Source organism: Amblyraja radiata, chromosome 7, assembly GCF_010909765.2.
Source record: "Amblyraja radiata isolate CabotCenter1 chromosome 7, sAmbRad1.1.pri, whole genome shotgun sequence".
In the NCBI taxonomy this organism is placed as follows: domain Eukaryota; kingdom Metazoa; phylum Chordata; class Chondrichthyes; order Rajiformes; family Rajidae; genus Amblyraja; species Amblyraja radiata.
In genome coordinates, this window is record NC_045962.1 from 33,327,229 (window position 1) to 33,388,176 (window position 60,948).

General features: G+C 42.0%; 1 protein-coding gene across 4 annotated transcripts; it reads left to right on the forward strand.

Moving 5' to 3' along the window:
* The first annotated feature begins 32,412 nt into the window (after positions 1–32,412).
* LOC116975242 lies at positions 32,413–60,568 on the forward strand. Of its 4 annotated transcripts, none has more exons than XM_033024071.1 (11): positions 32,413–33,131; positions 33,189–35,409; positions 37,216–37,382; positions 39,644–39,763; positions 42,934–43,069; positions 53,556–53,675; positions 54,174–54,291; positions 55,726–56,061; positions 57,819–57,899; positions 58,742–58,900; positions 59,888–60,568. In XM_033024071.1, exons 1-11 carry the CDS (start codon positions 32,756–32,758, stop codon positions 60,026–60,028), a joined length of 3,975 nt encoding a protein of 1,324 aa, XP_032879962.1. In that variant the 5' UTR covers positions 32,413–32,755; the 3' UTR covers positions 60,029–60,568. The 4 variants fall into 4 exon arrangements, with proteins under 4 accessions (XP_032879962.1, XP_032879963.1, XP_032879964.1 ...); XM_033024072.1 differs by having other exon boundaries at positions 33,222–35,409; XM_033024073.1 differs by having other exon boundaries at positions 32,413–33,020.
* The last annotated feature ends 380 nt before the right edge of the window (positions 60,569–60,948 follow it).

Here is a 60,948-nt window from a genome sequence, read left to right on the forward strand (position 1 = left end):
GCAAAACTGGGATAACAAAAGTACTGTAGTGTTTAGATGATCGTTGGTCGGCATGGACTGGCTGTATCTCTAAACTCTACTGACAGCAGAAGGGAATAAAGGAAGCTTACTCTGTTTAGACAACTTGCACGTATTTTATCAAGGAAATTGTGACCCAGAAACACAAGTTTGCAAATAACAGTGATATTCATTTCTCCTGTTAATGCCTACCACACCCATATTGAAACCACCCACACCCATGCTGTTAATCCTATCAACCCGACCTAAATGAGATGAACGAAAAGTTAAAGTTATGAGAATCCTTTTACAAAAGTCGTCAACACTGTCCCAAACACCACAAATAGAAATACATACCCTCCTGAATGAGTAGCAGCTTGTGCTGTCAGGGCATAGTACATGAAGCAAGCTGCTTGGTCATCTTTCAGGCCTTTATTATGTATTTCTTTTGATTCTTTCTCTTTATATCCTTTTAAAACACTCTTTGATTTTAGTTTAGTTTAGTTTAGAGATACATCAAGAAAACAGACCCTTCAGCCCACAGAGTCCGCGATGACCAGCGATCCCCGCACATTAACATTATCCTATACACGAGGGGCAATTTACAATTTTACCAAACTCAATTATCCTACAAACCTGAAGGTACACAAAAATGCTGGAGAAACTCAACGGGTGCAGCAGCATCTATGGAGCGAAGGAAATAGGCGACGTTTCGGGCCGAAACCCTTCTTCAGACTCACTCCTTCGCTCCATAGATGCTGCTGCACCCGCTGAGTTTCTCCAGCATTTTTGTGTACCTTCGATCTTCCAGCATCTGCAGTTCCTTCTTGAACACTATCCCACAAACCTGTGTGTCTTTGGAGTGTGGGTGGAATCTGTAGCACCTGGAGAAAAACCACACAGGTCACAAGCAGAACGTACGAACTTTGTAAAGACAGCACCCGTAGTCAGGATTGAACCTGGGTCTCTGACGTTGTAAGGTAGCAACTCTACCGCTGTACCACTGTGCTGCCCATTTACTTGCTGTATTTTGTATATTTGCTTTCCGAATTTTCTTCTGAATTTCAAGGACGGCAGTGGAGCAGCTGGTAAAGCTGCAACCTGACAGTGCCAGTGCAGGTTTGTACGTTAATTGGCCCCTGCAAACTGCCCCTTGTGTGCAGGGAGTGGGTGAGAAAGTGGGATAACATAGAACGACCGTGAATGGGTGATCAATGGCTGGCATGGACTCGGTGGGCAGAAGGGCCTGTTTCCATGCTGTATCTCTTATCTATTCCCTACTGCATTTTACGCAGTAATAAGCTTTAAATGTCGCACATGAGCTTCCTTTTTTTTTGTCTTATTCTCTACCCAACTAATTATTGAAGGTGGACTCTAGTTTTGGCAACTTGCTCAGACAAGAACATCCCAATTAAAAGGAACATGTTACTTGTGCAGCACAGCGGGACAGTTAGTACAGCTGCTGTCTCACAGATCCAGTGACCCTGGTTCACCACTGATCTGCAGTCTTGTCCTCAGGGTGCTCCACTTTCCTCCTAAAGTTATGTGAGTTGGTACTTTAGAAATGTAGAAACAAGGAACTGCAGTTGCCGGATTAGAAAAGAAGACACAAAGCGCTGGAATAACTCAGCAGATCATGCAGTCTCTCCAGAGACTGTTTCAGGTCAGGACCTTTCTTCAGACTCAATTCTTCAGACTCACCTTCAATAACTGGTTGAATAGAGGGTAAGAGAAAAAAAAGGAAACATGTGTGAGTCAATTAAAGCTTATTACTGCATAAAATGCAGTTGAAAATAGCTTAGTATAGTTTAGAGTTCAGAGATACAGCATGGAAACAGGCAATGCTTCAGGTCAGGACTCTTAGGTTTGAAGAAGGTTCCCAACCCGAAACGTCACCTATCCATGTTCTCAAGCGATGCTGCCTGACCCACTGAGTTACTCCAGCACTTTGTGTATTCTTGAGTCAGTAGTTTAATTGGCCACTATGAATCACCCACGGTAGATGTAGGTACATGGTAGAATCATGCAAAGTTTGTGGTACGATGGAGAGAATAAAATGACATCGGTGTCAGATTAAATGGGTGCTTGATGGACAGTTTGGACTGAATGGGATGAAGGATTTGTTTCCTTGCTGTATGACTATAGGTTTATCAGCTTTTTGATAATTACATAATGAGACTAGGAGCTGCAGATGCTGGAATATTGAGTAAAACACAGAGTGCTGGAGGAACGCAGCAGGTCAGGCACAATCTGTGGAGGGAAATGGATAGGCGATGTTTCAGGTCGAGTCCCTTTTTTATGGTACCGTGAAAATAGCTGTAGCTCATGTGGTTCCTGTCTCTCATTTAATGGAGTATGTGTAACAAAGACAAAGCACAGGGATGAGGCATAGCGATTGACGGGATACTGTTAAAATATATTTCACAAAGTAGTAAAGAAACAAAGAATTGAGAATTGGTCACATTGGTCATAAACAGCTCCAACTTGGCCCCGCCGACAAACTTGCCCCATCTACACTAGTCTCTGCCTGCATTTGTCCCATATCCCTCTAAATTTATCCTATCCATGTACCTGCCTAAATGTTTCTTAAATCGTTGTGATAGTATTTGCCTCAACTACCTCCTCTGGCAGCTCGTTTCATATACTTACCAGCCTTTGTGTAAAAAAGTTGTCCCTCAGGTTCCCATTAAATCTTTTCCCCCATACCTGTTTAACAAGAGCGAATGCATGACCATGCGTTGCTGTCAGATCAATCAAAATAATGTGCTTCTGTTTGGCCTGAAGAAAGTCAGTAATTCTTTTTGATGCAACGTTAATTTGATCCTATTGACTAATTAGTTGCTTCCCCTGCAACCTGTCAGTCCCTGAATCCTGCTGTCATTACTGGCGCTTGCCTCTGGATTCCATTATTAAAGATACAGCGTGGAGACAGGCCCTTCAGTCTACCGAGTCCACGCCAACCAGCGATCACCTGTACACCAGTTCTATCCTTCACTCTAGGGACAATTTACAGAAGCCAATTAACCTACAAACCTGCACATCTTTGAAATGTGGGAGAAAACCGGAGCACCCATATCAACAATCTACAGACTCATCCGTAGTCAGGAATGAACCCGGGTCTCTGATGCTGTGAGGCAGCAATTCTAACGCTGCGCCACTGTGCTGTTGTGGGGATAGTAGCCCTCAAAGTTTTGTATGGAGGGAGGAATAGCAATGGAGCTAATCTGGCATGGAGATATACAAAGAGAATAAGAGATGAGAAGGATACGATTTTCTGACATTGTAACAAAACTGCTAGCACTGACCAGCTCAACAACCTGCCCTCTATTTTATGAAACACTTGTTTAGTTTAGCTTAGAGATACAGCAAGGAAACTTCGGCCCACTAAACCACGCAGTCACAGGGAGAACGTGCAAATTCCACATAGACAGCAACCGAGATCAGGATCAAACCCAGGTCTCTTGCGCTGTGAGGCAGCAACTCTACCAGCTTCACCACTGTGCGGACAAATTCTACTAATTATTAACTGCTTCATGATCTCATGGTTGCATGAGAGAATCGGAAAGCCTCAATAATTTCCTTTCGCCGACTATGCTTGGAATGTATCCCTCACCTTTGACAGCTGGAGTTTCCTTTGTGATGAGCTTTCACAATTAGCACACCACCAACATTGACCATACCTAGTGCCCATTCTACTCTCATCTTCAAATGACACCCAACCATGAAGGATGATCAAAGCACCCACCCACTGTCTGCCGGTATATATATTATAAAGAAAAGTCTCCACCCCACTTTCCATATGTTGAAGAAAATATTACAAGTAACAGAAAATCAAATCATCTATAAGCTAGAACTAAGATAGCAAATCATTTTCTTGGATCAATGTAAATAGGAGCAAAAGTGTAATTAATGAGGCAGGTCCAAAATCACAGCTTCTTTATTTACTGCTCCTTTCATGTAAATCTGAGTGTATCGTGCTTCAAACGCTTGTTTGAAATACTCCTGAGATGATATTGCCCAAGCTGGCAACATCATAAGCCCATATATTTCAAAGATTCCCTTCTGCGAACTCTATGCCATCGCGTAAAGGTACAAAGATCTCTGATCAAAGGATGCAACTTCAATCCACAGTTCTTTGGGGTTTTTTTAGTTCTTCAAGATTCTTGTATTTATTCTGTACTGTAGAATGCCACGTTTTATTAAATGATGCAGAAGTGAATACATACTCAGCTATAATTAGTCCTGAGGCAATCGTTTTCAAACAAGCCAAGAAAAGGCTATGAACTAAATTTATATGAAGGTCATTGAACTGTTATGTGATTTTCAATGTTAATATGGTTGATAAACTTTAAATGATTTAACATGAATATTTTAAGTGGTCTAAAAAAAAATTTGTGCATTTACTTTGCAGATTATTAACTGTATTCCCTTGCATGCATCATTCTCATGCAAGCAGATCAGAGCACCCCAGCCTCTTCGGGTTGTGTTTCATTTGAGGTGACTCCTCCCATTACACTGCCACCTTGAGGAGAAACTCATTTTTACAGGCATTTCTCCAGGACCCACCTTTTGAATGAAGAGGTGGAATTATTTTAGCCGTAGGGTGGTGAATCTGTGGAATTCATTGCCACAGACGGCTGTGGGGTATTTTTAAAGCGGAGATAGATAAGTTCTTGATTAGCAAGGGCGTCAAAGGTTACGGGTAGAAGGCAGAAGAACGAGATAAAATGTAGTAAATATGAACTGCAGATGCCAATTTATACCAAAGATGGAAATAAAATGCTGGAGTAACTCAGCAGGTCAGGCAGCACCTGTGGAGAACATGGATAGGTGATGTTTCAGGTCAGAACCCATCTTCCTGAAGGGAAGTTAATTGACTTATTGCAAACTGTCGTACAAGCAAAATCGCACTCTCCCATTTTTGTATTCAACATCAGCCTTGGTTCAATCTTGTCCATAGGCTATATGAATATATACTATTTGCAGTCATTCATTAGATATTTTTAAAGCGGAGATTGATAGGTTCTTGATTGGTAAGGGCACCAAAGGGTAGAGGTAGGAGAATGTGGTTGAGACCGAAAAATATATCAGCCATGATTGAATGGCAGAGTAGACTTGATGGGCCAAATGGTCTAATTCTACTCCTATGAATTATATCTTATGTCTTAGATTCACAGAGCTTGCTATATACTTGATGAAAAGAAATATTCCCCAGGGGGTCCTGAGGAATATATCTATTCCAAGGGAAAGGTAGTAATTTCAGGCAGGGGGTTTCTTTGGAATAATCTTTTCTTTACCCTGCAATACATGAATATTAAGAGATGACCTCACTCCCTTATTCATGTGAAACACTATGTTATTGAAATTTTTTTAAATCTAAAAAATAACGGAAATTAATGGGTTTTCTCAGCAGGTTAGACCTGATCTGTGGGAAGAGTAACAGAGTCAAGTTGGTGTCACAGAATGCACACAGCCTTTTACCCAGCATAGGGATATCAACAACAAGAGGATATAGGTTTAAGGTGAGAGGGTATAGATTTAATAGGACCCTGAAAGGCAAATTTTTCATTCAGAGGGTGATGGGTATATGGAATTAGCTGCAAGAGAAGGTAGTTGAGGCATGTACTATAACAGCACTTAAAAGACACTGGACAGATACATGGATATGAAAGGTTTAGGTATATGGGCCATATGTGGGCAAATATGGCAACCTTAGATGGGACATTATGGTTGGCACGAACGAGTTGGGCCGAAGGGCTGGCTTACATGCTGTACGAATCTATGACTACTTGACATTTTGTTAGATACAAAAATGCCTGTAAAACTGCAGGAAGGTTGGGGAATGGGGATGTCCTGAGTGAATGAGTGAATTCCAGATTTTCTACATGTGTTTTAGTAAAAAACTATAACAACGTCTTTTTTTCAAGTAATGTTGGTTTTATTTAATTCTATTCAATTGGATTATGCAGTCATTCCAACATAAAATAAGGTTCAAAATATGAACCTGAGGTGAAAAAACTTGTTAACAGTATTCTTGACTTAAAAAAAAAATGCAAGTAATTTATTGTCATGTGCACGTGTGATGCACAATTATACATTCATTATACAGAAGTTCTACAAGACTGTAAAAAGGTAAAGACTGCAAAAAATAAGACATTACTGCAAAAAATACAATTAGAAAACAAATTCATTGAAAGTGCAAGAGGTGGTCAGAGTGTTTCATTATTGAAGTAGAATTAGGGTTGTGCAGGTCGGTTCAAGAACGTGATGGCTCTAAGAAATTGCTGTTCCTTCAGTGGGACTTCAGGCCTCTATACCTTCTGCCCGACAGTAGCAGCAAGAAGAGGGCATGGCCTAGAGGATGATGCTTTCTTGATGATAGATGCCATCATCTTGAGACAGCACCCCATGTAGATGTTTTTGACGAGGCAGGGGTTGTGCCCATCACTTTCTGCAGCCTGTTTAAGAAGGAACAGGCTGCAGAAAGTACCTTCGATTTTCCAGCATCTGGAAAATCGAAGGTACACAAAAAAGCTGGAGAAGCTCAGCGGGTGCAGCAGCATCTATGGAGCGAAGGAAATAGGCAAAGTTTTGGGCCAAAACCCTTCTTCAGACTGATGGGGGGTGGGGGGGCAGGGAGAAGAAAGGAAAAAGGAGGAGGAGCCCCAAGGCTGGGGGATGGGAGGAGACAGCAGGAGGGCTGAGGAAGGGGAGGAGACAGCAAGGACTAACAAAATTGGGAGAATTCAATGTTCATGCCCCCAGGATGCAGACTCCCCAAGTGGAATATGAGGTGCTGTTCCTCCAATTTCCGGTGTTGCTCACTCTGGCCATGGAGGAGACCCAGGACAGAGAGGTCGGATACGGAGTGGGAGGGGGAGTTGAAGTGCTGAGCCACCGGGAGGTCAGGTTAGTTATTGCGGACCGATATAGATCTGTCTGTTCGTGCCCCACCGAACACATTTCCAAATACCTTGACTCCATCCTATCCCCCTTGGTTAAATCCCTCCCTACCTATGTTCAAGACACCTCAGACACTCTCTGTCGTCTCCGCGCATTCCATTCTCTAGGCCCTCACCCCCTCATCTTCACCATGGACGTCCAGTCAATCTACACCTCCATCCCCCACCAGGATGGTCTCAAAGCCCTCCGGTTCTTCCTCAACCAGAGAAGCAACCTATACCTGGCCACTGACACTCTCCTCCACCTAGTGGAGCTGGTCCTTACCCTCAATAACTTCACGTTTGACTCCTCCCATTTCCTCCAAATACAAGGCGTAGCTATGGGCACACGCATGGGCCCCAGCTATGCCTGCCTCTTTGTCGGTTACGTCGAGCAATCCTTGTTCAATACGTACCAGGGCCCCATCCCCGACCTCTACCTCCGCTACATCGACGACAACTGACTGACTTCATCCACTTCACCACTAACTTCCATCCGGCACTCAAATACACCTGGACCATTTCCGACACTTCCCTACCATTCCTTGACCTCACTATCTCCATTGCAGGTGATAGACTTCTGACCGACATCCACTATAAACCTACTGACTCCCATGGCTATCTGGACTACACTTCTTCCCACCCTGCTTCCTGTAAGGACTCCATCCCCTACTCCCAATTCCTCCGTCTATGCCGCATCTGCTCCCAGGTTGAGGCGTTCCACACCAGGGCATCTGAAATGTTCTCATTCTTCAGGGAACGGGGGTTCCCCTCCTCCACCATAGATGAGGCTCGCAGCAAGGTCTCTTCCATACCCCGCAGCACTGCTCTCTCTCCCCATCCCCCCAATCGCAACAAGGGCAGAGTCCCCCTAGTCCTCACCTTTCACCCCACCAGCCGTCACATACAACAAGTAATCCTCCGTCAGTTTTGCCACCTCCAACGTGACCCCACCACTCGCCACATCTTCCCATCTCCCCCCATGTCTGCCTTCCGCAAAGACCGCTCCCTCCATAACTCCCTTGTCAATTCTTCCCTTCCCTCCCGTACGACCCCCTCCCCGGGCACTTTCCCTTGCAACCGCAAGAGATGCAACACTTGTCCCTTTACCTCCCCCCTCGACTCCATTCAAGGACCCAAGCAGTCGTTTAAGGTGCGACAGAGGTTTACCTGCATCTCCTCCAACCTCATCTATTGCATCCGCTGCTCTAGATGTCAGCAGATCTATATCGGTGAGACCAAGCGGAGGTTGGGCGATCGTTTCGCCGAACACCTCCGCTCGGTCCACAATAACTCACCTGACCTCCCGGTGGCTCAGCACTTCAACTCCCCCTCCCACTCCGTATCCGACCTCTCTGTCCTGGGTCTCCTCCATGGCCAGAGCGAGCAACACCGGAAATTGGAGGAACAGCACCTCATATTCCGCTTGGGGAGTCTGCATCCTGGGGGCATGAACATTGAATTCTCCCAATTTTGTTAGTCCTTGCTGTCTCCTCCCCTTCCTCAGCCCTCCTGCTGTCTCCTCACATCCCCCAGCCTTCGGGCTCCTCCTCCTTTTTTCCTTTCTTCTCCCTGCTCCCCCACCCCCCATCAGTCTGAAGAAGGGTTTCGGCCCGAAACGTTGCCTATTTCCTTCGCTCCATAGATGCTGCTGCACCCTCTGAGTTTCTCCAGCTTTTTTGTGTACTTGGGGAGTCTGCAGCCTCTTTCATTTGTGTGCATTGAAATTGCTGTACCAGGCCATGATGCAAATAATCAGGATACTCTTCACAGAACATCTGTAGCAGTTTGTTAGTGCATTTGTAGGTGCACCTTTTTAGTGAATACATATGTGTGCTGGGCCCAAGACTGGTCATCCTACATCAAGGAAATTGAAGCTCAGTATCGTCAGAAACTTCTATTCTGCCGTCAGTAAAGCCTATCGCTTCATTCCTCATGCACACTTTGGAAAATCGGACCACCTGTCTGTGCTCCTTCTTCCTGCTTATAAATGGCGACTTAAGAGCACAGTTGGGTGGTGAGGATTGTACAGAGCTGGTTAGGGGGGGCTGCTGCCTCACAGCGCCAGATGCCTGGGTTTGATCCTGACGTCTGGTGCTGGCTGGATGCTGTTTGCATGTTCTCCCTGTGACTGAGTGGGTTTCCTCTCACAACCCAAAAACGTGCAAGATGTAAGTTAATTATTCTCTGTAAATTGCCCCTAGTGTGTAGGGAGCAGATGTGAAAGTGGGATAACATAACTAGTGTGAATGGGTGATCGATATTTGACATGGACATGATGGGCCAACGGGCCTGTTTCCATGTTGTATTTCAATCAATCAATATTTCTGTCTTAGGTATTATTTGCATGATTTTATAATACACTAGACCAAGTGGGACCCGTTGGGTCCCGTCCCCTCAACGCGCGGTAGCGGAGGGGGGGCGGCCTGCGGCGTCACACACACTAACCACCCCCCCCCCACACACACTAACCACCCCCCTTGATATTATATTAATATTATTCATTTGCTCCTTTTCCCCCATCCCCCGCCCTATCCACTTACGCAGAGCCCCCAGAGCGAAGATGTAATAACACATACACATCCAAGGTAGATATAGATATGATAGATAATCCTACAGGTTGCTAGTTGTCAATTTGAATATTTTTCACTATATATTTTGACTTTTCTTTTACGGTTATTAGAACATGCATAAGTACCTTCTCTTCAGACTAAAATGATCAAAAGTAAGTTCCTGACTTACATTCATTAACAAAAATATTGCTTTAGTTTCTTTACAGTTGGAATGCTGTTTAGAAGAAACATCAGAATCTAGATACGACTGCACAAAATATGAGCACAAGAATAATTTAGTCAAATATTATTTTATCCCTTACTTCTTGATCATTCCAAGTATTTGTCACAACCATTTCACAAATTTGACAATGTATGCCTGATCTGTTAGATTTCCAATGTAAATAATATAGTCTAAATAAATTTACATCTTCAAATTTAATTTGAAATTTACACCCAAAGTCATGTCAATAAATGTGGGCAAGTCTGACAAAAAAATGCCTGTGACATCTTGCCTATATCCCTAATCTCAGAATTCTGTGCACTTTTTAATTTGTTTTGTAGATAGTTTAAATTGAGATGATTTATCTGGGTGAAATATTTATGCCATTAAATAATAACTATAAATAAGCTCTTCGTATTTTTAGTTCCACAGTCAAGAGAAATAAGTAAAAACAGCTTGATAGTCAATAAAATTGACTGTTACAGTCAATAAAACTCATAACTATACTGCCACTCTCTGGCAAGCAAGGGTAATGCAGGCTTTTGGTATTTTTCATGGCATAGAAACAGATGCACATTTCTGTAATGTGCAGAAATGAAAAACAATTAGTTATTGTGACTTTTCTCTAGCTATCATATCAATACACAAGAGACAATAGTTGCAGGAGTAGGCCATTCGGCCCTTCAAGCCAGCGCCGCCATTCAATGTGATCATGGCTGATCATCCACAATAAGTACCCCGTTCCTTTCTTCTCCCCATATCCCCTGCGCTATCTTCAAGAGCCCTATCTAACGCTCTCTTGAAAGTATCCAGAGAGCCGGCCTCCACCGCCCTCTGAGGCATAGAATTCCACAGATTCACAACTCTCTGTGTGAAAAAGTGTTTCCTCATCTCCGTTCTAAATGGCTTACCCCTTATTCTTAAACTGTGGCCCCTGGTTCTGGACTCCCCCAACATCGGGAACATGTTTCATACCTCTAGTGTGTCCAAACCCTTAATCTATATAATTAAAAAGTCTCATCTTGACCACTTCCTGTTTGAACTTCCGCTTCCTGGGAATCCATATTGAGGAGGACCTGACGTGGAGCGTGAACACCTCTGCGCTGCTGAAAAAGGTCCAGCAGAGACTGCACTTCCTGAGGGTGCTCAGGAAGAATAACATCACTCAGAGACTGCTGCTGTCCTTTTATCGGTGCTCCATTGAGAGCATCCTAACATACTGTGTATGCGTATGGTACACCAGCTGCACAGCGGCTCAGAGGAAAGCGCTCCAGAGGGCCATTGACAACGCCCAGAGGATTGTCGGCTGCCCTCTCCTTACCTTGGAGGACTTACACAGTTCCCGCTGCATCAAACAATCCCAGAGTATTATAAAGGACATTTCCCACCCCGGACACTCCCTGTTTGAACTGTTGCCGTCAGGCAGACGGTACAGATCTACAAGGACAAGGACAAACAGACTTAAAAACAGTTTTTACCCCACTGCTATAAAGGCACTAAATGTAGCCGCCAAGGAACGCAGGGACGATACATACTAAGAGACTGTGAAATCGACAGAAGGATGTAGGGCTGGGTGTTTATGCGTGCTATTTTTATGATATTTATTTTAGTTGTTTATCTTTTTTAATATTTTACCTTGTATGTATCGTTAGCTTTTAGAAATGTTTGAAATGGTGCACTGACTGGCTGACATTTTACAATTTCGTTGTACATGGTTCATGTTACAATGACAATAAAGAAACTATTCTATTCTATTCTATTCTGAACTGTGCTTTGATTTTAGAAAAAAACGCTACCACATATGGCTGGGATTTATTTGGCCATTTTACTCAGAGTTCTCCTCCGTTGTGCAGGCCCCGAGGATTTTTCCCATCAATAAAAGACTTATTAGTGTTTAAAAAATCTTGAGATTCTTTCTCCTCTCTCATGAAGGCCACGCCCCTTCCGGTGGGAGTGGGGAGGGACTATAAAACCCGGAAGTGTGGGCGTGCCTCAGTCTGTCTGCAAGATGGCGAGGGAGAGGTCACGACTCCCTGTCTGAGCTGGGAAACTACAGAACACTGTGAGTATGCAATGCACTTGAATAAATGATTTGTTAGCCCTTAATGAAAATGAAATGAGTTGTTTGGCCTGCCCTATGCTTGAAACTGCAATGGCAATGGAAATCAAGTGAAAATGCAATGAGCTGTTTGGCTTGGGCCTGCCCTGTGCTTGAAACTGCAATGGCAATGAAAATGAAGTGAAAATGCAATGAGCTGTTTGGCTTGAGCCTGCCATGTGCTTGAAAGTGCAATGGCAATGGAAATGTAGTGAAAATGCAATGAGCTGTTTGGCTTGAGCCTGCCCTGTGCTTGAAAGTGCAATGGCAATGGAAATGAAGTGAAAATGCAATCAGCTGTTCGGCTTGGCCCTGCCCTGTGTTTGAAAGTGCAATGGCAATGGCAATGAAGTGAAAATGCAATCAGCTGATAGCCCCTATTAGGCAAGAAACCAGTCCCTTTTGACCAAAATGCCCGTATTAGCCCAGGAGGAGCATTTTGGCCCAACAGGCCCGTGCAGGCCAGCAAAAGTCCCCAAAAAGTGCCTTTCACTGAGATTTCACTCAGATTTTTTTTAAGAGTCCCTTTCGACCCATCAAGCCTGTACTAGCCCAGGTGTCCCTTCGGCCCATCAGTAAGTATTCCCCATGCGAGTATTAAACCTCCCCCCAGTATTTTTCTCCCTCCCTTCATTTGCTCCTTGTGAGATCCAGGCCAGGATAGACTTTCCTTCATGCTGTGATCTGCAGAAAAATATGAAAAATGTCTAAAATTGATTCTCCACCCTCTCCCCCTTCTCTCTCTCTCTCTTACAGAATCTCTCGCCTGTTTAGGGCAGAATTTCTGGCAGTTTCTGAGCTGCCAGCCCACCAGGCCTGAGTGACTGAGCTGCCGGCCCACCAGGCCTGAGTGATTGAGCTGCCAGCCCACCAGGCCTGAGTGACTGAGCTGCCAGCCCAAGAATCCATTTGGCCCACAATGTCCATACTAGCCCTCTGGAAACCAGTCCCTTCAGCCCACAACACCCATTCTTGCGCTACAGAAAGCCCCCCCCCCCCGCCCCCACTGGCCAGCAATATTGGAATTGGTGGAGAGGTGGAATATTACGTTGGGGGACCAGCCCTCCCGTGTGTACATGGGACCCAACGGCTCCCACTTAGTCTATTAATCTTATATGTTTCAATAGGATTCCCTCTCATCCTAAATTCTAGAGTATACAAGCCCAGCCGCTCCATTCTATCTACATATTACAGTCCCGCCATCCCGGGAATTAACCAGCTGAACCTACGCTGCACTCTCTCAATAGCAAGAATGTCCTTCCTTAAAATTTGGAGACCAAAACTGCACACAATACTCCGGGTGTGGTCTCACTAGGGCCATGTACAACTGCAGAAGGACCTCTTTGCTCCTATAGTCAACTCCTCTTGTTATGAAGGGCAACATGCCATTCGCTTTCTTCACTGCCTGCTGTACCTGCATGCTTACTTTCATTGACTGATGAACAAGGTCCCCCAGATCCCGTTGTACTTCCCCTATTCCCAACTTGACACCATTTAGATAATAATCTTATTTCCTGTTTTTGCTACCAAAGTGGATAACCTCACATTTATCCACATTAAACTGCATCTGCCATGCTTCTGCCCACTCACCCAACCTGTCCAAGTCACCCTGCATTCTCATAGCATCCTCCACCCAGCTTTGTGTCATCTGCAATTTGTATCCCTCAGATACCTTTACTCAGATGGTACTTAGAAGAAATTATTCAACGTCCTTCAGGATTAACAAGATTGCAAAGGCTGCTTTTTGATTGTGATATTAATGATAGCTGCAAGTCTTTTAAATGTCTGCAAATTATTCAGTTTGAAACTTCTTCATTTATTGCAACAATTCATTTAACCTCAAATTAGATCAAGAATTTATCGCAATAATAATAATAATAAATTTTATTTATGGGCGCCTTTCAAGAGTCTCAAGGACACCTTACAAAAATTTAGCAGGTAGAGGAAAAACATGTAAGGGGGATGAATTAAATAGTAGAGACATGACTAGTACACAAAGTAAAGACAGAATTCAATTCAAAACACAATATGAGGCAATTCATGCACAGATGAAAAGGGAGGGGGACGTGGGGCTAAGGATAGGCAGAGGTGAAGAGATGGGTCTTGAGGCGGGACTGGAAGATGGTGAGGGACACGGAATTGCGGATCAGTTGGGGGAGGGAGTTCCAGAGCCTGGGAGCTGCCCTGGAGAAGGCTCTGTCCCCAAAACTGCGGAGGTTGGACTTGTGGATACATAGATACATAGAAAATAGGTGCAGGAGTAGGCCATTCGGCCCTTCGAGCCTGCACCGCCATTCAATATGATCATGGCTGATCATCCAACTCAGTATCCCGTACCTGCCTTCTCTCCATACCTCCTGATCCCTTTAGCCACAAGGGCCACATCTAACTCCCTCTTAAATATAGCCAATGAACTGGCCTCAACTACCCTCTGTGGCAGAGAGTTCCAGAGATTCACCACTCTCTGTGTGAAAAAGTTTCTTCTCATCTCGGTCCTAAAGGATTTCCCCCTTATCCTTAAGCTGTGACCCCTTGTCCTGGACTTCCCCAACATCGGGAACAATCTTCCTGCATCTAGCCTGTCCAACCCCATAAGAATTTTGTACGTTTCTATAAGATCCCCTCTCAATCTCCTAAATTCTAGCGAGTATAAGCCAAGTCTATCCAGTCTTTCTTCATATGAAAGTCCTGACATCCCAGGAATCAGTCTGGTGAACCTTCTCTGCACTCCCTCTATGGCTATAATGTCCTTCCTCAGATTTGGAGACCAAAACTGTACGCAATACTCCAGGTGTGGTCTCACCAAGACCCTGTACAACTGCAGTAGAACCTCCCTGCTCCTATACTCAAATCCTTTTGCTATGAAAGCCGGATGGAGAGGAGACCGGCTGATGTGGATCTGAGGGACCGTGAGGGTTGGTAGGGGGAGAGGTCAGTGAAATATGGGGGGGCCAGATGGTGGAGGGCTTTGTAGGTGAGGATCAGGATTTTGTAGGTGATCCGGTGGGAGATTGGAAGCCAGTGAAGTTGTTTGAGGGCTGGAGTGATGTGATGCCAGGATTTGGTGTGGATTCGCAACACAATAGGGGCAGTGGTGTAGCTGGTAAAGCTGCTGCCTCACAGCGCCAGTGACCCGAGTTCAATCCTGACTTCAGATCCTGTTGGTATGGAGTTTGCACATTATCCCTGTGACCGTGTAGATTTTCACTGGTTTCCTCCCACATTCCTAAGACATGCGAGTCTGTAGGTTAATTAGCCTCTATAAAATTGCCCCTATTGCGTAGGGAATGGATGAGAAAATGGCATAACATAGAACTCGTGTGAACAGGTGATCTATGGTTGACAAAGGTGTTTCCATGCTGTATCTCTAAACTAAACATTGCAACACAGTACAGCAATTTCTAATTACATCAATTGTACAGCACTGCAGTTACTGTACATGGATAAGAAAGGTTAGAGGGATATGGGCCATGCAAGCAGGTGGGACTAGTGTAGATCGGGCATCTTGTTCAACATGGGCAAGTTGGGCTAAAGGACCTGTTTCGGTGCTGTATGATTGTATATTTCACGGAAGCTGTCTCTGCAATACCACACATTCTCCAAAAGTGCTGGCAGAAACAGAGTACAAGCATGTAAACAAATATTTTATTATGTTTACTGTAAAAGTTAAGCAAAGCCCAAGAAACTCCAAGGCACTCACGGTACTGTGCTTGGAAATTAAATTATAATCCTACGCTGTAAATTATAGAATTTCCGCACGATGGTAGTTAGGATCAGAAGGTTGTCAGCAAATAGAGTGTGTATGTTTTGAACGTTAGATTTTATTATATGAACCATTGAAATGATAAACAAAAAAAGCAATGGAGCTGCTACCACTTGCAGTGCCCTCCATAATGTTTGGGACAAAGACCCATAATTTATTTATTTGCCTCTGTACTCTGTACAATTTGAGATTTGTAATAGAAAAAATCACATGTAGATAAAGTGCACATTGTCAGATTTTATTAAAGGGTATTTTTATACATTTTGGTTTCACCATGTAGAAATTGCAGCTGTGCTTATGCATAGTCTCCCCATTTCAGGCACCATAATGTTTTGGACACATGGCTTCACAGGTGTTTGTAACTGCTCAGGTGTGTTTACATGCCTCCTTAATGCAGGTATAAGAGAGCTCTCAGCGCCCAGTCTTTCCATCACCTTTGGAAACTTTTATTGCTGTTTATCAACATGAGGACCAAAGCTGTGCCAGTGAAAATCAAAGAAGCCATTATGAGACTGAGAAACAAAAATAAAACTGTTAGAGACATCAGCCAAACCATAGGCTTACCAAAATCAACTGTTTGGAACATCATTAAGAAGAAAGAGAGCATTGGTGAGCTTACTAGTCGCAAAGGGACTGGCAGGCCAAGGAAGACCTCCACGGCTGATGATAGAAGAATTATCTGTAATAAAGAAAAATCCCCAAACACCTGTCCGACAGATTAGAAACACTCTTCAGGAGTCAGGTGTGGATTTGTCAATGACTACTGTCCACAGAAGACTTCATGAACAGAAATACAGAGGCTACACTGCAAGATGCAAACCACTGGTTTTCCGCAAAAATAGGATGGCCAGGTTACAGTTTGCCAAGAAGTGCTTAAAAGAGCAACCACAGTTCTGGAAAAAGGTCTTGTGGACAGATGACACGAAGATTAACTTATATCAGAGTGACGGCAAGAGCAAAGTATGGAGGAGAAAGGAACTGCCCAACATCCAAAGCATACCACCTCATCTGTGAAACATGGTGGTAGGGGTGTTATGGCCTGGGCATGTATGGCTGCTGAAGGTACTGGTTCACTTATCTTCATTGATGATACAACTGCTGGTGGAGTAGCATAATGAATTCTGAAGTGTATAGACACACCCTATCTGCTCAAGTTCAAACAAATGCCTCAAAACTCATTGGCCGGCGGTTCATTCTACAGCAAGACAATGATCCCAAACATACTGCTAAAGCAACAAAGGAGTTGTTCAAAGCTAAAAAATGGTCAATTCTTGAGTGGCCAAGTCAATAACCCAATTTGAACCCAATTGAGCATGCCTTTTATATGCTGAAGAGAAAACTGAAGGGGACTAGCCCCCAAAACAAGCATAAGCTAAAGATGGCTACAATACAGGCCTGGCAGAACATCACCAGAGAAGACACCCAGCAACTGGTGATGTCCATGAATTGCAGACTTCAAGCAGTCATTGCATGCAAAGGATATGCACCAAAATACTAAACAGGACTACTTTCATTTACATGACATTGCTGTGTCCCAAACAATTATGGTGCCCTGAAATGGGGGGACTATGTACAAGATACAAGATACATTTATTTGTCACATGTGCCAGTTGGCACAGTGAAATGTGTGTTCACCATACAGCCATACAATTAAAATAAAGTACACAACACACGATAGAGTTCAACATAAAAACATCCCCACACAGCAGAATCAAAGTTTCCCACTGTGAGGGAAGGCACCAAAGTCAGTCCTCTTCCTCTGTTGGTCTGAATGTTCACCCGTGGTCGGGTCCTCCTGAGCCCTCCGCAGTTGCCACTACGGGAGGGCCGATATTCAGGACTGCTCGCCGGGATGGAACTCCGACGTCGAACCGGGAGAACAACCTCCGCGGCATGGACCTCCAAGTCAGCCACTTCCTACCAGAGTCCACGGCTCCCGGAGTCCACAGGCCGCGCAATTTGTATGATGGTCTGGGTTTGTCCACAAATCTCTGTGATTTTTTGCATTTCCTCAAGCAAACTTTAAGCACATCCTTGAATCGTCTCCTTTGCCTGCCTCATAATCTTCGATCACAGAGGTCAGAATAGAGATCTCTTTCAGGTGTGACACACGCTGGCGGCCCTCGGTAAAGGGTTCCAGGGACTCCGCGATGTTGAGGTCAGCACCGCCCAGCACTCCGGAGCTTCAAACAGTGATCCAGGTAGGCATCGCTCCGCTCCTCTCTACGGTGAATCCAGCGACTCCACTACTCCACTACTGAATCTTTGGTCCTGTCCCCCGGCAGGAAAGGCCGCTCCAATCCAGTAGGTAGGCCAAGAAGAGGGGGGCGAGGACGCGACTCGGAGAATAGTCGCGTCCTCGCCAGGAAGCAACTGGAAGACAGTTTCTCCCTTGCCCTACCCCTCTCCCCACATAGAAAAGTAAAGAATCCACAAAACACAATTTTAAGACAAACTAAAATTAAAAAAAGATAGAAAAAAAAGGACAGGCTGTAGGCAGAGGCTACCTTCAGTGCGGCGCCCCTAGTGGATGTATAAACACTGCTGTAATTTCTCCATGAAAGAGGAGGTTTTTGAACATTTGAAATGTTTAAAGGCACAAAAATCACTAAGGCCTGAGCGGTTATATCCTAGGATGTTGTGGGAAGCAACAGAAAAAATTGGTATTGGTTTATTATTGTCATGTGTACTGAGATATTGTGAAAAGCTTTTGTTTGTGCACTATCCCGTAAAATCAAGCTATACCATAAATGAGTATAATTAAGCCATAGACAAGTACAACAGGTAGTGCAAAGAGAAAAATACCAGAGTGCAGCATATAGTGTTACAGCTTTGTAGTGTTACAGTTACAGAGGAAAATGCCACTCCCAAAAGAGATCTCTATTCTGACCTCTGTGATCGAAGATTATGAGGCAGGCCCAAAGGAGACGATTCAAGGATGTGCTTAAAGTTTGCTTGAGGAAATGCAAAAAATCACAGAGATTTGTGGACAAACCCAGACCATCATACAAACCAACCTCCCTTCCATTGACTCCATCTGAATTTTTCGCTTCTTCGGCAAGGCCACCAGCATAATCAAGGACGAGGCTCACTCTGGTCACTCCCTCTTGTACCCTCTCCGCTTATTGGACACTGCAAGCACAATATTAAAATGTGGGCCTCATCACAAATGTATAGAACTTTAATTACTTTTGGAATAGAATAGATTCCAAAGCAATAATATCACTGATAAAGATTAATGTGTTTAGATTTTATTTATTTTGATAAAATCCAAACACATTTGGAACATCACTCAGAAGTAAAATCAAATAATCAATTCTTGAATCAAGTTAGATTATTGCCCTGAAATTATATAGATAGTAATAATCATAACAGGTACCTGCAGCCTCGAAACAGTCTTCATTATGATGTATTCCGTGGGGTTCAATATTATTCTCTTACCAATTGTTCAGTTCATTCCAATGAGCTTTATACATATCACTATTGAAAAATAAATGAAATCTCATGACAAACTTTCATGTTTTCACTCTGATCATTAATGGGCAATTAACAGTTATTTCCCAAAGCCCTAAATTTCCACAACATTAAAAAAAGATCGATAGCAAATCTTCCTGTTGATTTTAATTATCAGTTGAAATAGTTTTCAATCCGATATTGTAAATTTAAACCAGAATGTGAATTGACATCATCACATTTAACCTATCAATTCAATTCTATTTTGGCCCCATTACAAATATCTATTTTCCCCATAGAGTTTCAAATTAGGTTCAATAACGCAACATTTCTAGCAGAGGAGAGGGCAATAGTTCGAAAGATTTTTAAATATCTTGAGATATTGAGAACAAAGATAAACATAAATTGTACAGTTTTTTGATTGAGAACTCATAATGATCACCAACATGTCAAAACAATAACTGAATTTCCACAGTAACATTTGGATAACTATTCACTTGTTCCAGAATTTAGAAGAAACGAGGGACTGCATTCAATACCTCTACCCATTAAAGTCACTCCTATCACTTAACATGCTGCTTGCCACAGGGCCACTGCCCTTCATTATATATCCTTCTACAGTATCTTCCACAAGTTAAGACTAAAATGTCAAGAGTTTTTAATTGTCATATCTACCGGCAACGGAACATTGAAATTCTCACTTGCTGCAGTTTTATAGGTCCATTAATGAAGGAGATTAGAAAGTGAGGTGGACACTGCCCGGTCCATCACGGGTACTGACTAACCAGGTGAATTGGTTGTAATAGGCCAAATGGCCTATTCCTGCAACTATTTTTTCTATGTTTCTATGACCCACACCACCTTGGCCACACACTCATTTCACTCCTGCCATCAGGAAGAAAATATGGGAGCCTGAAAACTGTAACAGTCAGGTTCAGGAACAGCTTCCTCCCTACAGCCAACAGGCTATTAAACACTACAACCTCCAAAGAAGCTCTAAACTACATGGGGGCATTGGTTTACATCTTCGCGAAAACACGTGGTAACGATTACATTTTTCCATATTCCGACTGACATATTTCCCGTTGAGGCCGGGATCACCTTATTTGAACATTTCATGCTTTATTTTACTTCGGAGTCACGTGAGTGACTACGTGAAGAAGCCCGTTCAGCCGCACGTGCGTCATTACGTCAGACGCATTGGTGCAGGCGGCCGCTTGGAGCAGCAGGAGCTTCTCCAGCACGGTAAAGTTAAACTCAGGTAAGCTTGGTTTTCTTACCTGTTTTATTCCCTGCAGGAACCTCTTGTTCCAGAGGCTTCCTTGTAACAGGGCTGCATAATGGGGATGCCGAGTCTATGGCAGTGCCGGCCTATTGCTCTAGGCCGTGTCAGCAGCGTCTTGTAATAGGGCTGCTTAAATGTATGGCAGCAGCACCTGTAGAAGGGCTGCATGATGTCTCCCTCATGGAGGAGGTGAGCTTACCGGGACATTTTCTGACCCTGAAGGGTGGGCCTGTTGGAGAGGTCATGCCAGCAGCGCCTTGCAGTAGGGCTGCTTAATGTCTCCCTTATGGAAGAGGAGAACATGCCGGGTCAGTGTAATCTGATGCCGAGGCTGAGGGTATAGCGTGGAGCATACCTCAAGGGATGAAGGGCACATGTCAGAGGTACGATTCCTGGCAGCAAGGTTGTCATCTCAACACAATGCAATGAACACCGCTATCAGGGGACGTTAGAGCCACCCGCCGAATCTTCTATTCAGGTAAGACCTATTCCACAGGCAAAATCTGAAGGACGAAGCATAAACTGTTGGACCAATTAGGCCAACGATGAGTAAGGATTCATAGTTTAGGGGAAAACGCACTCCACGGCTTCATCGGCAGGAAGCGGTTCACTGACGCTGGTAGCAGCATTAAAGCTGACCAGAGTTGCTCTACAACTAAGTGACCACGAACAAGTTGGTAAGATTTACAATTGGTTGTGCAATACACAAATAATTGAGACATTGTCATCTGCTCAGAGGCATTTTAACCAGGTAAACTGGACATTACTAGTATTCCAAGAAGGTTGGAATTTGGCCAGAAGAGTGTTGAGCCAGGTCCAGTATTTTAGCCAGGTTTGTCTTCAAGACAGGCTCGGAGATATGGGAATTGTCTTTCAAGGCAAGGTCAGAATTATGATAAGAGTTGTCTTGGGACATGTGAGAATTATCAAAACCGGGCCAGAGTTGCCGTTCAGGGCAGATGCGAAATTATGGCAGGCGTGGCCTGTTCATTATGAAAGGGTGATCAAACAGATTTCATAGGGTTTTCCATGTACAATGATCATCAGAGATATTTGAAGACATTGCTATGATGAGGCCATTTAACAGTATGATAATAAATCATTCAAAGGACTACTCAAGAGTTCAAAAACACTTGTGATGTATTGTCTGGATTATATTTTGATGCTGTATTTGGCTAAAATCCAATGTTTCAGTCTCAAGCTACTTGAGAAATTGTTCTCTCCTATCCAGGTAAATTAGGTTGTTATCAAATGGATAATTGACCTGTGACTCCGCCCTGGGCAACAGATTGGAGTCAATAGAAACCTGGAACAGCCTTGTTGTTATAAAGCAGTTCTATTCATTAGACTAACTAGCAATGTAATAGATGTGATGTAGCTGTGCAAGTGGGAGAACTGACAGCATGCTTAATGGCAGACTATAAGGGCCATGAAGGTCATTGATTATACAACATTGCTATTACCAGCTGAAGCTACTAAAGTCACTATGATGGACAAACAGTATTCAGCATTGCTCCAGTAGTTGATCAATAAATATGTCATTATATTGCAAAATTATGCTATGGCTTAAGGTGGGAAAATGCGAATGTCACCGCTAGTTGGAGGTGCAGGAGATTTGCATGAGTTATTAACTCTTCAGTATTGGTATCAACTATCTATAGACCCTGTGCATTTTATGGGTTAAAGAGTGATTGAGTGAATATGCATAGGTGCATGCTCAACTTCATGTTGATACACTATGATGTGGCATATGATAAGCACGAGGGTGCAATCAGGTAAAAGATCCGGTAAAAGGTACATAATCTCATTTGCCACTGGAGTATCATTAAGTACAGATCAATGACAACACAGAATGGGTGTTGGTCCACACAGTATTTATGAAATTCTGATTCAATGCAACACCGAATATAGATATGTTGTTTCATGCTAATTCAAAGGTTGCAAAATGTGTGGCATAACAGTGGCGAAAGATACATTCTCGCTACAAGCATGAGGAATGGTCTCTTATGTCTTCCTCCAATTTGCTTTATGAGTCGGGTCTTGAAATAGAGTCATCAAGAGTCGGTTTAGGTCCAGCTGTGAAATTGGCCTATGCAGTTTGATTCCCGATTCGTTGGGAATAATAATAATGCAACCTTATATGGTTATTTTAAACGTAACTTGCTGGTTCAGCCTGTGGCTTGAGAGATCAGCTGTTGCATGATAAAATCAATATATGTTCTACAGATTCTCAATAAACTGCTTACGGCTTGGGTTGTCACGCCTATTTTGTATATATTCACAGCTGGAATGGCACCAAAAAGCGGTACTTTGCTGCTTCAGGAGATGGGAAGTGTTTGTTTAATGCTCATGTTACATTTAAAATGGTACAGATTCTGAGTTATTGCAGTTCATTTAAATGAACAATTTGACAATATTGAGTTATAGGGTCATTAACTGTGCCAAGGGGTTTTCCATCAGACTTACTGCAGCTAATGAGGTCCAAGTTGTTGGGTTCACCTCGGATATCGAGTTAGTAAAGGATATCTGTTACACAGGGTTCCCAGGACAAGTACAATGCAGTATGGGAGATTGACATTGTGTGACACTATTTAACCAGGGGGTTCCAGCTACATTCTTAGCTTTGATCGGACCTCATTAGGTAGTTATCCTCCTGGCGCTGGTTAGCGCAAAGGTCGCTCGCTACATTATTGTGACAGGAGAGGATGATTACATCTGCAAATATATGCATAGTATTTTATGCTACAATTAATTTAAGCAGGGCTGTAGGGGTGTCAGGTCTCAAAATAGTTCAAGACATACCCAGGGACCTTTCGTTATGTGGAGACACACATATACAACAATACGTCAAGGTCACCAAGAGCCTTTGAGACTCTGAGCTAATATGATTGTTAGTTACAAATGACGTTATAAGAACCTATCTGCTCAGATCTAGCCAGGTGTTAAACGGAGTTGAGGTATGCAGGAGTAGATACTGATCCGGGTCTCACTCCACCAGGGCTGCTATAACAGCAGCAGCAAGGGTTAATTACGTTCCGCTGGACCACATCCTAACGGCTGTAGTGTGGTCAAACGAACAATATTTCAAACATGTTATAATAACCCGTTGCCAGACCAGGGGTATTTCTCAATTTATTTTATGTTCTGTTATAGGTTCCATCCGGATGAGAGATGTGGCTATTGTTATTGCTTATTTAACAGCATCAGCATGTTTAAATCTATGTCATGACTGTATACATTATGAATGTTTTCCCTCATTTGTCAATGAGGCAGTTGTGGTTGTGTAGACTTTTTTCTCCCGGCATGAAATCACAGAGCTTTGAAATCTTCACGTAGTCACTCACGTGACTCCGAAGTAAAATAGTAAGATTAAACGAGAACTTACCAGTTTGAAGTTTGATCTTTATTTTATGAGGAGTTACGATGAGGGATTACGTGCCCTCCGCTCCCAGCCCTCATTAAGATCATCTGGTAGTTCTAGTCTTCTTTCATCTTACTATCATACTTCAGTCACTATTATTATCTGTGATTTCACACCGCTGCTTTGAAGATTGACGCACGTGCGGCTGAACGGGCTTCTTCATGTAATCCCTCATCGTAACTCCTCATAAAATAAAGATCAAACTTCAAACTGGTAAGTTCTCGTTTAATCTTACTATTTTTCAACTTATCAAGTTCAAGTTCAAGTGAGTTTATTGTCATGTGTCCCTGATAGGACAATGAAATTCTTGCTTTGCTTCAGCACACAGAACATAGTAGGCATTTACTACAAAACAGATCAATGTGTCCATATACCGTAATATAAATATATACACACATGAATAAATAAAATGATAAAATGCAAATAACAGATAATTGGTTATTAATAATCAACGTTTTGTCCGAGCCAGGTTTAATAGCCTGATTCTCGACTCATTACTGATTAAAAGTCTAAAAAAGTCAAAAGACTTAAAAATTAAAATCACCAAATGATGACGTCACAATGGCTCAGCTAGCAGAGACCAGCCTCAGTGAGGATTTGATCCTATATTTGACACGTTATTCATGATTAAAGCTTTAAAAATGCCAACTTTCACAAGATTTTTTACATATTCTGATTCACATTTTCCCCCTCTAGGCAGAGATCACTTTCACTGGACATTTTATGCTTTATTTCTCGACATTACTGATTAAAGTTTGAAAAAATCAAAATACCTTTAATTTCAAACCGACCAGCTTCAACTGATGACATCACAATGGCTCGACTAGCAGCAACACGCAGGGCAAGTGCAATTGGATTTTTTTTACGTCACAATGGCTCGACTAGCAGGGGGAGGGCGAATTGCTATTGCAACATGCAGGGCAAGTGCAATTGGAATTTTTTTTTAAAGATTACTGCTGAGGAAGGCAAGGGTAGTGCTGGAATCTTACGTTCGGTAAAGGCTTGAGTTGGAGGACCACGCCTCCCGTGAGGGCTACGGGCAGGGAATGGGTGCGTTGGTCTAGTATATTACTAAAACTCTCATCTTGTTTGTTTGTCCATTTGTTTGCCCGGTTTGTATTTGCGCAAAAACGGTACATGATAGCTCTACAATTTTTGGTCCACCTTACCCACCATTGTCCTGTGATGTAAATTAAACAAGTTTCGTTCATATTGATGATATATTTTACGAGTTATTGACGTTTAAATGTGAATAAAATAAAATAGCGCCCCCCACTTGCCCCACCCTCACTTCCCGTCTTTACTTGACATGCGACACAAAGGACATCCCATGGGTCCTAACTTAGGACCCACCTTACTTAGCATAATTTCAGACCCCAAGCTTTTTTTCCTGTCACAACGGCGACCCGACATCTCCACGGATAAGTTTCCTTCTATTTTAATTTCTGCCCTCCCCCCGGGCCCTGGGCTGGGGTTGGAGCAGATGCAGGGACCCGGGGCGGGGAGAGGCTACGCCGGGTAACCACGGCTTCTCCCCCCCCCCCCCCCGGTTCCAGAACGCTTGCACCCCCCCCCCCGACTGCCTCCGCAATAGAGCCCTCCCCCGGCTCCAGAATGCTCACCCCCCCGCCAGCCCCACCTTAAGCCCACCCCCGCCCCTAGCTCCAGGACGCTCACCCCCCCCCCCCCCCTCCCGACAGCCCCTGCCTCAAGTACAACATCATTGCTGCCCTGCTGGAGAAAACAGGACCGGCGTTGGTTTATCTCTATATTACTAAAACTCTCACCTTGTGTGTGAGTTTGCATGTTTGTTTGTGAGCGTGTTTTTCATGACCTGCACTACGCCAAAACGGTACAGGATTTGCACCACCTTACTCGCCATTGTCATGTGGTGTAGTGAATCAAGACTCGTTCAGATTGATGTTATATTTTAAAAGTTATTCACATTTTCACATTTACAAAAACCCCAATTTGAGAAAACTGTCTTCCCTTTGCACTGGCACTTACAGCTGAGGAATATATCATTGGGATTGTAGCCCTGCTCGCTACAACGTTGCTATCCCAGGACAGAGTCCTGCCAGCCCAAGCAAGTGCAATTGCATTTTTTATAAAGTTTAAAATGAGGGAGGGTGAAAAAGGGGAAATGAGCAGCTTCTGCGCAGTTGGGGGCTATGGGTGAGTGGTGGAATATTACGTTGGGGTAACGGGTTGCGTTGGGGGAACGGGTGAGTGGTGTAATATTATTAGGGTTGGGGAACGGGTGAGTGGTGGAATATTACGTTGGGGAACGGGTTGCGTTGGCGGACCAGGCCTCTGGTGGGGGCTATGGGTGAGTGGTCGAATGTTGCGTTGAGGGAACGGATTGCATTGGAGGACCAGCCCCCCCCCCCCATTGTGACAGGGACCCAACGGGTCCCACTTGGTCTAGTATATATATAAAACTGAACTTTTTTTTGTTTATTAAATGGTTTACAGGGTACTATGTTTACATATTCTGTTGTGCTGATGCAAGTCAAAATTTCATTATTCTGTTTGGGAGATAGGACAATAAAACACTTGACTCTTGAAGTATTTTATGCATATATTAACAACAAGGTGGCTGGGGAGAGTGTCTTGAGTGGGCATGGAGGGAATTTACGCGTGGAACCAGAGGAAGTGACGAGGTACTAACAAGTACTTTGCATCAGCATTCATGAAAGAAAAGGACATGGAGGATCATGGGATCAGTGCGGGGTTTGATCATATTCTAGGGTATGTTCTTATCAGAGAGGAGTGTTGGCTCTCTTGAAAAACAAGCTCCTCGGGCCTGCTGGATCTATCCTATTTTATTGAGAGGGAAGAGAAGAGATTGCCAGGACCTTGACAGAGATCTTTGTAGTATTCTAACTACAGATGAGATTCCAGAGGACTGGCGAATAGCCAATCATTTATTTAGTTTAGTTTTGTTTAGTTTAGAGATACAGCATGGAAACGGGCCCTTCAGCCCACCAAATCCGCCCTGACCAGCGATCACCCATATACTAATTCTACCCTACACACATAGTGATGATTTCGCAGAAGCCAATGAACCTACAAATCTGCACATCTTTGGAATGTGGGACAAAGCCGAAGCACCCAAAGCAACCCAAGCAGTCACAATGTGCAAACTCCACAGAGACTGCACCCAAGGTCAGGATCGAACCCGGGTCTCTAGCATTGTGATGCAACAACTCTACCACTGCAACACTAGCTCTCACCCCAGCCACAGACTGTTTACCCTCCTCCCACCTGGGAGGTGCTACAGGTCTCTCCGTTGCGGGACCAGCAGGTTCAGGAACAGCTTCTTCCGGCTGTTACACTACTTAACTCAGCACCTTGGTGATTGCCAGTCACCCCCCTCCGGACACTCCTTCCCCCAGAAAAATTGCACTACTGCTACTGTTTGTACATATATATATTTTAATGTTCATTATTCTATGTTTGCTCTTCTGGGTGAGATGCTGACTGCATTTTGTTGTCTCTGTACTGTACACAGCACAATGACAATAAAGATTGAATCTGAATATGATGGGATAGTACCCCTCACCGGTTTTGTATGGACAAGATCAGAAGAATTTGAAAAAAAGAAGGATGGGTCCGTGAAGATGGGAGGGAGGAATAGCACTGCAGCTAAACTGACATGGAGCTATACAAAGAGAGTAAGAAATGAGAAGGATACAATTTTATGATAATGGAACAAAACTGCTAGCACTGACCAGTTCAACCACCTGCCCTCCATTTTATGATACCCAATGCTACTGTGCCCCCAAAAAACCACTGTTGCATCGGCCAGGCCTACCATGTGGCAGGCGAAAATTGTAGCACTGAACCACCAATGCATTTGTTTAAGAAGTGCAAGCCGGCAAATTATATGCTCATGTACCTTACATTAGTAGTAGGGAAGCTACTGGAGAAGATTCTTACTGATAGGGCTTACTCGCATTTGGTAAAGCATCAGCTTAATAGGGATTGTGAGCATGGCTTTGTGGGGTACAGGTCGGGTCTTACAAACTTGATTGAGTCATCATTCTGACTGCAATCTGACTCCAACTTGTCACTAAACACCACCAAGACCAAGGAGCTGATTATTGACTTCAGGAGGTCCCATAATGGAGAATACGCCCCAATCTCCATTTACGGGGAAAGTGTGGAGAGAGTGTCCAGCTTTAAGTTTCTGGGCACTCACATTTCAGAGGACCTCACATGGTCCACCAACACCGCTGTGCTGGTCAAGAAGGCACAGCAACGACTGTTCTTCCTGAGGACATTAAAAAAGACTGGTCTGCCCCAACAGCTGCTGACAACGTTCTACCGCTGCACCACAGAGAGCATATTAACGTATGGCATCTCTGTGTGGTATCTCAGCTGCACGGAGGCGGAGAGGAGAGCTCTTCAGCGCGTCGTCCACAGAGCGCAGAGGATTATTGGGACACAGCTACCAGCCTTGGAGGGCATCTACCACACACGGTGCCTCAGGAAGGCCGTCAGCATCCATAAAGACTCCTCACACCCTTGTAACGGACTGTTCGAACTACTTCCCTCCGGCAGACGTTATAAGGCCTTCTACGCCCGAACCTCCAGACTCAGAAACAGCTTTATTCCCAGAGCTATAGCGGCTCTGAACTGGCCCTGCTGAGTGCCCCCCATCCCCCCTGGACTGTCTCCCTCGGATGGTCTGTCACACAGCTTATTTATTTATTTTACTTTTCTTTTACATCGGTTGGAAGCTGCATACTAAATCCTGTTGCACTAATGTGCAATGACAATAAAAGATATTATTATTATTATTATTATTATTATTGTTATTATTATTATCTGCCAAACTCTAAAGAACACTTCAAGCTCGCATTTGAGTAATTGAGCGTTTTGACAGGGCTTGCATGCTCTTACCTCACACAAGTCTAAACCAGGTGGCATAAGTGGCAATGATGCATAACTTCCAGATGGGCTCGATACATTTTTATCAAAGATCCTATAGCAAAGCAAGATAGTGCACTCCTGCGACAACCATTGGGCTGACGTGTAGTACGCAACGGAGCAGAACGTCAGCCTTTTCGTCGGCCATTTCAGTAAACCCGAACCGACCGGACCCGTCTTTGTATATCCCAAAGATCCTATAGCTTGCTATAGGATCTTTGGTATATCCCTCCCGCAGTGTAATCAGCGTTGCGGGGAAACAGTCTGTGTGTGTGATATAGTGTTAGATTCATGATTCATAATTCTGATAATTTTTGTGAATGATTAACATGTGAATAAATTATAATTCTGTTAATTTTCTTTTTTAATGTTTTGGATTCAAGGCCCCGAGATTGGGATCGGACTGTGCAAGGGTGGAGGGGGCACTGAGGGCAAAGAGGCTGTGCCCACACGGGAGTGTAAAAGGGGAGACCTTTCCAATCCACTGGAGTACGAGCCCGACCCCCACCAAACTGCTGCAGCACTGGGGCGAGCCGAACAAAAGAGCCGTTCCAGCGCTCAGTCATTTTGGCAGAAAGAAGAATAAATATCCGACAGTCAGCGACACAGAGGAGTAATGAAGAGCAGACCGGTCCGGAGTTTGGGAGCTGGGCAGCGAGCGTGATGGGGGAAGAAACCGAAGGGCCGTCTGTTCTCAGCTTCGGATCTCATGCCCGCCCTCTTTACCCCCGTCAGTGAGTCTCTTTAAAGGGACAGAGGGGCAGAGAGGCAGAGAGAAAATGAGGAGAAGATTTTCACCAAAGATCTTTGATTTCTGCGAGGATGTTACCGTAACCGACTTCTGTCTCCGCACTAGTATCTTTGCTCAGCTATGGCGGACAAAGATGGCGGAAACGGAAGCCGGTTATGGTAATGGAGTCGAATATTACCCATGAATCTGCCCATGACCGTACTACGTCTTTTTCGTCAAGTGCACTATCTTGCTTTGCTATAGGATCTTTGCTTTTTATATGGAGAATGATGACCCCCACAGCCCCTGAAGACCCTGTGATCTCCAACTCTGTGGAGGAAATGGATGAGTGGCAGGAATCACAGAGAGGTAGCAGTGAGTGAGGGTCTCATGAAACTCCTGTGGACAGAGGAGATAGGGGCAGCACAGTGGCAAAGCGATAGAGCTGCAGCCTTACAGCACCAGAGACCTGGGTTCGATTCTGACTATGGGTGCTGTCTACTGTGGAAGAAAAAATTAAAATCTTTTCTTACTTAATTTTGGTCGGAATTGAACAAGGAAACGAAAGAGTGTGCGGATGTGGCAATTGGCATCTCTCGTTGACCAGGTACAGAATATCATGGGAATTTGGCAAAATAAGTTTCAGACGCATTATCCCTTCTAGAATTGACATTATACCTGTTGTTCTCTTGTATGGGAATGCGACAGAGATAAGGAAGAGATAAGCCTGTTTTCTCAGTGAAGTTACAGAATGCTGGATTACAATAGTAGATGGAATGGGAGCTTATGCTTGGCTCGGAGATGAGGCAGTGGGTCTGCTTGAAATTATAGGAAGGATGTCAACAAAATAGAGAGAGTACAGAGGAGATTTTCTAGAATGTTGCCTGGGTTTCAGCAACTAAGTTACAGAGAAAGGTTGAACAAGTTAGGTCTTTATTCTTTGGAGCGCAGAAGGTTAAGGGGGGACTTGATAGAGGTCTTTAAAATGATGAGAGGGATAGACAGAGTTGATGTGGATAAGCTTTTCCCATTGAGAGTAGGGAAGATTCAAACAAGAGGACAAGACTTGAGAATTAAGGAACAGAAGTTTAGGGGTAACATGAGGGGGAACTTCTTTACTCAGAGAGTGGTAGCTGTGTGGAATGAGCTTCTAGTGGAAGTGGTGGAGGCAGGTTCAATTTTATCATTTAAAAATAAATTGGATAGGTATATGGACGGGAAAGGAATGGAGGGTTATGGTCTGAGTGCAGGTAAATGGGACTAGGGGAAAATAAGTGTTCGGCACGGACTTGAAGGGCCGAGATGGCCTGTTTCCGTGCTGTAATTGTTATATGGTTATATGAAAGACGAGATAGAATAATGTCAAGATGCCCTTGTATAAGCGTGTTTGGTATTTCGAAAAACGCAAGGAATTGTCAAAGAGCACTCGCTATAAAGAAAAAGCGAACGAAGCCGAGAATGTTTATAGCGAGTGACGGATGACCTGGGCATGCGGAGTCGGAATACCGAACTCCCTTATTATGTTTGACGTATTAAGATTGACATAAACAAAAAGTGTGTTATGACTAATAAAATAATTGGTATCCATGTAGTAGATAGTAATAACAGGATAATTGTAAATAACAAAAAAAAGTTGTTTACTGCACCGTATTGGCTAAATCTGCTGCAAAGTCAGAGAACTGGTGAACAGTTAACTACGGCCATCTCTCTATGATATCATGCAATAAAGTCTCTTGAAGCAAACCTCGAAGTCTCCGCTTTTCCTTTAATTTCCCTCTAAATTTCTGCCACATGTACGGACCGTGTACGTTCTCCCTGTGACCTCAAGGGTTTTCTCTGGGTGCTTTGGTTTCCTCCCACATTCCAAACACGTATGGGTTTGTAGGGTAATTGCTTCAGTAAAATAGTAAATTGTCCCTAGCGTGTAAGATAGTGCTAGTGTACAGGGTGATCGCTGGTCTGTGCGGTATCGGTGGGCCGAAGGGTCTATTTCCACACTGTACCTCTGAAATTTAAAAAAACCTTCAAAGTAGACATACTTTGAAGATATTTTGCAGTGGAGCAGTCAAATGGAGACATGTGAGACTGCAGATGCTGGAATCTTGATCTAAATTAAAGTGCTAGAGAAATTAAGCAGGTCAGGCAGAAATGTCTGAAGGTCCTGAACTGAAATATTGTCCATCCATTTCCCTCCACTGCCTGACCCGCTGAGTTACTCCAGCACTTTATGTTGTTTTTTTGTAAACCAGCATCTGCAATTCCTTGTTTTTGCTAGATGGTAGACAGATACAGGTGACAGTTACCCTCCTCGTTAGATGGGAAAGATCTGTATTGACACCTGGGATAGAAGTGTCAGAATGAATCGGGGAACTTCTCCAACTAACTTGATCGGTGCACACCCAGCCCACTGATCCCAGCTGATCATTGGCTGCAAGGCGTGACTCAATGCCAAGATGTAACGACCAGGTGCGGAAGTCGATATGCCGATGCTGCAAACAACCTGCACGTTTGAGTTTGAATGGCAAAGTAATTGCACACTTTGAATGCCCTCTTTTACATTAATACTGTGTAATCATAAATTATGGTTCAAATGCGACAATAATCGAACACCTAATTCTACATTATGCCTCATTATTGTCAGCAAACATTTATGGACTTACCATGAATATCGACTACTTGTTGTTTTCCTCTTTTTACTCACTATGAATGTAAAACAGTGAAGGGCTTCTTAAGCTGCTAAAACTTTATTTTCTCAAGATTTCCTTAGGACTTTAAGATGTATTAAACCATTTTGAATTCCCGTGGCTCGCAAAGGCATTTATGAAATAGTCACTGAATAAACATTTAAGTATTTATTTTGTTTGGTATGAATACTTTGTTTCATACCAAACAAAAGTGACCTGAAACGTCACCTGTCCATTCCCATCCACAGATGCTGCCTGACCCGTTGAGTTCCTCCAGCATTTGTGCTTTGCACAAGAATCCAGCATCTGCAATTCCTTGGGTCTCTCAAAAGTTTGGACAGATTCCGGCGCCGAGCAAGAAGGATGCAACGTTAGCATTGACACGTGGACCTTTCTGGGGCGCACCTTAAAAGGGAAACACCCGGTCTTCTGATGCAGAGCAATTTGTAAAACAGAGTCAATATTTTACACACTTAGGTCAGCAGCGATTTATTGGGTTTGGAAGGTGCTAGGTGCGCCTTGATAATTGCACCCTTTGCAAACTGTCCCGCGGCCGTTGAAGGAATGCCACGCAGGCAGGCCAACTTCCCTGGATGCGGGGAAGGAAGAGAGGCAGAGTGAGGAGTTGCTGCAACAGGCGGCTGCAAATCCATGCGATCCGTCCACCGGGAACATGAACAGAGTCAAGAGGCTGTTCCGCGGCAGCGGCAGGGTCCTCGGCTTGATTTTCGCCGCTTCCGTAGCCTGGCTCATCTTCGACATGGCAGCGCTGAGGTTTTCCTTCTCCGAGATCAACAGTAAACTTTCCAAGGAGGAGTTTGTGCGGTTGGAGCGGCTGCGGACCAAAGTGCTGCAGGACCAGGGCTTGCACAAGATGTTCCGGAGAAGGCCGGACGGGCGGCGGGCGGAGGGGGCTCGTCTCCATGGTGACCCGCCGGGTGTCCGGGATCCTCTCCCGCCGGGTGTCCGGGATCCTCTCCATGGTAACCCGGCGGAGCGGGATCCTCTCCAGGGAAACAAGCCAGGTGTCCGGGCTCCTCTCCCGCCGGGTGTCTGGGATCCTCTCCCGCCGGGTGTCCGGGATCCTCTCCAGGGTAACAAGCCAGGTGTCCGGGATCCTCTCCAGGGTAACAAGCCAGGTGTCTGGGATCCTCTCCAGGGTAACCCGGCGGTGGGGGCTCCTCTACTTGGCGACCAGCCGGGTGTCCGGGCTCCTCTCCCGCCGGGAGTCCGGGTGGTCGGGGATCCTCTCCATGGCGACCCGGCGGTGGGGGCTCCTCTCCATGGCGACCAGCCGGGTGTCCGGGATCCTCTCCATGGCGACCCGGCGGAGCGGGCTCCTCTCCATGGCGACTCGCTGGGTGTCCGGGCTCCTCTCCATGGCGACTCGCTGGGTGTCCGGGCTCCTCTCCATGGCGACTGGCTGGGTGTCCGGGCTCCTCTCCATGGCGACCCGCCGGGCAAGCAGGACCTCCCTGCCCGAGCGGCCGCCCCCGCCCCCCTCGACGACCACCGGCCGCTTCTGGCGGCGCCTGGAACCGTCTGGAAGCCGCCTCGCGCCGCCGTGGCCCCGGCAACTACAGGGCGCCCCGGGCCAGAGGTCAGGGTCCCGGTGGAGGTGGGCGCCGGGGCAGAGGGCAGGGAGAGCCCGCAGCGCGGCGGGGGAAAGGCCGAGGCAGAGGGGCCGAGTGACCGGGCGGAGGGGGCACCAGGCGGTCAAGTAGAGGGGGCACCGGTCAAATCTGTGCTGATCCAGAGCAAAACCCAAACCCGGGGTGAAGTGAAGCCTGGAGGCAAAGGAGAAGTTGGTAACCCCATAGACAATAACGTTCCTGTCGCTGGCAAAGCACTGGATGGAGCCAAAGGTGAAGCTGCCAACATTATGGGTCATAAACCTCACATGAATGGCAAAGCAGGGCATGGAGCCAAAGATAAAGCTGCCAATATAATGGATCATAAAATCCCTGTTGATGTCAAAGATCAGAATGGAGTCAAAAGTGAATCTGGCAACATTAAGGTTCATAAAAACCCTTTCGGATTCAAAGGTAGGATAGGAGTCGAAGGCGATGCTGCTAACATTTCGGATATTAAAATCCCTGTTGGCGGCAAAGCATGGGACCAAGCCAAAGGTGAACTTGTCTACATTGTAGATAAGAGAAATCCTATTGACCGCAAAGAAATTAATGGAGCCAAAGATGAAGGTGCCCACATTATAGATCATAAAATTCCTCCCGATATCAAAGTGTGGCATGGAATCGGAGATCAACCTGCCAACAGTACAGATAGTAAGAACCCAGTTGGTATCAAAGATCGGAATGGAGTCCAAGGTGAAGCTGCCAATATTTCTGATAATAAGATTCCTGTTGGCATCAAAAATTGGAATGAAGTGAAAGTTGAACTTGTCAACCCGATAGATAATGAAATTCCTGTCGGTGGCGACACATGGAATAGATTCAAAGGTGAACCTGCCAATATTATGGATCATAAAATGCCTGTCAGTAACAAAGATTGGAACGGAATCAAAGGTGAATCTGTCAACATTACGGATAATAAAATTACTGGCGGTGGCAAAGATTTTAACAGAATTAAAGGTGAACCTGCAAATCTTCTGGATAATAAAATTCCTGTTGTTTTCAAAGATTTGAGTGGTGTCAAAGGTGAAGTTGCCAACAGCATGGATCATAACATTTCCATTGGAAACAAAGATAGGAATGGAGTCAAAAGGGAACTAGCGATCCTTATGGATAATAAAATTCCTGTCGGTGGCAAAGATTTTAATGGAGTCAAAGGTGAACCTGACAACCTTACGGATAGTAAGATTCCTGTCGGTAGTAAGATTTGGAAGGGAATGCCTGGTCAACTTATCAATATTGCTGTCACAAAGAATGGTGGAATAAAACAAAACATAATGAAAATTACACCTCTAACAAATATGGCAAACGCAGAAATTAATTTCAAAGCAAACAAATCTGGAATAAATCTGTTTGAAGGTAAAAACCTGACTGAGAAAAAAGATTTTTCAGTTATTATTGATAATAAATTAACAGTCAAAAACAATGAAATGAATGATCAGCAGATTGACGACGCTGTTTTAAAACGACCAGTTGTTAACTTTCGATCTGCTCTAAGGGAACACAGAGTTTTGTCGATTGACAGGACTATATCGCCACGGGACCCAGAAGCCATGGGTCAGTTTGGGCAACCAGCAGTTGTCCCGAAGGACCAAGAAGGACGAGCAAAGGAAAAATGGAATGAGGGACACTTCAATGTATATCTCAGTAACATGATCCCACTGGACAGAGCTGTCCCAGATACAAGACCAAAAGGGTGAGATTACTATTAGAAAAAATCTGCGTGTCCTTTTTTTGTACATATTGTTTAAATGTAATTTCAAATGTTAGGTGGCTGTTTATATAATGATATATTCAGCCTGAAGAAGGATCCTGACCCAAAATGTCATCTATCCATGTTCTCACAAAATGATACCTGGCTCGCTGAGTTACTCCAGCACTGTGTCTCTTTTGTGGTAAACCAGCATATGCAGTTCATTGGTTGCATATAATGTTGCTAACGCTTTCTGGTGGTGTGTTACTCATTATGGTCTTTATACAAAATATTTTGTAATTTATCATTAACTTTGAATACTGCCACAGTTAGACAAGATTTTAGTGTATTAATACTAAAACATTAATTTTTTTTTTACATTAAATTTTCTGACATTAAATTATGTCACATTAAAAACAAATTATTTGGAGGTGGTATGGAGGAATGTTAATATTTTTAATTAATCCACCGCTATAATGTAATCATTATTACAAAAGATTATTTGAAAGATTGCACTTTTGATTTCCTAAAACATCAGTGAATCTGCATTCCAGCTACATACATAAAATATTGTCAAATAAATGAGAGCACAATTATCTAAAAAAGCTGGAAATAAGGTAATCTTTCTTAAAAGGGGATTTTATATATCGCCCGAATAATGCTTATTTTCATTTTAATGAATTTGCAACCCAGCATTTATTGCGACTTTTTATTCCAGCTTCTGCAGAATAGATATATTTGGGAAAAAAAGTTATTCGTAAAATATTGTCTGTGTTCTTCAGGAGGGATGAGCCTAGATATTAAGCTGATGGAAATATAAGATATTAATTTTGAGGTGAGAGGAGGAAAGTTCAATGAAGATGTGTGGGGAAATTTTATTTACACAGAGAGTGGTGGGGGCCTAAATTACCAGGGATGCCTCTGGAGGCAGATACGATAGAGGTTTTTAGATAGGCACGTGGAAGTGCAAGGAATAAACCATAAACGCCTCTCAACTTAAATCTATGCCCTCTATAGTATTGGACATTTCTACCCTGGGGAAGAGGTTGTGACTGTCTACCCTATCTAGTATATTATGCAGTACTCATGGTGTGGTTTCCTCTACAATGTAGAAACAAATTGCAGCTTGCATAGTCATTTTGCAGATCAACTGTTCAGGCTCCAAGAGCAATCAAGCTTCCAATGTCCTGTTACTTTTATTTTCTGTCCCAGTCCTTCTCTGTCTTCAGTCTCCTACATGACTCCAACAATGTCCAATGTAAGCTTGAGGAACTGCTACTCATCTTCTAACTGTATGTTTTAGCTTTCAGGACAATGCTGAATGTAACAATTTTGGGTAAAGCTGCACCTTTTTATTCTTTTTCCTTTGATAATTTCACCTTTCTATTTTATTTTGTTTTTTTTCCATTAAATTGTTGTTGCTTCATCGAGATATTGGCTGATGAAGAGTTCTGACCCAAATATCACCCACCTTTCTTTCTCCAGAGATGCTGCGTGACCTGTTGAGTTACTCCAACACTTTGTGTCTATCTTTTAGTGCTTTATCAACTTTGGTCTGCACTCTCTTTTCTGCTCTTTGACCCACTGAACGATTCCAGCATTGTTCTTTGCTTTTGGAGCATTTTCTTGGTTTGTTTTTTTTAAACTCCGGTTACCTCTTTTTCTGCTTCCCCCTATCTCCAATGCAAAATGAGGGATGTAGAAATAGACCAAGATCATGCCGGATGAATTTGCCTTTGTAACAACATTGCACATGCTATGATTCTTTAGCATGTAATCTTCATATCTCTGGCTGTGTGTTTATTACAGGTGCTCTGATCAAATGATTCACAACAACCTTCCAACCACCAGTATTATCTTGTGCTTCGTGGACGAAGTGTGGTCTACACTCCTAAGGTCTGTTCACAGCATCTTCAACCGATCACCTTCTCATCTCATTAAAGAAGTTATTCTTGTAGATGACTTTAGCACTAGAGGTAAGAGAGGAGGTTTTATTAGTTTCACTAAACCAAACATTTTTGAGATCTACTATAATAGTTTATGCAAATGGAAGTAAGATCTATGTAGGCCTGCAAATTGAGTGAAATTCTATTCTATTTCTAAATCTTACGTGATCTACCTTTTAAATTGTAAATACTTATTTTATCTGTGCTGAATTTAATTATTTATATTCCCACCAAGCCACCAAAATAATGTTTACAATGTAGGCGTCTAGAGTTACTTGTATCTGAGTTATTGAGTTATCTGTACCCGTGGTATGTTTAACTTCCATTCATCTCCAGATTTGATCTTAATTTTCCCTACCTGGTTCTCCAGCTTAGCAACATAGGGTACATATGGATGGGAAAGGCTTAGTGGGATATGGGCCAAATGTGGACAGGTGGGTCTAGTGCAGATGGGGCATCTTGGTTGGTATGGGCAAGCTGTTTTCATGCTGTATGACTCTGACTATAACAATATCCTTGGCCAAAACCAAGGTGGCTAGTCGGTATTGCTGCTGATCTTCAGCCAAGGTCAAACAAAAGTAATAGCTTTAGAAAATGTAAAGTCATCTTCAGGGAAAATAAAATTTTGTTTGATTCCCAAGAGATAAAAGGACTAAAAAAGATTATAAAAACAACACTGGCTGATCAGCGCCTGAGGCTGATCAGAGAGCTTCTGAATACATACTTCGAGATACCAAGGGACGGAAAGAAAATATTTTTTTTCAGTGTTGAACTTCATTTGAGGATGTGTGCTTTCCTGTAAACCATTGCACTTCACTATAGTTCTGTAAGCTGTCTACCATTTAACACTAGGAGCTGTCATTAGAGTGATCTGTTAATATACTCATTAGAGAGATCTACTCAGAAAGACTTTTATGTTAAATTTAGACTTTAGAGATACAATGCGGAAGCAGGCCCTTCGGCCCACCAAGTCCGTCCCAACTAGCAATCACTTCATACACTGGCACAAGCCTACACTCAAAGGACAATTTACATTTTTTTACCAAAGCCAATTAACCTACAAACCTATACATCTTTGGAGTATGGGAAGAAACCGGAATAATGCTTTGCAAATCAGAGAAATTCACCGTTTAAACATTTTGTTTTAACATCTTACCCCTGGTTCTTTTGCCAGTCACCTTAACCTTTTATGCCTCTGGAAGTGGCTTTATCGACATCTATTGAATTCATTAACCTTTTTGAGTATTAAATAAAATAACCTCAGCTTTACCAATACCTGTGTAGACCGGAAATAGTTCATCATCAGTACCTTTCTCGCAAATCTCTCTGCACCCCCTACACTCGCTCCTAAAGTTTACACTGAACACCATTTCCCTTCCTAATTGCTTCTTACATGTGCTATTTACAATCTGCTACTCCTGAGCTAAGAGCGCTCTGTACACTAACATTGACTATGGTCTCACCTTTTTTTTAAAAATAGTCTTCTTCAGTGTATTTCGCTCCATTTACCAATTCAGCTCCATTTACCAATTTTCTTTTTTTGTTTGCACAACCTCTCTGCAACATCTTCATAGCTCACTTCCCCACCAACCGCCTATCAACAACCCATCCCCTCATCGCACAATCCAGCTTCCATACCATTGCTATCATCAGTAAACTCCGATACTTTCCACTTTTTTTTTGTTTAGTTTATTGTCACATGTACCGGGGTACAGTGAAAAGTTTTTGTTGTGTGCCAACCAGTCAGCGGAAAGACGGCATGATTACAATCGAGCCATCCATAGTGTACAGATACATTATAAAGGAAATAACATTTAGTGCAAGATCACGTCCAGTAAACTCCAATTAAAGAATTCAGGGGCACTTTCTGTGGCGAGCGACCTTCTGGGTAAGCATTGCTGCCTTGAGTTATGTGTGTCCATTGGGCACTTTCTGTGGCGCATGGCCTTCTGGGTGAGCACCGCCACCATTGTCGGCTGGAGTCACGTCTCGCCTTTGGGGACACTTTGTGCGGCACACTGCCTTCTGGGTAAGCACTGCCACCATTGCTGGCTTGTTTCTGATGTAAACTTGAATGATTGTACGGTGTTGTAGAAATTACAAACTGCCAGAATTATTTACGTAGGTGCGAGTGTACATAAGTCGCCTACTGAGTAAATTAGGGAGTGTGGGTATTAATTGGAATCTCAAGCTTCATTGTTTAATGTGCATCTGTATGCAAAGATGAGCCAGTTACTTCTTGAAAGAAATCAATTTAATGCACAAACTCTACTTTTCTCCTTATTATATAGAATACCTGAAAGAAAATTTAGACAAATATATGTCGCGGTTCCCAAAAGTTCATGTTATTCACCTACAGGAGCGGCATGGTTTAATTCGAGCCAGACTTGTGGGCACAGCAAAGGCAACAGGTATAGTGTGATGGCTCTTCACTTCTTAATTTGTTTCATTTTTATGATTTATCTGGCTTTTTGTGAAAATGGAGGTTAATTCCACTGTACGATCGCAAGAATGTATGGAACAAAGAATGTATGAAAAATTAATGCAACAAAGTTTTGTCCAGCAAAGTTCATGCCAATGAGAGAGGTTTGATTGATCTAATCTGAATCCAACATGAATCCAATTTCTCTCATTGGCATGAACTTTGTTGGGTACAATTAATTGTACATTCTTTTCTGGAAAATGCCAGTAGTTTTACTCATGACTACTGACAATTGCCTATAAACGTGGCAGCAGATTTTGGATTTTTGCACCAATATGCACAAATGCAGAAGTTACTTAATTTAGCAATTGTTCTTCAATGTCATTACTTAGACAATGCTCTGATGCTTAATTCCATAGATTTGATTATAAAATAATCAAGAATAATTAAATTAGTGAATAATGAAGGACATTCAACAGACGCCGCAGAAAAAACACACAATATTGGTGGCTGACAATACAAGATCAGGCATAGTTCCTTCATACATTATTTGAAGTGATCTGTGCTGTTTCTGAAAATCCTGACCTAGAATTATATCGCCACCCAAATGTTTCAAAATACCAAGACATACAGATTTATAACTAGTTTTGTTCAGAATAAAGTCTACAATACAAGATCCAATAATTTGAGTATTGAGCGTTATCAGAGCCATTGAGATTTTTCTATTTTAAGGAATTATAGTTACATTTAGTCGAGACACAACTTGTTCACTTATAAAACTTTCTGAACTGCCACAATCAAGTGGTACATTAAGTGTATGGCCATTGATGGATACCGTTGTAGCTGCATGAGACAAGCTCTGAGGAAATGCAGCTGTAATTGCACATAAAGAGGGCATATACATGGCAGCAGTTATACTTTTAGTAGTTGCTTTGGACTTGCATGTTCTAGAATAATGTCACTTCTTGTCACAACCATTACAAGTTGCCTCTCGAGCAGGACATGTCTTTCTATTATGAATATTACCCCCGCAAAAGTAACACATTGTTTTTGAATAAGTATATGCTGCAGCAAGGACACATTTATCAGTAGAAATTGTTGCAGCTTGCTCCATATTAGTACTTGGGTGAGATTATTTTATAGTAGTTGCAGCAGAATACACATTAGATGAGCCATAAGCATCTGAATTTTTCTGAGCCAAGTCTAATGAGTAAGCTTGATTGTAAGCTGACTGTAAATCCAAGGTTTTGTTTTCCAATAGTCTCTGTCGTATTAAAAGCGATGCCAAACCATTGATAAAAGAGTCTCGAATAAGTTCCTGCCGATATTGATCAGCTGTAATTGCTTTGAAGGCACAGTCTTTACTAATGGCACAATGGGCTAAGTGTTCGGCTGGCAACCAGAAGGTAGCTGGTTCGAATCCCGCTTGGAGTGCATACTGTCGTTGTGTCCTTGGGCAAGACACTTCACCCACCTTTGCCTGTGTGTGTCCTTGGGCAAGACACTTCACCCACCTTTGCCTGTCTGTATGGAAGTAATTGTGTGAAGCACTTTGGGGTCAATGCAAGTTGACTAAAAATGTGCTATATAAATAAAGACATTATTATTATTATTATTATAAGTCTTTGAAGTAAAAATTCATCAAGTGACTCACCAGGTTTTTGTTTACGAGTAGCAAGAAGGTGTTGAGCAAATATTGGGTGTCTTAACGAAGAGTCTGCTTAGTACATTAATAGCAGAATCATAAGTTGTGTATTCCTCTACGTAATCATATACATCATAAGAGACCGAGCTTATTAATATCCTGAATTTGTCTGGTGCATTGTCGCCACACTCATCAAATAAGTTATTTAGTGTACGAAGCCAGTGCTTCCATTCCTTTGCAGCAGTAGGTGAGTTGGGATCCAGATCCAAGCGTTGTGGTTTCAATAGTTTCTCCATCTCGATGTCACACAGCTTAACTTCTGAGATTGAGTTGCTTAAATTGTTGTGAGGCAAACGAAAAATTCTAATTTACGTAAACTTTATTTAAGCTTTAAGCAACTCATTTCTGTAATACACATCTTCAAAGCGCCTGGAAAATATCGCTGATTCCGCAGGCCTTGCCGGCCCGAGGCCCCGCACATGCACACACTTCACAGGCTAAGCCAGATGGTCTGGCAATTTTTTTAAAGCTTTATCATGAGCAGTTATTGTTCTAGACCCTCCATCCCCCCCCTCCACATCCCTTACACTCTCAGCGATTCTGCTGATACTTTATTATCACAAGTACCTATGAAACTAAGCACAGTGAAAAATCTTTGTTTTGCATACAATCCAGTAAAATCATACAGTAAATAAGCACAATCATAGATAAGTACAAAAGTGCAACAATTGTCGTGTAATAGTAGACTTTACAGAGACAGTACACAAAGAGTCACCACATTTCTGGTCCTTCAAAGTTATTGCTATTGTGCAAGGCTGTTTTTGGATTGTACTACCCTGAGAGCAAAAGTTGGAACTAGGGAAATTGCATAAAATAGGTGTCGGCATTTTCAAAGGGAAGGAGTATGCAGATGGTCTCCTCATGTTGACAGATGAATAAATCAGCAGTACATCTCTCTAAACTTACAGCTTGCTTTATTCATCTTAATTTGCTTAGTAAATCTTATGAAGTAGGACGATCCAAGAATTAATCTACGTTCCCAGCTTATCAACCAGACTTCGAAGTAATAGAATATAAAATAAAGATATCTATTTTTTTGTTTGGAAGTTCAAAAACAGAATTTGTTTCAAACTTTGTAACAACATGTACTAATTATTTTCATTACAATGCTGGCTCGAAGAGCCAAATGGCCTATCCCTGCACCTATTGTCTAAAGACAATCCTAGAGATGGAGAGTTCATCTGTTACTGTGGTTAAAACCGTCTGTATCATGATTGTATCATTTTTTGAACTTGTATACCCAATATCTGCAGTTTATTTTTCTTTGCGAAATGATAACGGCTGAGAAAGGCCATTACACCACCAATAATTCATCAGAACCACTTTGTAAAACCAAGTTATGTATATTTGCTGTACCTGAGGTGAAGTAACAACAGCTGTACAATTGCCTGGCCATAATCTGAAATAGACTCATCAGTAGAATGTTAAACAAATTCTTCTCTTCTTATTTTTAGGAGACGTTCTAACATTTTTGGACTCTCATGTTGAATGCAATGTTGGTTGGCTGGAGCCACTTTTGGAAAGGATCCATTTAAAGCGAACAAAAGTAGCTTGTCCTGTGATAGAAGTTATCAGTGATGAAGATATGAGGTACAATTAGACAATATCGGGATCTTTACACTTAATTTGGCTTGATTCAGTGGCTTAACATTAGTGGAATCAATGTTAGAATATTACTCTGGGAATTTCCTCAAGCATTCTCCCAATCAACTGTCATAAAGTTTACAGGGTATAAGCTGCAACTTTGAATAGATGTATAAATGGGACCTCAAGTTATTTCTGTTCATCATGTATGTCCACTTGTAAATCACATACAGTTTATGTTCTGATGTATTTGCAGAAGTGGTCCTTGCACTTCGTTTCAAGCAACTTCAGTCTTACTCTTGATTGACAGTAGTCAAGGCTACAGTGCTAAATTAATCATAATAGTTGATGTATTCTAGTGGTTTTGAGGATGCTTGTAACTTTACATAGCTTTTTATGCTTCACATGAATGGCCATATATTTTCTTAGAGGATTTGCAGTTGCTTTCATGACAAAAGTTAACATACATGACAATATATGAAATAATTGTTTGAGCAACAATTTATTTTCTTGGTATTGGTTTATTATTGTTACGTGTATCGAATATATACTTTTTTGCATGCTATCCAAAGAAATCATGAGTACATCAGGTAGTGCAAAATAGAAAATAGAAATAGAATGCAGTGTTACAGCTATAGAAAAAGCACAGGTAAAAAAGTGCAAGGGCCACAACAAGGTAGATTTGGAATCCCTAGCATATGAGAGATCCCATCAATAGCCTGGTAACAACTGGTACTTTCATATGCTCTTGAACCTGTTGGAACGTGCTTTAAAGCTTTTACATCTGCTGCCCAACAGGAGAGGGGAGAAGTGAGAATGATCAGGTTGTGAGATAAAATAAAAAAAAAACAGAATAAAATGTTCCTCATCTCAGTCCTTGGGGGCTGATCCTTATTCTAAGAATATTATCTCCTAGCTCTAGATATTCAGCAGTGGGGATGACCTCTCAACATCTAGCCCATGATCTCTGAGAATCATGACTCAGTGAGAAATCACATACATGCTCCACTGAAACCCAGTCCCAGAATGAGGGATTGTCCAGCCTGCAAGACTAACAGCTGCAGAAATATCGGTAGAAATTAAGTACAACTTTGTGCATGGGGCAGTGAATCTCAGGTTTGTGCCATTTATCAGTGAGACTTTTTCCTTGTGAATAGTGCAGTAAAATTACAAATTGTATTTTTTCACACTCAAGCTTTCTAATTTAATTCAACTCAAGGGACTTGTTTGTAACTACAATTGAACTCCCTATGGATACAGGTATATTAGTTATAAGCATAACAAAGTTATTAAATAATTTTCAGACAAAACTACGAAGTAGTATATTCAGTCTACTTGAAATCCCAAAGGCTTGCCTCCAAAGTAACTGCAGTGCATTTTCTTTACCTCCCGTTGTGTCATATTGATTGCAGGTTCCTTTCCTCCTGATTTGTGTTCTTTCTCCATACTTTGTCAATTTTCCTATTTGATCTTGCATAGTGAGTAAAGGTCTCCTGGGTTACCTAACCCCTAGTTGTTTTCAATAACATATTTTGTTTTATTCGTTACCAGCCTTGTCTCTTCTTGGGCAGCTTGAGCTATACCATCCCTGTTTGCTATCTCGCAGACTACGCTACTGGGACCAAAACACCAATTGCCTTGTATTCCATTGCTTCAGTAGATATTTCAACCCTCTTATTTCGAATCACAGACTTTGTTAGCATGGTCCTGGTTGAATTGATGTACAGTGCCCTTCATAATGTTTGGGACAAAGACCCATCATTTATTTATTTGCCTCTATACTCCACAAATTGAGAGTTGTAATAGAAAAAAATCACATGTGGTTAAAGTACACATTGTCAGATTTTAATAAAGGCCATTTTTATACATTTTGGTTTCACCATATAGAAATTACAACGGTGTTTATACATAGTCCCCCCCATTTCAGGGCACCATCATGTTTGGGACACATGGCTTCACACGTGTTTATAATTTCTCAGGTGTGTTTAATTGCCTCCTTAATGCAGGTATAAGAGAGCTCTCAGCACCTAGTCTTTCCTCCAGTCTTTCCATCCCCTATGGAAACTTTTATTGTTGTTTATCAACATGAGGGCCAAATTTGTGCCAATGAAAGTCAAATAAGCCATTATGAGACTGAGAAACAAGAATAAAACTGTTAGGGACATCTGTCAAACCTTAGGTTTCCCAAAATCAGCTGTTTGGGACATCATTAAGAAGAAAGAGAGCTTACTGATCGCAAAGGGACTGGCAGGCCAAGGAAGAACTCCACAGCTGATGACAGAAGAATTTTCTCTATAATAAAGGAAAAAACCCAAACACCTGTCCGACAGGTCAGAAACACTCTTGAGTCAGGTGTGGATTTGTCAATGACCACTGTCGGCTGAAGACTTCATGAACAAAAATACAGAGGCTACACTGCAAGATGCAAATGACTGGTTAGCTGCAAAAATAGGATGGCCACGTTACAGTTTGCCGAGAAGAACTTAAAAGAGCAACCACAGTTCTGGAAAAAGGTCTTGTGGATAGATGAGACAAAGATTTACTTATATCAGAGTGATGACAAGAGCAAAGTATGGAGGAGAGAAGGAACGGCCCAAGATCAAAAGCATACCACCTCATCTGTAAACACAGTGGTGAGGGTGTTATGGCCTGGGCATGTATGGCTGGTGAAGGTACTGGCTCACTTATCTTCATTGACAATATAACTGCTGATGGTAGTAGCATAATAAATTCTGAAGTATATAGACACATCCTATCTGCTCAAGTTCAAACAAATGACTCAAAACTCATTGGCCGGCAGTTCATTCAACAGCATGACAATGATCCCAAACATACTGCTTAAGCAACAATGGAGTTTTCAAAGCTAAAAAATTGTAAATTCTTGAGTGGCAAGTCAATCACCTGATCTGAACCCAATTGAGCATGCCATTTAAATGCTGAAGAGAAAACTGAAGGGGACTAGCCCCCAAAACGAGCATAAGCTAAAGATGGCTGCAATACAGGCCTGGCAGAGCATCACCAGAAAAGACACCCAGCAACTGGTGATGTCCATGAATCGCAGACTTCAAGCAGTCTTTGCAGGCAAAGGATATGCAACAAAAAGCTAAACATGACTACTTTCATTTACATGACATTGCTGTGTCCCAAACATTATAGTGTCCTGAAATTGGGGGACTATGTATAAACACTGCTGTAATTTCCGCATAGTGAAACCAAAATGTATAAAAATGGCCTTTATTAAAATCTGACAATGTTTAACCACATGTGATTTTTCTCTATTACAAATCTCAAATTGTGGAGTACAGAGGCAAATAAATAAATGATGGGTCTTTGTCCCAAACATTATGGAGGGCACTGTATGTGTTCTGTCCCTCGGTTATCTGCCTGTCACATTTAACACTAGTCTTAATTAACTCCCTGACCCTTAGTCTACAATAGTTCAATGTAGAAGTGGTTCAGCATATTCTTTGTAGTTATAACTTTTTTTAAATTAACAGGCCATCACATTTTGTTTCTTGACCCTGTGCTGCACAAAAAAAGTTGTGGTTGCTTTGATTCTCTTTAAAGTACTGTTCCATAAATAACAATATTAAATCACTAAAATATATCAGAAACACTTTTACTTAAGCCTACATATTTAAAACATTTCCTATTAAAGCAACAGCTTTCAATTTCTCCTTTTGACTGTGAGCCTGTTATAATAATTAATTGTGATCTTATTTGATGCAGAGTTGTGGAGCGTGTTAGCAACAGGACCTGGGTTATTCCATTCGGAGTAACCTTCGGGATACCGATAGAAGTCCACTATAGGACATCTCTTCACAATCCTCTGTTTCCTAATCTGTGATATTCATATTTGGTTTGATGGAGCAAAATTAGATTCCTGTGGAAAGAGAAACTGCGTTATTGCTTCACATTTTAGTTTTCGAGATATAGCATGGAAACAGGCCCTTCCTCCCACCGAGTCCACATCAAAGGGTCTTTGATCTGAAACCTTTACTCTGTTTCTTATTCCGCAATTGACACCTGACCTGCTGAGTGCTTGTTCTGGTTTTATTTCAGATTTCCAATTTCTGCAGTTTTATTTTGATATTCAATCAGATTCCTGATTCACAGAATCAGTTGCCACCTGCATTCAAAACATTCACTGAATTTATACAGCTGGTGTCTCACAGTGGTCAAATGTTCTCTCACTCACCTCCTTTCTATCGGTCTTTCTGGATTTCTGGATCACATGCTCGTTTCCTAATGCTATAACTAACATATGCAAAGAAAGAAAATCAAAAATCCCTTTAATACTCAGAAACAATATTCGAATACTTTCTGTGTAGGACGAAACTGCAGATGCTGGTTTAAACCGAAGATAGACACAAAAAGCTGGAGTAACTCAGCGGGACAGGCAGCATCTCTGGAGAGAAGGAATGGGTGACGTGTCGGGTCCAGACCTGTCTTCAGACTGGTTAGGGATAAGGGAAACGAGAGACATAGACGATGTAGAGAGATAAAGAACAATTAATAAAAGATATGCAAAAAAGTAACAATGATAAAGGAAACAGGCCATTGTTAGCTGTTACGAGAAGCTAGTGAAACTTGGGTGGGGGAGGGATAGAGAGAGGGAATGCTGGGGCTACCTGAAGTGAGAGAAATCATTATTCATACCACTGGGCTGTAATCTGCCCAAGGAAAATATGAGATGCTGTTCCTCCAATTTGCGTTTAGCCTCACTCTGACAATGGAGGAGACCTAGGACAGAAACACCCGACAAACAGCTAATAATGACCTGTTTCCTTTATCATCGTTACATTTTTGCATATCTTTTATTAATTGTTCTTTATCTCTCTACATCATCGTCTATATCTCTCATTTCCTTTATCCCTAACCAGTCTGAAGACTGGTCTCGCCCCAAAATGTCACCCATTCCTTCTCTCCAGAGATGCTGCCTGTCCCACTGAGTTACTCCAGCTTTTTGTGTCTATCTTAGAATACTTTCCATTTAGTTGAGTAGCTTCTCTGATTGTGATAAAGTTAGTTCAATTCAGGGTACCCAATTTCTCTTTATTCCAGTATTCCAGAAAATCATTATTGCCCTGTGCAGTATTTCCAGAACACCATTAAAATGGTAGTTACTAGCATGATTTTCTTTGACTGCTTAATGCAGAAATGTCCTGATATGTTTCAATTTACTCTTTAAATAAAAAGTTCACTACTATTGGTCTGGCAGATTTTGTCAAAGTTCTGTTTTGTTTCCTAAATCAACATATAGTCATAGAATCATACAGCAGAGAACCAGGACCCTAGGCCCAACCTGTCCGTGCCAACCAAGTTGCTCCATCTACACTAGTCCCACCTGCCGCATTTGGCCCATATCCTTCTAAACCTTTCCTATCCATGTACTGTACATGGCCAATTGTCTTTTAAATGTTATGTTGTTATTGATGTTAAACGGGTTAGTCTTTGAAATATAACAAAATCACAGAATGCACGTCTTAAAATTTTGAGATTAGCACTTGATCATTATTGTGTAGGAATGAACTGCAGATGCTGGTTATACACCAAAAATAGACACAAGATGCTGGAGTAACTCAGCAGGACAGGCAGCATGTCTGGAGAGAAGGAGTGGGTGCTGTTTTGGATCTGAAGAAGTCTCGACCCAAAACGTCACCTTCTCTCCAGAGATGCTGTATGTCCCGCTGAGTCATTCCAGCACTTTTGTCTGTCTTGATCATTAGCTTAGACTTCAGATACATTTCTTGTACTTTATCCCAGAAAATATCATAATTCTTGATTATCTTAAGTACAAACAGGCAAAATCATGTCCAATTGTTCTTCTGCTACATTGGATATTTGCAGACCAATACTTAAAAATTTAAAGCTCCTGGATCTTTCAATGTACTTCCTGTAATTCAAAAGCCAGCGTCGCCTATTCAAAAGAAATAACCATGTCTATTGCGACTCGACATAAGTGTCCAGGAGTTTAAATTAATCGTTTTCAGAAAAATATCATTTAAAATTAAACACCATGAGCAGAACGGCTGTCAATGGCCAGGATTTATATTTTTGCAGCTATGTTGACACTGGTAGCATTTCAGAATACGAATTGTCAGTGTATGATTACAATACACCATTGTTTGCATTGATTTTTGACTTTTAACACTCGAATCAGGTTTATTTTGGGGATCTGAAATCAAATAGAACATTTGAACCAATAATTAATAATTCATTATTAACTTAAGAAGTTATCCTCATTTAGGAAGATAATATTTCTAAAATTGAGGCGAATAAACATCTCACAGCCTTTTCATTTCCTCACTGGTTCACTTACATTCTCTCTACCCCTCTTTATATAAAACATAAGTTGTCAAATCCCACGTGACATTTTTAAAACTCAAAACAAAAAAAAACGTTCTTATTTAGCAGGCAGGGCAGCTTAATCCTTTGGGACAAAAGAATGCCGAAAATGCAAAGGCATCCAAGCCACAGCCTCCACGTCAACCCAAATTCCACAAATGAAGTCATATTATATGGTCTGTTTTGTCCTACAATCCGGGGTAATATGTCCATATTTGTTGTCCTGAAAACATACTTCTGACCTCAATGCATGGCATTGATCGAATGGTTAGCGTTTTTCTGTTAGATTAACAGACATCCCTTTCATTGTTCACAAACATTGATTTACAACTTACATATGTATACAGGTTAATATCCTAGGAGAACAGTCCATTATATGTCATGAATTGTGATATGATCTTGGGTAGTCCACATTAAAGGCATTATATTAATAAGGTACACTTTTTCCCTTGTTAAGCAGTCTCATTTACCATCTCATGAATTAGACTTTAGACGTTAGGAATACAGCATGCAAACAGGCTCTTCGGCCCACCGAGTCCGCGCCGACCAGTGATCGCCCCTGTACATCAGCACTATTCTACATATTAGGGACAATTTACAATTTTGCTTAAGCTAATTAACCTACAAACCTATACATCTCTGGAGTGTGGGAGGAAACCAGAGCACCCAGAAAAAACCCTTGCGGTCACAGGGAGAACGTACAAACTCTGTACAGACAGCACCCGTAGTCAGGATCAAACCGGAATCTCTGATGCTATAAGGCAGCAACTCTACTGCTGCACCACTGTGTTATTTCTAAACAAGTACCTGAATGCTAGGGACGTCTATGAGGATGATGTGTAAGAAAGAACTGCAGATGCTGGTTCAAATCGAAGTTAGACACAAAATGCTGGAGTAACTCAATGGGGCAGATGTTTAGATAAACTGATGTTTAGTTAAGTGCAAATTTTCTATCTAATCTTTGTTATCTAAAGCGATTTGTATAGCAAAGATTACATCATGTAGATTTGTACATCGATTAAAGCATAAATGGCAGGTCACTTAGTAAACATGTTGAAAATGACATAGTTTATAGCACAACCTTCCAAACAGATGATAAATTAAAAAACCCATAGAAAAACTCATTTATGTGAGGCCTATTTCTAGGATAATTTATCTTATTAGTTAGAAAAATGTAAGCATGGATCAGATGTATGGACTTCTTCATCGGGCTGCTGCTATGACTATTGGTGAGGTTCTGCGGCTTCCTTTCATGCTCCTGCAACCGGAGAATATGCAATCACCAAGCCCTAACTCGTGCACTGACTGGGTTAGTTTATAGTTATGCGAGTACAGGTGCACAACCTTTTATCCGAAAGCCTTGGGACCAGACACTTTTCGTAATTCGGAATTTTTCGCCTTTCGGAATGGAAGATATTTAGCGTAGATTTTAACGGCTGGCTCAGTGGTAGAGTGCTCGGCTCATATCCGCAAGGTCGCGAGTTTGCGCCTCGATCCCGGCAGTTACTCGATCGCGAGTTTGAGTCTTCAATGTAGTTTTTTTCTTGCAGAATAGGAGAGAATAGGGAGGGTTAGGCTGGGATCATTCTCTGCGAGATGATCTTAGTGCGGGAGACAAGTGTAGGAGAGGTGTACTGACTGTGTGGGCAGAACTTTGGAAGTGATTGCCCACCATTCTCAAAAGCCGCTGTGTCTCCCTGTCCCTGGGATAGCAGGGGGCGATCAAACAGCACAATACCTCCCTCCCCCTCCAACTCCAGAGGAATCCGCTCCCCGATGGGCCGCTACGGCGACAAGTGGCAGTTCGCCCACAGCCCGAGCTGCGCCACCCCAAGAACAAGACGTACCTTGCACACCATCAGCTTCTGCCCCTACGGGGAGCGTGTTCCTCTGGAGTTGGAGCGGGGCTGGGCTGGAGTTGCTGATCTGGGATCTCCGTGCTTGCAGTGGGCCTGGGGGTCGGTGTCCCGATGAGGGGGCGCAGCTCGGGCTGTGGGCGAACTGCCACTTGTCGCCGTAACGGCCCATCGGGGAGCGGCTTCTGGTGGTCCTGACGTCTCCGGCCAGTTTGCAGTTTTCCTCTGGAGTTGGAACGGGGCTGGGCTGCTGCTGGCTGTGGGTCTCTGGGATCTCCGTGCTTGCAGTGGGCCTGGGGGTCGGTGTCCCGTTGGTCCTGACGTCTCCGGTGACTGGCACTGACCTGCTGGCATCGCCGACGTGAAGACAGTGCAAAGCCCCCGCGCCGGTGCAATGGGCGGGGAGCTGGAGAGGGGAGGGAAGGGGTCACACACATGGCCGGGAAGCAGAGGGGTGTAGGTGGGGTGAAACTGAAGGGAGCGACAATCTGCTGCTGCCTGCCCGCTGAGTTAAAAAGTTCCCACGAAAGACTCACGATACACTGTGTATCGTGAGTCTACCGTGGGAACTTTTTAACTCAGCAGGCAGGCAGCAGCAGATTGTCAATTATTAACCCTCCCGCGCAATATACCCTCACCTTCTCTTTTATGAATGGGGATTTAGTTCCCCTTTCTTCGAGGACCGACCGGAGGTTCCGCTGTCACCTCTGCGGGCCGCCCTCGGTGAACGTCTTCAAGGACCTTTCTTCAAGGACCGAAAAAATGTCCGCTATTCGGAGCTTTTCGTTATTTGGAATTTCAGATAAAAGGTTGTGCACCTGTAATATGAAATTTCTTCTTCATATGGGATTTTCTCTTCAGAAGGAAGGAAGAAGCAGAGTACTTAGCATCGAGGGAGGCAGACTGGCTGGATAAAAAAATAAGACTCAAAGGGCCGTAGTAACTCAGTGGATCAGGAAACATCTCCGGAGATCATGGATAGGTGACGTTTCAGGTCAGGACCTTTCTTCAGATTGATTATGGTGGGCGGGAGGGGGAACAATAAACCTGGATGAGAGGAGAGGCAGGACAAAGTGTGGCAGGTAATAAGTGGATATAGGTGAGGATGGGTTTTGACAGGCAGTTGGTTGGACAAACGCCAGAGATACAGAGACAGAAGGTGTGAGACAAAAGGATTGAAGAGTTGCAGATTGTGAAACTAGAGGAAGGAATGTATGTAGAAGGGGCAGAGGATGAGATAAATGAGCGTGAGTCCATGTGGGGCATGGGAGAAAGTGGGGTGTGTGAAGGGGGAGGCAGAGTGAGTAGTTATCTAAAATTGGAGAATTCAATGTTAAATTGGAGAATTCAATACCGTTGAGTTGTAGGGTATATAACCTTTATTAGAACTATCAATTTCTTGGCCATAATCAACGTGGCAGTTGGCAGTTGCCTCCATGGTTCCTGGCACTAAAGCTGATTATTGTTTTCCTAGCTCTAAATTCTTGATAATAGCACTGCCCTAAAATGTACGTCTCCTTCGGAATGCTGGAGACTCTTAACAATTGTCAGGAATCCCCTGGATGCAGTAACCTGAGTAAGGCAGTCATTATATTTAATCGTGGTTCACACTTGATACACGACTACCTTTAGAGGTTATGCTTACCTAACCCCACCTGACTAGTATGTACACAGTGCTGCTGAGCAATCCGGGTGGGTTTTTGGAGCTCGGCACAGCAGAAGCTAAACCTGATACTTTGTTTCAATGTTACTTTACTGTCACATGTACCTTGTTAAACCTTAATTCATTTTTTACATACAGTTCAGGAAAAATGTACTATACAACGGCACAATCATGCTTAAGTACAAGCGTGTAGGAATAGTAAATTACAGTGAGACAGTAGCAAGACCTGATAGAAATATATCAAATAATGAGTTAAGGGGAGAAATCAAAAGTTATGGGAAGAAAGTAGGAGAATGGGGTTGAGAGGCCATGATTGAATGGATGGCCCGAATGGCCTGATTCTGCTCCTATCACATAATCTTAAGAACTTTTGGGAGGCATTGTTAGGATAGCCAGTCAGAACCTTCTTCCCAGGGTGGAAATGTCAAAGACTAGCGGGTATTGCTTTAAGATGAGAAGGGCAAAATTTAGAATTAAAATCTTTGACCTTCTCCAATCTCCTAAATTATCTCACCTCTTTTCATTTGTGAACTTCAGAACATTTAACTTAATATTTTTTCTAGGAATTTCTTCACTATGCATTGGTGTTTGCTATTAATATCCAAATTGTCTGTTTCTAATTTAGCTATATAGGAGTGAATGGTTTTTTACGAGGAGTATTTACCTGGCCCATGAATTTTGGGTGGAAGTCGATACCCGATGGAATTATAAAAAAATACAATCTAACAGAAATGGACCCAATAAAGTGAGTTGACTTACAATAAACATACCTTTGCAAGTTCTTGAAGAATTTATGGGCTGAGCTCCAAATCTGAGTTACCTGAGCTAAGAAATAGATAGAACTCTAACAATTATTGTCCATTTTACTTGTTTATGGTCTGATATGAATTTATCACCCAATGTTGTATAGCTAAACAATAGGTTGCAATTTTGTAGAACATCAGTGTGTTTCAACTTCCATTATCAGTCTAGCATTATTTTTTACTCTATTTCAAGGGTATTAGACCTGTTCCCTATCTCTGTGATCAGTTTCTCACCTATTTCAATGCAAGATTACTTTCTTTGGATTAAATTTGAATCTTAAATTTAGGAAAGGTCCTAGATGCCGAGTAACATTGAAACCAAACTTTAGATTAGAACACTGTTTTCAATGTTCTATTTACACATTTTCCAAGTGAACCCATAATTTTTGATGCAACATTTTCTACCATTATTTCATGTCCATAACGTTTTTTTCCCCTAGATGTCCAATAATGGCAGGAGGATTATTTTCAATTGATAAGAAATACTTTCATGAACTGGGCATGTATGATAGAGGCTTGGAAGTCTGGGGTGGAGAAAACATGGAACTCTCATTTAAGGTATTTCCACAGATCTTTTGTCTGGAGTTAGAAATATGCATATTCTATTTACTTAAAGAAAATGTCAAGAACTAAAAAATAGTTAGCTAAAATTTCCAGAGAATTATACTTTTAGTATTTTGACAACAGGAACATGTGGTTGATACATAATTAAGTTTCCAGTTTAAAGCATCATAGAGTCATACAGCATGGAAACAGGTCCTTTGAACTAACTTGCCCATGCCGACTAACATCCCCCATCCACACTCGTCCCATCTGCCTGCATTAGGCCCACATCCCTCTAAACCTGTCCTATCCATGTGCCTGTCAAAATATATTTTTAAAGTTGTGACAGTATCTGCATCAACTACCTCTGGCAGCTCCTTCCACATACCTACCACCCTTTGTGTACAGAAAGGAATGCCCCGCAGGTTGCCCTCCAACCCCCCCCCCCCCCAAAAGGTTACCACCTCTTAGCTTAAACATATGTCCTCTGATTTTTGATTCCTTTCATAACCTCCTAATAGCTCCGCTTTCAAGTCCTGGCAATATCCTCGTAAATCTTCTCTGCACCCTTTCCAGCTTAACAACATCTTTCCTATAACAGGGTGACCAAAACTGAATACAATACTCCAAATCTGGCCTAACCAATGGGCTGTACAACTGTAGTGTAACCTCCCAACTTCTATATTCGATACTCTGTCTAGTGAAGGCCAATATCTATCTGTGACACCATTTTCAAGGAGCTATGTACCCACACTCCTAGATAAAAAATCCATAAATTAATAACCCCAATGCTAATGCAAAAAAACGCTGAGGTCCTCAGTGCAACCAAAGATAGTCCATAGTTCATAGTTGAGGTTAGTGTTGTGTATGTTCACGGACATAGAAACATAGAAGATAGGTGCAGGAGTGGCCATTCGGCCTTTCGAGCCTGCACCGCCATTCAATATGATCATGGCTGATCATCCAACTCAGTATCCTGTACCTGCCTTCTCTCCATACCCCCTGATCCCTTTAGCCACAAGGGCCACATCTAACTAAATATAGCCAATGAACTGGCCTCAACTACCTTCTGTGGCAGAGAATTCCAGAGATTCACCACTCTCTGTGTGAAAAATATTTTTCTCATCTCGGTCCTAAAAGATTTCCCCATTATCCTTAAACTGACCCCATGTTCTGGACTTCCCCAACATCGGGAACTGTGATTGATGTTGGGCAGAAACTATTCTTGAACCTGGTTTGGTTGCACTCCGTAATTTGGCTTGTACTATCGTGGTCTGACATGCCTAGTATACATGATCATTAATTGTACATTTATTTGTTCTGTTGTTGAATTTAATGTGTCTTTAAAGCTGCAGCAAGTAAGAATTGCATTGTTCCGGTTCTGGTTCATGTGACAGTTAAACACTCTTGGACTTGTCAGACTTTTTTTTCATTGTGTTTATGGCACAGGTTTGGATGTGTGGAGGAGAAATTGAGATTATCCCTTGTTCAAGAGTGGGCCATATCTTTCGAGATGGCAATCCATATACATTCCCCAAGGATAGAATTAAGACCGTGGAGCGGAATCTGGCCCGTGTGGCAGAGGTTTGGCTGGATGAATATGTCGATGTTTTCTATGGTCATGGTTACCACCATCTTCTTGACACAAATAACATTGAATTTAACATTGGAGACCTAAGTGAGCAAAAAGAACTCCGGAAAAAGCTTCAATGTAAGAGCTTCAAGTGGTATTTAGAAAACATTTATCCTGATATACAAACATCTTTTGTGAAATCTGATGGCTTGGTAAGTTCTTATGATAAAGCAATACTTCTTACAAATTTACGGAAGGTATTCTGAGAAAACATGAAAGCTAATATTATTCGTAGCCTTCAAATTCATGCACACGGAGATCCACGTTTTAATCCCATCAATCAGATTTTTGTGCTAGCCACATAACTAAAATAGTACTCATCATGATCTTAAAGGAAATTTATGACTGTAACAAAGATAATGATCCTCCAATGGTAACATTAAACTGGAGGATGAGGGAGAGGCATGGTTAAGAGTTCATGTGTAGGAAGGAACTGCAGATGTTGGTTTACACTGAAGATAGATCAAAACCTTTGATGCAAATTGCATCGAGTTCCATACTTTCATCAAACTTGTATGTCCTTGCCCACCTTGGTTCAGAAATATCTCAACTTTAAAAATGTCTCTGTAATGTTGTTCCTCTCTGTAATCCTTCAATATTTAGCTACTCTAATTCTTGTCCCTTAAACAACCTTAAACTTGTGAAAAGAGATGAGTAACATTTCAGGTCCAGGACCCTTTATCAGAACTCGGAAAGAAAGAAAAAAAGTTAGCTTGCAGTAGCAAAGAGGGTGGGAGAGGGATGGGTAGAACACAGAAAATATCTATGATAGAGAGACCAAATGACTTATTGTGACAGTTAAGTAGCTGATTATGACTGTAATGTTTTGCTAATAGTAAGGCTGTGAGATATGTTCAACCGGCCAGACTATAAGAACATGGAAAAGTGAACCAAAATAATGAGGGTAGAAGTGTCCAGCTCTTTTAGACGGAAAGGAAGAAAGTGCAAGTTGGAGGACTCAGTATTGAGTCCTGAATGCTACTGTGCCCAGGCCGAAGTTAGTGTTGTTCCTTATGCTTTTATTGGGCCTTGTTTGCAATAATGCAGCAGACAGTAGTCAAAGCAAAATTATGAATTCAAGTAGTAGGCTACTAGAAGATAGACACAAAAAGCTGGAGTAACTCAGCGGGACAGACAGCATTTCTGGAGAGAAGAAATGGGTGACATTTCGGGTTGAGACCCTTCTTCAGACTAGTAGGCTACTAGAACTCCAGGGTAACTCTTACGGTCTGAGTGCAATTTCTTTACAAAAGTAACTTTATTTTCAATGCTGCAAACAAAACCTGTAACAAATTGGTTGTAAATGTCCTCAGAGGTATTCAATTGTTCCACAATTAATTTATAGCTTGATATAAAATTTAATTCAGTTTAGTATGACATATTTATCATGAATATCTGCTCAAGAAGTACAACATCTGTCTTTTCCAATTGACACCTTGTTTCTATGTTTCTTGTTATACTTTATATATTCAAAATAATTGAAACTATTTTTATGAAATTCCGTGTGACATTGACATAAAGACACTACAATCTTTGGATAGTATTTCACGGGATATGGTTTTACAAAAGTTTTTACACCATCTTACTATCATACAGCTAAATTTCATCAAACAGTTTAATTTTAAAATAACTAACTTGCCTTTGATAATGAGCGGAATCAATGATTCCCGGATTACGTACTGTCCTAAAATGTGCAAACATTTCTTGGTTTCCACTTTCCATCAATAAAACATTCTGACGATCACTCCTGTAGTCTTGGGCTGATATTTAGTCCGTGAATTTCAACTCTGCAATCAAAATTGTTATAGATAGGTGAAAATTAATAATTAAATGGTTACCATCTGTTAATGGTATTTTAACAATATGCTGTATTTTCTGTATCTGATTAACACTTGTTGTCAATTTTTAGCTATTTAATGTTGGAACAAGGAAATGTCTTGCTGTTGAAAATGGCACGTTTTCATTTGAAATATGTGATACTAATAAAAAGGTAAGACATTCCCAAAATTATATAGGACCATATATAATAACCATATAACCATATAACAATTACAGCACGGAAACAGGCCATCTCGACCCTTCTAGTCCGTGCCGAACACATAATCTCCCCTAGTCCCATATACCTGCGCTCAGACCATAACCCTCCATTCCTTTCCCATCCATATAACTATCCAATTTATTTTTAAATGATAAAAACGAACCTGCCTCCACCACTGATTTTGTTCCTTTATACCATCCTGTTTTTATATTACCACTTCCTTTGTACCTTCATCAATTTTGGTCCAAGCCTTGATAATCAGATAAGGACTTCATTAATATTGTCCATGAACTTCTGTAACATAGAAACACAACATAATTTTGGATAAATAAACAGTGCCTAAACTGTGCAAACTATAATCGCAACCACACAGTGGAACATTGTCAAAGCAGTATTTGGAAACTCTTGAAAATGTGGATTCTGCACGATGCTTGGAGCAATTTTTGGAAAGTGTACAGTAAATGCAGAATCCTTGGGTGCTTGATGGGGTATGTCAATAACTCCCTAAAAGTGGCAACTCAAGTCGATGGTAAAAAAGACAGCCTTCATCGGTCGCGCATTGAGTATAAAAGTAAAGAAACCATGTACATTTTTCAGTGGGCCACATTTGGAACATTGTATGTGATTCTGATTGCTGCATTACTGGAAAGATGTGGAGGCTTTTGGAGAGGGTGCAGAAGAGGTTTAAAAAAATGCTGCCTGGATTAGGGGTTAATGCTATAATGCCTGAGACTTTGTAAAAGGCTCAAAGCACGTATTGTTAGAAACATTTAAAATATTTATTTTCTTGACAGAATCAGCATTTTAGCCATTCGTGGTTACGGCTAATTCAACACATGGACTTGTGCATAGCTTTGTTGGACATGAAACGGGAAATTGGGATGAGACCTTGTGATAAAAAAAACAATAACTTAAGGTGGCTCCATGAGTCGTTTACAGCTGAATCAACATTGGTAAGTAATTAAAATACTTTGAAGTTTCTTTTTCAAGCAATAAATTTAAATCTGAATCTCTTCCCTTCATCCCTGATGAAAGTAAATTAGTTTATCATAATTAATTGTAATGTAAACAGCGCCTTCCTTCAACGTGGAGAGTGCACACAGTAAGTAGTTGGACTCTAACAAAGCACCAAGGATACAGGTCATCATTACTTCATTCCAACTTGGCCACATCCCACCAGCAGAGGGACCCCGATCTTTCAAATTAATGTCATAGTTTCAGTGTTTTTGGATTTCTTCAGTAGGAATTAAAATGGTCAAAATGTAAAGTATGGGTGAAATTATAAATGTAGTTTTCCATTATTGCATGCACTGTTATCTCATCTGTATTAAATAATGTAACTCAGATATTAATCTTTGCCCAGCTGCTGATTACTCTTTTAGCTTTGCATGAATAGAGTAGCCACTCTACAGAAATTAAATGCAGATGTACGATGGGCCACTCCAACTTAATTTGGCCTTCATTGGGTTCTTCTTTCAACGAAGTTTAAGACTACCTATAAGTAAATGTTTTACACTTTTGCTCTTTAATTTTAATCCCTATAGCATACTGTAGGTTAAAACCATTAAGAAAGGTAAGGGCAGATTGGAAAAAATGTATAAAAATTAAAGTAATGCATGCCTACATTTCTTTTCACTGCAGCATCTATTTGATTATATGTCATGGAATAAGTTTCACATTATTATTGCACAACTATTTGTATGTTCTCCTTGTTACCGTGTGGGTTTCCTCCTACACTCCAAAGATGTACAGGTTTGTAGGTTATTTGGCTTTGATAAAAATTGTAAATTGTCTCTCGTGTGCTAGTAGCTAGAATAATGCTAATGTACGGGGTGATCGCTGGTTGGCACGGACACGGTGGACCGAAGGGCCTGTTTCTGTGTTGTATCTCTGAAGTCTAAAAGTCTACATGCTAAATAATACATTTTTTTGTTTTGTAGACGGATCATATCCTTTGGGAGATTTCTCAATTTCCTTTGTGTTTAGAAGGTAATCTATTTGGAAAAGTCTTAATGATGAACTCTTGTGATCATTCTAATCCACACCAGAAATGGAAATTCACCAACTATTACAAGGATTGATGGAGGCAATGATGGAACGTCAGCTTGTGGTGATGCAAGCATTATAAGGGGTTGACTAAAATATTATTTGTTTGGAATGGTGCCAAAACCAATGACATTGACCAAAAAACATTCAAACCCACCCTGCATAGCCTGAAAACAAGTTTTCAAGATAAATGTTTCCATGTGGGTGCCAAAAGGAACTGCAATGCAGGGCATTATGCAATTCTTGGCTGTAAGAATGAACAATTATATTTTTCTGTTCTTACAGAAAAATTAAACATTACTTTGGTTCAGCTAATGTGATGTAATTCTTTATTTGTAGAAAAATAGAAATTAATTTATTATGACATAAGTAAACACAAATCGATTGTGAAATAATGTAATTTTGACATTTTTCATTTGATGGGCGGTTTTGAAATCATACTTTAATACCTGTATTAAAAGGAAAGCTTTTAAGTGACAAGATGAGGTGAGAAAATAATTAAACTGTAATTCTACTTTCAGATTTTCATGATTTTTTTGGTTCAGCTGACAATAAAAAGAGCATTCTGTTTGTAATTCTCTGTGTAGGAATAGTTTATCTATCTGCAAAATGCTTTCTTTTGACATAAGTGGCCAGGTATTTGTTCATCAGAAAGGATTGGAAATCAGCGGCACTTCTATAAGCACTGCACAATTTGTAATTCAAATGAATAATCCAGTAAATAACTACCAGGAAAATACAAAGTGCTGGATTAAATCTGCGAGTCAGACAGCCTCTGTGGAAAAAATGGATATGCGACATTTCGGTCAGGACCTGAAGGAGAATCCTGACTCAAAACGTTATCAGTCCATTCCCTTCACAGATACTGTCTGACCTGCTGAGTTAGTCCAATACTTTGTGTTTTGCTCAAGATTCCAGAATTTGCAGTTCCTTGTGTTCCAAGAAACTACCAGAA

Bases quoted from the DNA above. Each gene is read 5' to 3' on its own strand.
- LOC116975242 (XM_033024071.1), top strand. From the start codon at position 32,756: ATGAACAGAGTCAAGAGGCTGTTCCGCGGCAGCGGCAGGGTCCTCGGC. The intron at 33,132-33,188 runs GTGTCTGGGATC...GTAACAAGCCAG, and splicing joins CCGGGCTCCTCTCCCGCCGG to GTGTCCGGGATCCTCTCCAG. The intron at 53,676-54,173 runs GTGAGTTGACTT...TTTTTCCCCTAG, and splicing joins ACAGAAATGGACCCAATAAA to ATGTCCAATAATGGCAGGAG.